We start from the raw sequence: 64670 nt of genomic DNA on the forward strand, positions 1-64670 counted from the left end.
ACTAGGGTTACTTACCATTTCTATTTCCATTACATGTTGTCAATTTTATGAACGGTATCACTGGGGGGCCCATAAGGATCCCCACTACACGCAGATGTATAAATATTTCTTTTATGATTCATCAATCATCCCATACCCCATCCAGTAATGGGCGCCACAATTATCGGCCGTCTCAATATATCGTCCGGTATGAGCGTAATTACTTAACTCCCAACCTCGTCTGATATGGTGCTTTCCAGACCCATACAACTGATGACACATCCATGGTAGAGTTCACCATATATTTTAAGTCTGTACACTCTTTTCCATGATACCTAATAAACTTTTCCTTCTACAAAGATTATTTCTATTTCACATCCAAATTTCAGAAACTCAAACATTCTTGAGATTTTATTCTTTTTTTTCCCAAATATTATATTTATACTTTTGAAGAAAAATTCAGATTCAACAATGTTATTAATTTATATTCTCACTCACACTGTCAACAACCAATCTCATCACTCTCACACACTAATTTACACAACTAAGATGCACACTCATTCCACCCATAACGACTATACATAACAAGGAACTCGTGTGTAAATTAAACACATACACATAATTATTTAAGCAAGTTGTCACATACATACATGTATATCCAATACACAGTTTACATCGTATTAAACATACACCCAACGTACCACGTAAGCAACAAGCAACCACAATCCATATCTACACACATTGCTTACTTAAATTTATCTTGGTACCATTATGTTTAACCATAAACCTATTGTAATAATGTATACATATATATACTTTCTTACGATATACATATTTCATCTAATTATGATTTAACATACACGAACTACTGTAATTATATTAATAATAATTTCACAATACTTATAAATATATCAAATCCAAATACATATCTCACATTCACCTATATAACTCCATACATACAAATTCTCTAAATATTGATGTACCTAAATACCACCATTTATACCCATACAAAATACATACATCATATTCCTACTTTAAATCTGCATATAAGCGGTTTTTATACTAGTGTAAATACATATATTATTTTACACATGCACACATATGGATTCAATGCTTAGGACTATTTACGCCAATACTAACATACATATATATATCTATTTACATTTTTATACAGCTTCATATATATCAATATATATCTATAAATATATATTATATAAAGCCACATATGTACACACACTCTAGAATCCATATACTTTTATACATGTAATCTTATACGCTAAACAAACAGCAGCCTATGTAAAACTTTATCTTTACCTATTCATTCACACACAACATATCTGCATCCATATTATTGTACATATACCTTATACAACACTGAAGCTCAATACACACTCACTCACATACATATGAAACTTTATAAAACACCTTCCAGAATAAAACTTAAATCATCCATTAAACTTTCAAATTAATCATTTTGATATTAATAAATCTTTTTATAAAAACATGAGATCCCCGAATGAAAACTAACTCAATTCTTACCAAAATCACCAACGAAAGAAGAAACCAAAAAGTTTTTGAACAACTTTGGTTCCATACAATCGACTCCCTTTTTAGTTTCTTATTCCCAATTTCCTTAAAAATTTCATACATATGATCAAGGTATTAATCTAAAAGAGGAATAACTGAATGTAAGGTAGAAGAAAATTTACCAAATTCGGTGTCGAATTTGGGCTTCTGACCTGAAGAAGTGCAATTTTGGTCTCTTCCTCTGGTTCTCTAATTTTTGGCCTCACACGGATCTTTGAACAGATCCAGAAGGTTACACTGTTTGCGTCATGCAGATCAGGTCTACCCAATACGCGCTTTGTTTCTTCTTCATCATCACCGTGTGCCACACGCCCAGCACCGCGCATTATGCGTTTAACACCGCTCGCCGCGTGCCAACACTACGTGCAACTCTGCTTTTCTAGCCGCATGCCATACTTCCTTCGTCTCATTCTCCTTTACCTTCTTCTTCTTCTTTTCTTTTTCTTCTTCTTTGGCAGCGCACGCCGTACGCCTAACACCGCATGCTTGACATCCTCTTTTTCGATTGCATGCGTCGCATGTCATGCTTCCATCTTTCTCCTTCTTCTCCTCCTCCTTCTTTTTCTTCACCACCCTTGTCCCCCTTTCTGCTAGGGTTTCTTTTTCTTTTTTTTTTTAATTTTTTCTTGCATGGGCCTGGGCTCCCTCCTCTCCCTTGGGCCTGGTTATTACATGACTTTGTAGGAAAAGACCTCAGTTGGATATGACCACTTTTTGTATAAAGATTACTTAATAAATTAAGCACTTCACATTTTTTAAACTAACTTATCTTAACTAGATTTTGTTTTTGATTGCATTTATTGCTTATTTTAAGAAAATTTAAGAAAGGTAGAAAAAAAAATCTTATCTACCAAATTACCCGAAACTTATGCTTTTTGAATTCAATCTTAGACATTATGTCAATATTATCCATTCTTTTTTTTCTCTTAGCTTTATTTGGCAAGTTGTTGTAAGTTTTCTATTAGATTTTTAATATTGTTTTAGAAATATGCATGATTTATTCAAGAAAAAAAATTATAGTAATTGAGAAGATCAAATAAGTCTTACAATATATACGAACTCTCAATTCAAATATTGAAATTTTTTTTAGTACCACTAAAAATCTGGATCATCTTATTTCCTTATTTTGACTCTTCTTTTTTCACTAACAAAGAAAAAAATATATTAGAGTACACCATAATAATATAATAAAAATAAAAAATCTTTCTTTATCAATCTCTTTGTTCCTCATTCTTCGAGAATCAAAAAGATATTTTTTCAAGTTTGAATTTGTTCATTTGAATTATGAGTTCGTCTACCGAAATTGTTTGAGGGATTAACATTCTTTTTTTTTCTCCTATTTCAGATCTTGGTTCATGCTCGAAAAAGGATTGTTTATTGATATTAAAGGAGAGAAGTGAAGCTCAGTCATATACCCCATCACTTTAAAAGAATGTCATCGCCAATCGAGCTCTCAAAATCCGTTACTTTTGAGAGCAACTAAAGTATCATCTAGAGGCAACTGGCTAGTTAGAACTATGAGAAGAATCAGGCTCAAGCTTGATAATAACTGTAACACCCCAACCCTTTCTTTTTATTTTATTTTTTATCATTGAAATTATTATATGAATACAATTATTATTTATGTAATAATATATTGAATTTAATTTAGTTTAATTTATTTTAATGGAAATAATAATAATAATAATAAAAAGGGCTAAAAAAATTATTTAGGAATTTAATTGAAAACAATTTTGGAAAAATATGTGAAAATTTGGGTTCTGGGTGTATTTTTAAAAGAAAAATTGAAAACCGGAGGTCAAAACGGAGCCAGCTGCCCGGTCAGCAGCCCCGGCAAACCAACACGTGCCACGTGGCAGAGACGCTCATGTGGGAGGCCACGCGGAAGGGAGCCACGTGGGTGATCCGCGTGTGTGCGATCGAACAGCTGAGATCCGTTCTCGCGCGCATGGACGGTCCAGATCAAAACGCGCACGGACGGCCCAGATTGCATCGTAGACGGACGGCCCAGATTGAATCGCGGACGGACGGTCTAGATTGAATCGCGATGAATGGCCCAGATTCATTTTCTATTTAATTGCGATCGGACGTGTAACGACCCCAAAAATTTAAATGAAGATGTATGTATTAAAAATTTTAAATGCGGAAGCGAAATAAAAATTCTGATTAACATCTCTTACACAATAACCATAAACGTATTCAACGTATGAAAGAATAAGTTAATTAAAAGAAATACTCAAAATAAAAACTATAAATAGAACTATAAAATCTTTAGGGGTCTAACTCGCCGTCTTCCTGCAGAACGAGCTCGGGAACCACGTCTTCCTGATCTGAAATGGTTAAGTAATGAATGAGCTATACTAGCCTAGTAAAGACATCACACTATCTCACTGCCACAGAAGTAAAGATTGGTAGAAAACAAAAATGACCAATGGAGCATAATTTATAACAAACTCATTTATTAATGATAAAAACTTTTACTGTCCACTTACCTCAGTGAGATTCATAAAAATAACATATGGAAACAATAACATTATAACCATCATAAAATCATATACACTTTGTAACATAACACTTGTTATACTTTTATACTTCAATAATCAGACAACAAATTTCCTCTTTTACCAGCCTACTAGTATCCATGGGGATCCATAGGGGGTCCCCGCTACACGTGAACCATTAACATTAATAACCTGATTCCAGGGCCGTCCCCATACTCCGTCCGGTATGGGCACCAAAACCACAAACCTCAATACCCCGTCTGGTATGAGGGTGAAACGGGTCGTCCCCATACCCCGTCCGGTATGGGCGTCAAAATACATAAGGTCTCCATACCCCGTCCGATATGAGAGACCACGTTCCCGGTAGGGTTCCCTACGGATCCGGTCCGTCCACCATCTCCCAATATATCTAGTCAGGCTGTCCACATTATCCATTTATCAATTTACATACCTTTTCTATTTTTTTTCCTTAGTTTTCTGTTTCTCACATAATCATGAATATTTAAACTAGTAATGAGCATCCAACAAGGCAAGAATATCATCGGATTCACAAAATCAAGCTATAATGAAGTAAACAGTGATTCATGCATTCAAAATCATAAAATAAATAGATCAGATACCATAATGCCTTTAAAACTGTAAAATAACTAAAACAGCAACTGACCGAAAATATATCAGACTCGGGCTCTATTAGCAACCTTAATTAATTATACATATCTATTAATTCACGAAATACCATTTTATTATTTATTGAGCTTTAATACCGTGATAGAAAATAGGGTGAAAATTCCTTACTTGTTTCGGGATCTGAAATCGGCTCTACAATGCGCCTACGGACTGTCCTTAAATTTTCTCCGGGAAACTGAAATGCACTATCGGTACCTGCACGTGTCCCAAAAATCCCAAATCAAACCCAGGGCCCCTTTTTGGCCAATATCAAAATTTCGGCACGGTGGCTCCGCCGTGCTCTGGCTACGGCACCGCCGCCTACGGCGGCGATCCGCCACGGGTTGGCTATTTTCGACCGAATTCGGACAAACTTGCATTGGTTCCTGCGATAAAACAACCCTAGGGCCCTCGGTGGGCTAAAAAATCATGAAAACTGAGATTTACCGGTGGCGGAGCTCTCGGGTGCAGCGGCTTCTCCGGCACGAGTCACGATTTGATGTTTTACTCCGGTCAACCTGTAGAGAAAACGATGGTGATCACAGTGGTGTAAAAATTACATCAAACGGGAACCAGAAAGGGCCTCATCGGAGGCAAAAACTGAGGAAAGTCGCGGCGACGCCGCTGGACTTCGGCGGTGTTTTCCGGCCAATTGGCCGGTGGTTTGGCTCTGATTTGGCCATAGGCGGATTCAGCATCAAAAAATGAGCCAAGGGGAGAAACTTTACCTCGTTTGGTAGTCGAAAAACCCTCTAATGCAGCGGCGGGTGGCAGCAGCCGGCTCCTCTGGTGATTGGTTCTTCTTCTCCGGCGAGGGTACTGGCGGCTAGGGTTTGGGGTCGGGTGTGGGTGAGGTTATTTATAACCTTCCCCTTTTAATTTCAGCCATCCATCACGATTTAATCTAGGTCGTCCGATCGCGATTAAAATGGGAATAAATCTGGGTCGTCCGTGCGTGATTCAATCTGGGTCGTCCGCATGCGTGAGATCTGGGCCGTTCGCACGCGTGAGATCTGGGCCGTTCGATCGCATGCACGCGGATCACCCACGTGGCTCCGTCCCGCGTGGCCTCCCGCGTCAGCTTCCTTGCCACGCGACATGTTCTGGTTGGCCGGGCCTGCTGACTGGGCTGCTGATGTGGCTGCTGACATGGCACAACTTTTTTAAATTGCATTTTGACCTCCGGTTTCTGATTTTCTTTTCAAAAACTCCCCTAGAATCCAAATTTTCACCAATTTTTCCCAAAATCAATTTCAATTAAATCTCAAAAATAATTTTACCTTAATTTATCATTATTATTATTTTTATTTTTATTAAATTAAATTAAAACCTTATAAATTAAATATTGAAAAATTAAACTAAAATTCTAATAAAATTAAAATAAAAAAATAAAAAAAATAAATTTGGGTGTTACAGGACGGTCCAGATTAAATGCGATGGACGGCTCAGATCAAAAGCAGATGGTTATAAATAATCTCATCTGCACCCAAACCCTAACCCTAGCCGCCAGAGTCCCTCGCTGGAGAAGATAGCCAAGCCACTAGGGGGCTGACCGCCGCCACCCGCCGCTGTACCAAAGCAATTTCCGGCCTCCAAACAAAGTAAAAATTCTACCCTTTGCTCAGAATTCAATTTTAAAACCACCTATGGCCAAATCGGAGTGAAAGCACCGGCCTATTGGCTGAAAAACGCTGCCAAAGCCCAACAGCGCCGCTGTAGGGTGTCTCGATTTTTACCTCAGATGAGGCACTTTCTGATTCTCGTTCGGCGTGATTTTTTTACCTTTGTGATCACCGTTCCCTCCTCTACAGGTTGACCGGAGCAAAACACCAAATTGCGACGTGAGCTGGAGGAGCCACCGCACCGGAGAGCCCCACCGCCGGTAAGTTTCAGTTTTCTGTGTTTTTCGGCCCACCGAGGGTCTTAAGGGTGTTTTCTCACAGGAATCAATACAAATTTGGCTGAATTCGGCCGAAAATAGCCAACCCAAGGTAGATAGCTGCTGCGAGCAGCAGCGCCGTCACCGGAGAACAGCGGAGCTGCCGTGCCAGAATTTTGAAATTGGCTGAGTAGGCCCTGGGTTTGATTTTTGGGTTATTTGGGACATGTGTAGGTACCATAAGCGCGTTTCAGTTCTCAAAAAAAAAAATTCAGGGAACCAAGGGACTGCCCGTAGGCACAGTGAAAATCTAGTTTTCAGCGTCATATTAAGTAAGGATCCCTCACCCTATCTCCTATTATAGAATTGAAGTTTGAATAAATGACAATAATGTATTTTGTACAAATTAAATAGATATGCATAATTAATTACGGTTGCTAATGGAGCCCAAACATGACATATTTCTCTGTCAATTTCTGTTTGATTTATTTTACAGTTTAAATGTATTATGGTATCTGGTTTATTTATTCTATGGTTTTAAATGCATGAACCACTGCTTACTTCACTACTGCTTGATTTTGAGAATCTAATATATGCTTGCTTTGTTGGATGCACGTTACTGTTTATGTATTCATGTTTGAGTTGGTAATGGAGACTAAGAAAAAATAGGAAAGGGGTGTGATTTGATAAATGGATAAGATAACAGTCTCACTAAATATCTTGGGAGATGGTGGACGGACCGGGTTCATAGGGAACCCTACCGTGAACGTTGTCTCATACCGGACGGGGTATGGAGACTTTATTATTTTGGCACTCATACCGGACGGAGTATGGGGACGACCCATTTCATTCTCATACTGAACGGGGTATTGAGGTTTATTGTCTCGGTGCTCATACCGGACGGGGTATAGAGACGACCCGTTTCATCCTCATACTAGACGGGGTATTGAGGTTTATTGTCTCGGCGCTCATACCGGACGGGGTATGGGGACGGCTCTGGAATTAAGTTTGCTAAGGGGAATGGTTCACGTGTAGCAGGGACCCCTATGGATCCTCATGGATACTGGTAGGCTGATAAGAAGGGGCAATTGTTGTTTGATGATTCGAATATAAAAGTATGATACGTGCTATGTTACAGATTATATATGAATTCATGATATTTATAATGTTATTGTTTCCAAGGTTGTTTTTATAAATCTCACTGCGGTAAGTGGACGGTAAATGGTTTGATTATTGATAAATGAATTTGTTTAAATCTACTGCTCCATTGGTTGTTTTAATTTTCTACCAACCTTTGCTTATATGACGGTGAATAGTGTGATGTCCTTACTGGGCTAGTGTACCTCATTCTTTATTTAACTATTTCAGATCAGGAGGACCTGGTTCCCGAGCCCAATCCACAAGAAGACGGCGAGTAGATGCTAGATACCTCATAGTTTCTTTTATTTTTCTTATTTCAAGTATTTCTTTTTAGAGAACTTATTCTGTGATATTGTTTAGTACTTTTGAGTTATTGTGTAAGGGATATTAAGCTTAATCTTTTATTCCGCTTCCGCACTTAGTTCATTATATGTATTTCCTTTTAAATTTTCGGGGTCGTTACAATAACTCATTTCTATTAGGTCTATCCACCGCCTTATTAATCATGACAGAGAATGAAAAAAAGTGGGCGACTAAGGGCAAAGAAATGGAAAAAGGTTTTGGATTAGGGAAAAAAATAAGGAGATTATCGTACACCGGCGTTAGCGATGAAGGGATTGTTTACCAGATAATGTTACAGTATGGTCAACACCTACCACTGAAACAATGTTTGCTGCTAATTATTCATTAGTATGAGTCAACTCATTTTGCTTGGCTAAACCATCAAGATAGATAATAGCCATATTGAAGGTGGAAAAGAGGCTAAAGCCTCCACCACCTTTTATTTACTTAGTTATTTATCGTATATCCTCTTTTTTTTTTTTTTTTTATTCTCTTCTATCATTCCTTCCTTAAACCACATGAGTTTGATTTTGTAAAATCCAATCTCAATTTAAGAAATCATTGAAAAATAGAAATTATTTTGAACGAAGTTATTCATGAACAAAAAAAAAAATTTATACTTCAAGAATAATTCAAAATAAATAAAAGAAAAGAAATGGATTATTTTTTAATTTAATTTTAATTATAAAAAAATAAGAAAACTCTTATCAAATCTGAACCAATGATTTATATCTTATCATATTATTACTCTGTCACAAAGTTAAAAGAAACTATTTAATTTAATCATTGATTGAATAACTAGGATAATAAAATTTATTTATAGGTATATATTATAGAGTAAATTCATTGTGGCTGCATATAATTTAATTTATATTTTATCATTTTACACTAGATTTATGCAAAAATTAGTAAAGATTAAAAAAATAAAGACAAAATAGTAGAAAAAAAATGAGTAAATATTTATCTTATTTGTATAACTTAAAAATAAAAAATAACAGAAAATTATTATTGTAAAATTTTATTTAATTTAGCTTCATAAATAAAAGAAAGTAAAAAATGAATCAAATTGAACGACCGCCTAAATAAAGTAGCTAAAAAGCCTACACCACAATAATTTCCTTTTTTTTTTTTTTGTGTGTGTGTGAAAAAATTAAAAAAAAAAAGAAGTAAATTATATTTTATTTTCTTTATTTGAATATTTAATATATTTTTTATTCTTACAAAATTATAAATATAAATTGTGGACTGTACGTTTTTATTTGAAGACAAAAATAAAATAAAAAGTATTTATATTAGATAAGTACAAAGTTTAAAACAGTTTCCCACTTGAATTTCCAGGTTGTCCCATTTCCGTACACGTGGCTTTCGATCTGCAGTGGAAGCCCAAGCATTCTTTCCGGGAATCCGACAGCGTATTGGTATGGTGGGGACCACATAATTTCTAGAAAATTACTCTTTTAGTTGTTGAGTTATTTATAGAAATATTTTGTGATAATTTAATAATAAATTTATAAATGATTCTGACAAGTTTTTATAGTAATTTAATTATTAAATTTATCTGTTATTCATATTTTATTATTTTTTTCTATAATTAAAAATAATAAAAATATACATAAGGAAAGAAGAATGAACTTTTTTAATCATTCTTTTTTAATTCCTAATTCTAAATATAAGAATCATAATTTTTAAATTATTTTTTTATGTCACAACAGTAAATGTTATTTCTTTAACAAATCATATTTTAAAAATAATTTTGTAAATTCAAAGACTAAATTATATATAAAAAATAACTAAATATGATATAATTTTAGTTTAAGGATTAAATTATTAATTTTTCTAATAATTATAAATATATAACCAACAAATCGTTAATAAAAATAACATTGATTTTATTTTAAATTTTAATTATTAGAATATAAATTAACGAAAACATAGTATAAAATAGAATGAGATTAATAACATTTTAGTTCTAAGCTAATTTCAAACACAATTCAAATTAAATGTTTTTAACTAGTGAAATTAGAAATTTATGATTATAAAATTTAATTTTGAAAAAATCAATAGAACTGATTCGCTTGTACATTAAAAATATAAATCAAAAATAATTTTTATCGCAAGAAGTATGCGCATGAGAGGATGAAAGTTGCTGGGCATTACTTAGTAGGTTCAATCAATGCAATTGACCAACGGCGGTGATGGTTTTAACGAGAAGGAAGTTGGGCCCACGTCGATAACCCTAGTGATGGCGGTGTGAGAAAAAACCAAAAGGCACACGAAGGTTAACTTCTTCTCATCCTCACCAGTTATTTAATAGTTCAGCCCAAACCAAATCGACTTTGCTTCTTTAACAAAAAACATATATATTTTTTTAAATTATTTTTACTGGTTAAAACATCTTGTAAGATCTATCAAAATTAAATTCTATGCACTAATTTGTTTTATAGAAGAAATATGACCCATTTAACATATATTTGAAATTGATAACTTATGTAAACTCAAATTTTTACCGTATAGTAATTAGACATTTGATGAAGTAAAAAATAAAAATAAATTTGTGAGGAGACATAACTAGTATCATATATTGAGGATACGGTTCTTTGCTCTCCCATAATTACCGTAAAATTATGTTTATACTCTAGTATATAGTGGGTAATTACTCATGTACGTTTAAAATTATTATTTCAGTCGTTGCCATAATATGTTAATATATATAAATCATACATACAAATAGCGACTAATGAAATTATTTCGAGAGTTTATTTAATATCTTACAAGATAGAATCTCATATCTCACTATTATATTTTAGTCATTATTTTTTTCACTAATTTAAGTTTTAAAAAATCAATTTTTTGTACTCGAACCCAATATCATTTGTTGATTTTACTATACAACTGAACTAGATCTAGAAATTTACATGCTTACTCTTTGCACATAATATTTTTACCTCATTTTCATCCAAAAAGTTATTTGATTATTAAACTCGATTATGTTAGCCTGACGAACTTAATCAATTTAGTTAATATTTTTTCTTTTATTGTTTATCCAAAATTAACATTATAAATAATAAGAAAATAATTGAAACTCAATACTTTTATCATATATATATATAAAAAAAAAAACACAAGTTCCAATAATATTGCAAAACAATGTTGTATCATTTTAAAGGGTAGAAATCATACTTTGATGGGTCTATATAATATGCCACTAAGAAGTCATTGAATTTTTGTATAAAAAAGTATAAAGAATTTTGTTGATATGAATAACTAACGTTGAAGGGAAGTTTAAATGTGAATAAAAAAATTAGTGGGTTTTATAGAATAATTATGGCTCTAGGAATGTGCAAAGTACATAGAATCCGAATCCTAAAAGCTAATGATGAAGCATGTGAAAGGTTTATGAATACAATGAGCCGTTAAGATGATGGTGAATTTTAAGACAAACTTCCATATTGCCCACATGCCTACCTCCTAGGCTTAATCTATCAACTAAACTTTGCTTTTAAATGAGTTCAGATTTATTTATTTATTTTACTTAAATCTTCTAATTTTTTTTTTTTTAAAAATAAATAATTAAATTGGTTTTTATTTATTATATGCAAAAGAAGCCAAAATTCTAGTCCAATTTTTATATTTGTTTGTTTTCATTTTATTAGAATTCAAAAGATGTAAAAGGGTCCCAACATCAATGTGCTTTTGGTTAGGTTACGACATTTTCATAGGGACCACTTTTTCCCCCTTCCCTCCCCCCCGAAAGGTCACTATGAAGAAATTAGACCACATTTTAATTTTTAAATTAAAAAAAAAAAAAGTGTTTTTAAGTGTAGATCAACACATATTACATTCCTTGAATATTTATATCAATGCAGAACAATTACCTATATTTATATATATATATATATTTTTTACTTCATATAATTCTACTATGGTAATAATAAGTAAAAGCTCAAATAATTGAAAAAACAAAAAAAAAATGTACCAGATATTATTATTATTATTATTCTACATTTACAAACATGTTTACAATGATAATTATTTAAAATTTGTTATTTTTTGGCAAACAAATTACTAATTATTTTTGTTTTGTCTTATAATTACTTAATGTATACAAAATAACTGCAATCACTATAAATTATATTTGGTGTGATAACCCTAACTTGGGCTTGTAACCGATAGCCTCAAGACCACCAACACCCACAACAAACCTTGAAATCTAATGTTATTTACTCTACTCTCTGTCTTATAAATCATATGGATGTATAAAGATAATAACAACACAAGCACTAATAATTTGACATCATTTCCTTCCAATAATACCTTAATACACATACCATTGATATCTATCGTTCATCATACTCAAAGTTCAAGAGAGACAATCTGGATTAAAATAAATTCTCTCTAAAACAAGAGTGCAAAAGATAGAGATACCCATATCTCCTTATATACAAAGCATGTTGTAATCTTTCTAACCTGTGGAAAGGATCAACTTAAGTTAACTGTCTCATTCCAGTAAGGTTAAGAACTTCTACTACACATATTGTGGTTTGTTATGCACGATATATGAAAGAAAAAGGATTTATCAAATTCAACCAATAAAAAAGATTGTGTACATATATACTAACAAATAAATAAAAAATAAAAGGGATCCGATTATTTTCATAATCTTCCATGAAATCTGGTCTTTAATTGCACAATCAAATCCTCCATCATTTCCAAACTTCAAATAATCAAGATGAGGAGGTGTCTCATAAAATTAACCCTTGAGCTAGTTGCTATATTCCCTGGATCGTATTCTTATAACCTCTCCCCACTTATGGAGAGTCCGAAGGAAAATATGCTAGCATAAGCACACAAAGTTCACATACATATGTACAATTTTATAAGCACTCTTTTCTTGTGCCCCATGAGACTATGACCTTAACGCTCTGCTGTTAGCAAATGGACATTTGGTTAAGTTTAAATTTCTTTAGTGTTAGCTAATTACAAAGACCACTTACCACATTGACATGCCTTACCTAGCTAGCATTATGGAAGAAATAAGCTTAAATCACAAACTGATACAACCCGGAAATCACAACGGCATCAGATACCCAACCCCAAGTACAGCAACCGTCTCCCATGACTCAATCAACAGTTGAAAAAAAATCAGTTACCCTGATGCCATGATCTCCATCAATCTGTAGGCAGTTTCCTTTATCCCTAAATTAATGTTTTTGCCCTGAATAGCAGGAGCAGTTTTGTATTTACAGTTATTTTATCTTCTATTTAAACATTCAAGTAGGAAGTCAATGTATGTCTTCGGTTATCAATGAAAATTGAGTTCCTTCTCACTCTAAGAGGAATTTTCTTGTTTTTTTTTTTTTTTTTATGCTGTTTTGATTGGGACCACATCATTGGTATCAGAGCAGGGAATGGCAACAAACAAAGAACGAATTAAAACCTTAAGAGGCCAGTGTTGGAGGGCTGCAAGACCGCTTCAGTCAGATGGAGAACGGAATGGCGAGCAAACTGCTGGCGATTGAGGATACTCTCCGATGCTTGACCGAATCGCTGAATCTAAATAAGGAAGCATCCATCAGCAACTCCACCGGGAGAAGCACTCCGGAATGGCCGAGTCGCGAAAGTGGCCCCGAGCGGAATGATGGGCCGCGACCCGTGTTCGGTGCCCGACTAGCTCACATCGATTTTTCCACGTACGATGGAACTGATCCTACGGAGTGGCTTAATCGAGTTGACCAATTTTTTTATTTTCAGGAAACACCGGAAGAGCATCGGGTGTCGCTGGCAGCTTTTCACATCGGGGGGGAAGCTAATCAATGGCGGCAGCGGCTGAAGAAAACACACAAGGAAGAAGGCAGGGAGCTGGGTTGGACCGAATTCGTGGATGAGCTTTGGGCTCGTTTTGGGCCAACAGAATGTGAAGATTTTGATGAAACCTTTTTCAGAGTGAAGCAGATCGGGCCTCTTTGAGAATATCACAAGGAATTTGAGCGCCTGGGTAACAGGGTTAGGAGTTGGAACCAAAAGGCTTTAGTGGGTACATTCATGGATGGGCTTCGGCCCGACATTGCTGATGGAATCAGGCTGTTTCGGCCCAAAACACTGAAAGAGGCCATCAACCTGGCCCAGATGAAAGAAGACCAACTAGACCGGCAAAAGCGGTCCAACCGAACAGGACAGTTCACTCCCATAGTGCAGCAGAAAACCCTAGCCGTCTCTTCTTCGGTCTCAGACGCTCCACCAGCCGCCACCATGAAACGGCTCTCTTGGAACGAAATGCAGGGGAGATGCGCACAAGATCTCTGCTTCAATTGTGAGGAGAAATTCGTTCCGGGCCACCGATGCCGTTGGCCACAACTATTGCTGCTAGAAAGCGGAGAAGAGGAAGAAGGGTCAGACGCACATGAGGAACCAGAAATCTCTTTACATGCCCTTGAAGGATGGCCACCCTCTCAAAGTATGAAGATCGTCGCCTCCATTCAACAACAGAGAGTAGTGGTGCTTGTGGACAGTGGGTCGACTCACAATTTCATTAGTGAGCGACTTGCGGGCATCACGAGGCTGCCGGGAGTACCGACCGAACCATTTATGGTACGAGTAGCAAACGGACGATCGATGCGATGCAGTGACCGATTCGAACGAGTTCCAGTCGAGATGCAAGGTATCATTTTCCATCTCACTCTCTATGCCCTTCCTTTGATCGTTTTGGACTTATTGTAGGAGTTCAGTGGCTGTCCGAGTTGGGCACCATAACCTGTGACTGGAGGGAGATGACGATGAGGTTCGTTTGGAACGGCCAGGAAGAGCAACTTCGTGGCCTGACTCAGCCGACCATCCAACCGGCTTCCAAAAAAGAAATAAGTAGAGAAGCATAGCAAAAACACACCTTGCTTGCCCTCTATACAGTGGCTGCACCCGAACATCAACCGTCCTCTATCAACTCTGAGATGCAGGGCTTGTTGAAAGACTATTCCGACTTATTCCAAGAGCCTAAGGGGTTACCACCCACTAGAAGCATTGAACACAGAATTACTCTCCGTGAGGGCACAGAACTGATCAACGTCCGTCCTTACCGGTATGCACACTTCAAAAAACTGAAATTGAAAAGCAAGTTAACAAAATGCTTGATTCTGAATTGATCAGACCCATCACCAGTTCATTTTTCTCTCCAGTACTACTAGTACGAGAAAAAGACGGGTCATGACGATTTTGTACATATTATAGAGCACTCAATTCTGCCATTGTGAAGGATCGGTTTCCCATTCCTACAGCAGATGATATGCTCGATGAGCTTCATAGAGCTAAATTCTTTACCAAGCTTGATTTAACTGTCGGGTATCACCAAGTCAGAGTTCATCCTTCAGATATATATGAAACAGCTTTCTGGACGCACAATGGGCATTATGAATATAGTCATGCCGTTGGGGTTGTGCAATGCCTCCTTCCACCTTCCAGGCCATCATGAATTCTATTTTCTGATCTTACTTACGGAAGTTTGTGCTGGTAATTTTTTATGACATTCTAATTTACAGTAGCACTTGGATATTGCATATTGATCATGTCAAGCAGGCTCTAGACGTCTTGAGACAACATCGCTTCTTCATCAAATAGAAGAAATGTGTTTTTAGGCAACAGAAACTTGAGTATTTGGGGCACATTATTACTCCACAAGGAGTCAAAGTTGATCAAGCAAAAATCAAGGCAATGGAATCATGACCCCGACCAGCCAATATCTCTGAAATACGGAGATTTTTGGGACTTACTGGTTATTAGATAAAATTTGTCAGAAATTATGGGATGATAGCTCGACCACTGACCAACCTCCTAAAGAAGGGTCAATTTGGGTAGACAGAAGTGGCGGAATAAGCCTTTGAACAACTCAAACAAGCTCTCTCAACAACTCCTACATTGGCACTACTAGACTTCAACACCCCTTTCACAATAGAAACTGATGCTTCAGGTGATGGTATTGGGATTGTCCTCTCACAAAATGGGCAGCCAATAGCTTATATGAGTCGTGCTCTGGGAGTTTCTAAGCAAGCCTGGTCGACCTATGCCAAAGAGATGTTAGCAATCATTGTAGCCGTCAAATTATGGAGACCATATCTTTTGGGTCATAAGTTTTATATTCAAATAGATAAGAGGAGTCTAAAATATCTACTGGAACAACGATTCTCCACTCTTAAACAACATAAATGGGTTTTAAAATTATTTGGGTATGATTATGAGATTGTGTATAAGCCAGGGAAAGAGAATCGGCCATCGATGCACTTTCTCGGAGGGATGCCAACCCAACCCTCCATGCCTTCTCCATACCACAAGCTCAGTTATGGGATGATCTCCACTAATCCTTACGTGCAAAAGGTGGATAAATTAGTTATCGAGAATCCAGGTCAACCCTATAGCAAAAAGGGATCTTGGCTCTATTTTAAGCAATGAATTGTTATTTCTCCTCAATCTAATATAATGCAGCAACTGCTCCACGAATTTCATAACTCACCGAATGGGGGACACTTAGGCATCCACGGAACATTCAAATGGCTTGCCCAACAGTTTTTAGCCATCTATGCACAAGTCTATCTACGATTATGTCTCATCGTGTGACAAATGTCAAAAAGAAAAATCAGATACACTCACTCTACCTAGGCTTCTTCAACCATTACCAGTGCCCGATCAAATTTGGGAAGATATCACCACGGATTTCATTGAAGGGCTACCCATATCCCATGGCAAGAGCACTATCCTAGAAGTCGTCAATCGCCTTAGCAAAAATCCACATACTTTGCAACAATTAACCATCCCTTCACCGCCAAAATGGTTGCGGAAGTCTTTGTCACCACCATTGTAAAATTGCATGGGATGCCTCGGTCGATAATATGCGATTGTGATCTAGTTTCTATCAGCCACTTTTGTCAGGAGGTTTTCAAACTGTCCGGCACCACTCTCAAGATGAGCTCTTTTTACCATCCTCAAACAGACGACCAATCCGAAGTTACCAACCGAACTTTAGAGCAATACCTGCGGTGTTTATGCCATCAGCAACCACACAGTTGGAGCACCTTACTTCATTGGGTTGAGTACTGGTATAATACTTCCTATCATTCTTCTATCAAAATGACTCGATTTCAAGCTCTGTATGGTTGACCACCGCCAACTATTCCTTTTATTCATACTGGCACTTCTGCTGTGAATGAAGTTGACATTCAATTAACAAAGCGAGGTGAATTACTACAACACTTAAAATCAAATTTACCGGCCTAACCACACTATCAATCGAATGGGAATAGGTAGCTAATTCCAAGCGGTGGGACATAGAATTCCAAGAAAGAGATTGGGTGTTCCTTAAATTATAACCATACCGACAACAGACGGTCTTCAAGCATGACTTCCAAAAGTTGGCTTGCCGCTTCTATGGTCCCTTCCAAGTCACTCAACGCATTGGACCAATTGCTTACAAGCTGAATTTACCACCAGAATCTCGCATTCACTCGATCTTTCATGTGTCCATGCTTCGAAAGAAGATAGGAGATCTCACTTCTTCTCCAGGCCCCTTACCACCAACACTTCTCCAGGGCCCTTACCACCAACCTTGGACGAAGGGACCCTCATTCTCCAACCAGAATCCGTTATTGATACTAGATGAGTAAAAAAAAGGATCCAAATTTATGGAAGAAAGTCTAATCAAATAACACCACCTTCCGGTTGACGATGCCACGTGGGAACCAACATCTACTCTACAAGAACAGTTTCCTACTCTGAATCTTGAGGACAAGGTTCTCGAAAAAGGGGGAGTAATGATACAACCTGGAAATCACAACGGCAGCAGATACCCAACCCCAAGTACAGCAACCGTCTCCCATGACTCAATCAACAGTTGAAAAAAACCCAGTTACCATGATGCCATGATCTCCATCAATCTGTAGGCAGTTTCCTTTATCCCTAAATTAATGTTTTTGCTTTGAATAGCAGGAGCAGTTGTGTATTTACAGTTATTTTATCTTCTATTTAAACATGCAAGCAGGAAGTGAATGTATGTCTTTGGTTATCAATGAAAATTGGGTTCCTTCTCACCCTAAGAGGAATTTTCTTGTTTTTTTTATACTGTTCTGATTGGGACCACATCACAAACCTGTAAATGTACAATATTCACTTCTTACAACCAAATGATACTCATTCATTCACTACAAATGCCAATTGACAAAAGAGAATACTAGACCATGAGAAAACAAAAGAGAACTTTTGATTTCTCATAACTTGATAATCAAGGTTAATCTTCTTGAAAATTCAGGAATGCATCTCTTAAAAATGGGACAATTACCAAATAAAAACTATGCAAAATGGTAAACACAATCTTCATAGGAATCTAATACCATTATAAGTATTATTAAGACACTCTTGAGTAGTGGGAGAAATCCCTTAGAAGTTAAATTTGAACTTATGAATCCATAGCTAACTACTATTTTCAAGATTATCACATGACGTTCATCTATATAATGAATTAGACATCTAATTCCAAGCGGTGGGACATAGAATTCCAAGAAAGAGATTGGGTGTTCCCTTAAATTACAACCATACCGACAACAGACGGTCTTCAAACGTGACTTCCAAAAGTTGGCTTGCCGCTTCTATGGTCCCTTCCAAGTCACTCAACACATTGGACCAATTGCTTACAAGTTGAATTTACCACCAGAATCTCGCATTCACTCGATCTTTCATGTGTCCATGCTTCAAAAGAAGATAGGAGATCTCACTTCTTCTCTAGGGCCCTTACCACCAACACTTCTCCAGGGCCCTTACCACCAACCTTGGACGAAGGGACCCTCATTCTCCAACCAGAATCCGTTATTGATACTAGATGAGTAAAAAAAAAGGATCCAAATTTATGGAAGAAAGTCTAATCAAATAGCACCACCTTCCGGTTGACGATGCCACGTGGGAACCAACATCTACTCTACAAGAACAGTTTCCTACTCTGAATCTTGAGGACAAGGTTCTCGAAAAAGGGGGAGTAATGATACAACCTGGAAATCACAACGGCAGCAGATACCCAACCCCAAGTACAGCAACCGTCTCCCATGACTCAATCAACAGTTGAAAAAAACCCAGTTACCATGATGCCATGATCTCCATCAATCTGTAGGCAGTTTCCTTTATCCCTAAATTAATGTTTTTGCTTTGAATAGCAGGAGCAGTTGTGTATTTACAGTTATTTTATCTTCTATTTAAACATGCAAGCAGGAAGTGAATGTATGTCTTTGGTTATCAATGAAAATTGGGTTCCTTCTCACCCTAAGAGGAATTTTCTTGTTTTTTTTATACTGTTCTGATTGGGACCACATCACAAACCTGTAAATATACAATATTCACTTCTTACAACCAAATGATACTCATTCATTCACTACAGATTCCAATTGACAAAAGAGAATACTAGACCATGAGAAAACAAAAGAGAACTTTTGATTTCTCGTAACTTGATAATCAAGGTTAATCTTCTTGGAAATTCAGGAATGCATCTCTTAAAAATGGGACAATTACCAAATAAAAACTATGCAAAATGGTAAACACAATCTTCATAGGAATCTAATACCATTATAAGTATTATGAAGACACTCTTGAGTAGTGGGAGAAATCCCTCAGAAGTTTAATTTGAACCCATGAATCCATAGTTAACTACTATTTTCAAGATTATCACGCGACGTTCATCTATATAATGAATTAGACATCTCTTATGCAGGGTATAACTTCACTGCAAGACTGAACATGGATCCTGTTTATCTAGCATCAAGCATGGTTTTGTCATTAACTACATATTTATGTTTGTGCATGCATGTATATACATGGTATACAAATATGCATACTTGTGCATGTTCATCAAGTCATTGTTTTCTAACTGTACTATATAGCACCCACTAAGAAAATATCAAATATATGAATACAATCCAACTATGGACCCCTTTTTTGTGGTAGGAAAAGAGTACAAATTAATTCCACGACCACCTACCTCCCAGCTCATACTTGGGGAAGAAGGTTTTAAATGTAGTATATAGATATCTAATGGTGTCCGCTTACCTCATTCAAGTTCATCTCTAACTCCATCTGTCCAATTTTAACCAACCACACAGTCAAATAACGTTAGCATTTATCAAGGACATAGAATAGCTCATTTGTCATTGAAAGAGGTTAAATACACATTTGCAGAGTGATATCGAAATTATATGGGTATTCACCAAGTAAATGGAAAATGAGTTCCACATTTCAGTACTACATTAAATTGAACCATTAAGTAAAGTTTTAAGAGACCTGATGCACTCCCTCAATAACATGCCTACACTCAACTCATAATAAAATAATTAACATAGTTGGTAGACTGACTTCAACTTCGACCACTTTCTTTTAAAGATAAAAAAATAGTATTAAAAAGCACCAACTGTTGCAATCCACATACAGAACTGTACAAATCTAACAACATATAAAATCACTACCAAGGTTCACCAATTACTAGCAATAGAATTTCTTTAATTAGTAAAAGTTCCAAGAACCAAAATCGCCTAATTCCAACCTTTTGCCAACGATCTATAGTGGTAGTAAGAATTTCAAATTAGTCATGACTTCTCGAATTATGCATATGTTAAATAATTAACTTAAAATAATTGACATAATTAGCATACAAATCCAATAACACATCCCATTACCATTTTAAGCATATCTCCATTTGTCCAGCCCAAACAATTCTAATCAATCTTAATTTTGAAATGTATTCTTACAGCTTCAATTGCTTATAAATTGTACTTCCAAATGTAAAATAGAGCCTTAACCATAGAGTACGGAAGGATGCAGAAACAAAACCACAGTTAAATTATCTGGTTCCACTGCCATTGCACGCACCACCACACACGCTGCCGCAGCTGACGGCTCTAGTGTTTCCGGCCATTGGACACCCCGAGAAGCTCGCCCCAGACAGCTATCGACAAGACGAATCCCCCTCTGTCCATTCGGATCTGCCCAAGATCCGCCACTCCAAGCCGTGAGACTATTCGGAAAAGGACCTTAAGGCCGAGGGAAGTTCACTGGTGGTACTAGTTGCCTGAAACGTCGTCGGCATCGGCCGGAAATGGTCGCCCTCCTTCTGTCTCTATTCCGGCGCCAACCCGCTCATTTCTGAGAGGGACAATTTTGTCGGGTGGCTGGCCGGCTTTTTCTCTCTCTAACAATTTCCCTCTCTCCATTTTTTGTCCTCATCTTCGCGGGGAAGCCACCACCTCCTTTTCTGGTTTTTTTTTTTTAATAAAAAAACTTAAACAAATATATATATATATATATATATATGGAAAAAAGAAAATTTATACATACACAACTTAGAATTTATGAATCTACAAAAAAAAAAAACAATGAAGTTTATACATTTCTATGGAGAATTAATAAAAGTTTATTCAAATGCATAACTTTGCTCACAATTTCACTAGTAGAAGAAAAAAGAATAAAACAAAAAAATTAATTAATTAATTTTAATATATACAAATTTCCAAATTTCTATGGGCGTGATTTTTTAAAATTTTTTTTGTAATTTATTTTTATTGTTATTGTAAAAATTTAATAAATTGTGCACATATTAAATCTTTGACAAGTTATGTTATATATATATATATAAAGATTAGTAATTTTATATTATTAAATCACTAGTAGATAAACCATAAAAATTAAAACTATTTTAAAAAGAAACAATATAAACTGAATTTTCAAGACCCAAGATGTTAGAATACTGTAATACATATATAATTGCATATATATGTATAGACGAATATGAAACTTGCAATGTGAATTTATTCAATGTGCCAGTATTTTATTACTATTCAAATTATATTAGATATATAATATTAATTTTGTTTTTCATTTATCCGAATTTTGAATTAAAAAGAAATATAAAGAATAATTTCTTGACAGAGAATTTCTGTTTTCACTTATGTTTACTCGAATGTACATTAAGAAAATTGAATCATTATTTGTAATTGATATTATTTAATATTTTAATAATAAAATATATAAATTTTTTTAAAAAAATAAAATAAAATGAACTGCTCAATACCTCAACATATAAATAAATATATATCAGCTGCTAACCATGATAGAAACAAAAAACTAGGAATGAATGTATCAAGAATAAAGAGCACAAGATCGGCCTGCCATAAGTTGTTTATAATCGTAGAATTTGAAGACTTGAGTGATGTACGTTTTGATCTCAGCTTCCTCATTTTTAAACACATGACAAACAGCTTTCACATACTCATCTGGCAATTTGTTGTTCATCCGAATGTAAAAGTACAAGCTGCGTCCTAAATCTCTGCAAATAATGCTCAACCAGTTAATTTCCTCCGCCGTCTCTGCCTTCTCGCTCGGTGGCCGTGCTGTAACCGGTGCCGGGATGTTCTTAATACACTGCTCGTACGATATTAATGCATGGCAACAACCCAGCATCCATGTCAGTAAAATCAGAGCCAACATGTTTGATGATGCTGATGCCATTGTCAAGTATTGTTCAAGACACAAGTTTAATTGCCATACCTCACATATCACACACACATATATATATATATATATAACGTATATTTATTTCGTGTATAAATTATGTTATGCGTTAATTCAGTCATTTCAGTTTTTAATATAAATATTAATTCACATTTTTAACAACAGTATTATTAATTTAAATTAATTACTTGAAATTAAGATTTTACAATTTAATGAAGGTATTCAGAATATTCATTTTTAATATAGTCGGTGCGTTAAAATAATATTTAATTTGCATGATAATTTTTTTATTTTTATTTTTTACTTAACTGAAAAATTTAATTTTCAATTTATAATATTTGAACTCAAATTTCTCTTATTATTATGAGTCAGGAAGAATGATTTCTAAACTAAATACTAGAATTGATATATATTAAATATGTTTGACATATGTATGTGTGTGTGTATATATATATATATATATATATATATGAAAATCGACTTACTATTTAACTAACAATATCAAAATTATTGCTGTACACATTTTTAATTTATAAATGTTGTATAGTTGTTTGTCAATGGATCAACACGTTTCATTGTTAGTGGGCACTAATCAAAGACCAAACATGACATGATTCCACCATACCACATGTTAGTAAAGAAAGACTGTAGCAAAAGAGACACCTGTTGTTTTAAAAATGATTAGTTAATTAATGTAATTATTTTCTTTAATCAATTTTGATTTAATTTAATTTAATTTTCCTCTTCTATTTAATTCTATGTTTGTCACATGTCACGGATATTATGAATGCTTGACGCAATGAGACTATTAAGATGTGTGTGGTCCAGCCCAATCAACTTAAAACTATACAGATATGATGATTCGTAGGACCCACCATTTTCAACAAACCAGATTAGCCCCTCAATCATAAACCTACCACGTGTCAGTATTCAAATCAAACGCCGTACCTTCATACATTATAATTATATAATAATAATAACACATGATGATGATGGTGATGATATATATCAAATATCACCCCTCCGACTTCCTCTTCGTGAGAACCAGAACATGTCTTCCCATAATCTATCTGCACTTTGTGTTCGCACTCTAAAATGTCGTTACAGTATCAGCTGCCTGGCAGTCCACAATAACTTACTATACGCTGCATCCATCAATGAAATCAACGTCTACGATTTATCCAATTACACCCAGGTAGATGTCTTCAACGGTGACTATTCCACTTCTGGGTTTGTCAAGTCAATAGTCTTCAAAGGTATAAACATCTTTACCGCTCATCAAGACTGCAAGATTAGGATCTGGAAAATAACACCCAACAAGCAACACAAGCTCGTCTCCACATTACCCACCGTTAAAGACCGTTTTCTCCGTTTCATGTTGCCAAACAACTATATTACCATTAGGCGTCACAAGAAGCGGCTTTGGATCGAGCACTGCGACACCGTTTCGAGTTTAGTGGTTAACGGTGGGTTAGTGTATTCAGTTTCATGGGACAAGAGCTTGAAGATATGGAACCGCAAGAATCATCGGTGTTTACAGTCTGTGAAAGCACATGAAGATGCTATAAACACGATGGTGGTGTCGGAGAAAGGAACAGTTTATACAGGTTCTGCTGATGGGCGTATCAGGATTTGGGAGAGAGATGATAAGGAGAAGCGTCACAGCTTGGTGGCCACCCTGGAGATGCACAAATCCACCGTTAATGCACTTGCAATCAATGGTGACGGATCTGTGTTGTTTTCCGGTGGTTGTGAGGGTTCGATCTTGGTTTGGGAGAAGGAAGATAGTGAGCGTCGCATGGGATTGGTGGAGGCGTTGTGGGGTCATACTGGGGCCATATTGTGTATGATCAACGTACGGGAATTGTTGGTGAGTGGATCATCGGATCAGACGGTGAGGGTGTGGCGACGTGGGAAGGAGGGTGGGTACAGCTGTCGGGTAGTATTACCGGGGCATGCAACTGCAGTGAAGTCGGTGGTTGCCGTGTCAAGAAACGGTGTCGCTTCAGTTTGTAGTGGAAGCGTTGACGGAGTTGTTAAAGTGTGGGAGATCTCTACTCCAAATACTAGCTCTTTTTAACACAAAACGGTGTCGTTATTCTGAGGTGATTTTTCTCTTTTTTTTTTTATTTTTACATAAAGAACATCATATTCAAAATGAAAAGCTAATGTAATTATTTAAATTAAATTAAATAGAAAAAGGGTTGAAATGATTATCATCATGTCTGGGTCATTTGCACCACCACCTGAAAAATGTGGTGACCTAATTATTAATTAGTTTATTAGAATAAAAAAGAATATTGCGGTGTTACGATTTTGTTATATTATATTATGTAACCAAAAGAGTGAAAAGTGCACTTAAATCTTAAATTAATTATATATAAATTAATAATCACTTTTCCCCTTCAGGTTTCACATGGGTGCTTTGAGATTATCATTATTATTAATTTAATTTATAAACTGCTTTTCTAATGAGATATAATTACGGACCCAATACAGTAAAAATAAAATTCTTATGCAACGTATTTAACATAAGATTATGCTTAATCTAATATTATATTTGGAAGAGGCATGTGAGAGGGAGATGACAAAGTGAGTGGATAAGGATTTCAAGAAAACCAGCAACCAATGTCATTTCCAGCGTATGATATATAATTAGTATTAACACAATTCTCAATGATTTGGTAATACTGCTGATAATGATGATTATCATTTGTTTTCAACCAAATGTTCCTTCTCAATTAAAAAAAAAAATAATATATATATATATATAAAATAATAATAAATAATTGTTAAATTATACTACAATTTTACTAAAATATTTTTTATTTAAAATTTTCTCTCAACTTATTTTTCTAAAAGTTGAGAAATTTTTTTTAACAAAAGAATACTTTCAATAAAAATTTTGAATAGTTTAAAAATATTATAATATGATAATTTATATAAAATTTACTAAAAGGTATAATTTTTTTTTTTTTGTTTTTTTGGTTCTGAGTTGTGGGTTTGCTCGAATTCACTTTAGTTCTTGAACCGAATCTTTAAAGTTAAGAAACAATGTTTAGAAGAAAATTAGGTCAGGTGGTAGGATTCAGAAAATTTTGAAAAAGTTATATAATAATATAAATACTATTTTCATATAAATAAAAATTATATATTTTTAATAGAAATACAAATGAATTTTGTTTTAAATGTAATAAAATCATATGATGCTTATTGATTGAAGTAGATCAAAAAAATTGATTACCTACTCTATCTTTCATCCTTCAATTAAATTTCATCAGTAAAATTAAATTATAATATCATTATCTAGAATAAGATAATATATTTACTCAAAAAAATAACTGCAAAAGTTTCATACATTACCCGCGCTGTAATCCTCCATGAACGCTGAATCGACCTCTATATAGTCCTCCAGGTGCAGACCTTGATGGAGCCAGTTGTTTACTTCTTCCCTGATAACCAGTTTTGGTTGAGAGCGATAAAAGTCATCGAGGAGTTTTGTGAGCACCTGCAAACTCTAGGTAGTAAAAAAAAATATATATATATATACATGGACCGATACTTATATAGTAGGTTAACTAATAAGTTGGACTGGCTTTTTCTCCCTGAGTTTCCTTCTAGGCATCCGAGTTTTGCTAATGCGGCCCATCTACGAGTCTCTGGGTTGTCTATGGATCAGGGGCACACTTTCGTGGTACATAAGGCCCTCTGTTTCAGTTTTTTTTACTGAGCTATAGAGGCTTTACCAGCAGATCTAAAGACCAGAGTTAGACCATTATCTAAATTTTTGTATCTTGTGCAATAGACTAGTGAACTACTGAATACTGATACTTGCCTATTGTTAATTTGCGATGGACGAAGAAACCACATTTGATCCTGTAAGAACCCTTGATTTACTTTCGTTTTTTCCTTTTCTTAATTGTCAACTAATATGGATGCGTTTTAAGATTCTTCCTCCTGCTATCAGCCTGAATTTTGTTTTGCGGATTTTAGGATCTGATTCATGCCATTTTCAAGCACGTATGGAGCCGAAGAGCTCACGGTCTGCAATTCCTCTATCTTCTCATTCCATTTGCTTGGTAAAATTTATCCCCATTTATTTTTTACTTCATTTTTCTTGTTTCAATTTTCATCATCCATTTCAGAGCGTGAGAGAAACGAAGCAACTGGCATCATAGACTGCGAGGTATTTTCCTGTTTCATTTTTAATCTGTTTATTCTTTTCTATTCAGTTTCTATTAGGTGCTTAATATTCATGTCTAAAAGCACAGATGTTTCGTCTAGGTCGATGAAATATTACGGTTTAAGGGTGTGTTTGGAATACATGAGTTTCACTAAAATTATGGAATTGGCACGATGCAGATATACTGCTGAGAGCATGATTTTTGCAAATTCGTCAATCTATCTCCTTTCAATCCATTAGTTTTTCTTACACTATGTTTTAGTAAAGCAGAGCAGTATAGAAAAATGTAAAATAAAGAAAAAAAAAGTGATTTTTAAAAGAAAAGAGAGAAAAGATTACAAAAGTAAAGGAAAGATTGTACTATTTTTTTATTTGGCTTAGTTTTATGAAGAAGAAATGAAAAACCAAATGAAAGAAAAAGAAAAAGAAATAATGAGCATCATTCGCCTCCTTTTTGTTTCCCCTTATTTTCTCTATCCAAACATATTGTTAAGGTTCTGTTTGAAGGAGCAGGAGTGGATGGGTGGATAGCTTAATGCATATATTTGTTGTTTAGTGGACTTTTTTTGTCATCTTCTTGAATTTGAAACTCTCCATGCATACCGATAAGAGTTGCTGTGCCTGTCAAAGTAACATGGTTCAGACCCTCATGTTGCTTGGATTGATTGTATGCTTTCAGTGCTTCTGAGTTTTCACAAGATCTACATCAGTTACATGTATTGCCAACAGTCTCGTCTTTCTTTTTAACTTTTGAATATTTAGATTGGTGATGGCTTATCCGTTATTTTTCTCTAAATGTCACTTAAGAAGCATATTAGGAAACCAATTCATCATCCTGTGTTGGTTTTCCTAGAATTTTTTCTTTTCTTTTTTTATGGAAGAATTCTGTAGACTCATCTGCTTTGGTTGCTATGGACCATATGATTATCTTCTCTCGTGCTTAATTTGAATTATAAGTTGTTATTTTCATCTTTTACGTGCATATTTCTATCTGATTTGCTTTTTATGGTGCAGGTGGGAGCTGGAACATCCAAGAAAAATCGCCCTACTTCTGGTATATTATTCAAATCTTTCATTTCTATGACGTGGGTTTGTTGTCTCTCATGCCGCTGTCAAGTGAGACCTATCTAATTGCTATTTCTCTACTATCTACCAATGCAGCTAACATAAATGCGCTGAAGCTCAGTTGTGAGCTTCTCAGAGTTTACATCATAGGTTTACCCATTTGAACTCAAACTTTTGTGACAGACATCGGAGATTTGGTTGCTTATGATATACCTCATAACATTCTGATGAAGGCCTTTGTATTGATACAGAGGCTGTGCAGAGGGCTTCTTCAATTGCTGAAGCAGAGGGTCTCACTAAGCTTGAAGCAACTCATTTAGAGAGAATTCTTCCGCAGTTACTTCTGGATTTTTAAAGGACTTGAAGGGAAAAAAATACACAAATTTTCAGCTTTGAGCTGGTCAGGTTTCTTCCTGCTGCTTTTCAATCTCCTCGAACCATGGAAGTTCTTAAAGAAGTGACTGCAAAGAAATGGAGTTTAGTGAGAAAACATAGCTTCTGTAATTTGTTTGTTCTCTTGTACAGAGATGAACCAATTTGGTGCAGAATTTCTCCATCTACATTTTAATAATTCCACATAAGCGATCATGGTTTAACTTGTTTGGACTTTTCCAGTTTTTGAGTCATTGCCACATTGAGTTCGCATAGCATTGATCTGAGTCAAGTTGGATATCTGAGTATTTGAGTTTGATTTTCTTGAACCCTGTGAAGCTCAAATCCTTTTTGAACTAGATTCGAATATATTTTTAGGTTTGAACTAGAATCGGGTTCATTTAAGCAAAGCAATTTTTTTTTAAAGCTAAGATTTAGAGCTATGTATATGGGGGTATTTGATTTTTGATTAGGAATTAGATTCATACTTCTTCAACTTTCTGATTTTGTAAGTCTCTAATTAAATATCCCAGATGTATGCAGGAGGAACTTGTGTTTTGCTATCTGCTAGATGGAAAGGCATGATTTTATATCAAATCAATTCGTACAAGCCACTCTTGTTGTGAATTGCTATCGGTGGATATGAAGTTGAGACCGGATCATAGATCTCTGGTGTTTGAGATAAGCTAGTTTCTCCCTCATGATGGATGGACTCATTATTTCTTCCCTGCTCACTATTGAGAATTGGTGAAGTTCACTTTTTGAGTCAAATCTCAATATCTGAAAAAGGGGCTTGGGTAGTTGGAAAAAAAGAAAAACCAAGTGGGGAGCTGATTAAAAGTAATCGGAAGCTTATTGGTAGATGTCCAGAGAAAGATTCACGTGACTGACCTTGCACTTCAGTCCTTGGCTGTTTTTCTAATACGAGCCAAACAAGTGCCTTGACAAATGGGGTACTCATTATAAGTCACCAGCTTTTCGTTGACCATCATACAGCCCGCAAAGAAGACTTGTCCAAGAGGGTGATACTTTGTTGTATAAACAAGCCTAACCCCTGATTCTTTGTTATCTTTAAAAATAGAAAGTTTCACACTTTGCAAAAGGGGAATTATTATAATGTTTAAGAGTTTATATTGTCGCTGGGCCTGAACAAGGAAGATGTTAGGCAAATAAGTTTCTAGTGTTAAGACTAGATTATAATTGATAGATAACAGACATAACTGGACCATACCATAACATAACATACAATTATTTCTTTTGCATAAATGATATTTTACACATTCAGTTGATATTTGATTTAGACAAATTAAGAGAAAAGGAAAAACAAAGAGAAAGAGAGAGAGAGAGAGAGAGAGAGAGTTAATGCTTGATTTGAGACAACATGCAGCCAACATCTCTACTGTTAGGCCTCTGTTTTGGGTCATCCAAGGTGCAGAAGCAAGCAATCTTGAGAACTAATAGCATCTGCTCCTCAAACCCATTACCCAACAGCTTGGGATCAATAGCTCTGGTTGGATCCTCTGATGTCATGACATTCCTCATCCATTTCACCAAACTCAACTCGTTAGTGTGCTGGAAAAACTCATCAGATGGTTGCTTACCAATCACCAAAACCCCTAGCAAAACCCCAAAGCTGTATATGTCACACTTGTCTGTGAATTTCAGAGTTTGATGATACTCTGGGGCTATGTATCCCACAGTTCCAGCTACATTTGAGGTTGTGATATGTGTATTGGCATCTGGTATTGGTTTTGCTAGTCCAAAATCTGCTATCCGAGCTTCTAAATCATCATCAAGCAGTACATTTGCTGGCTTCAAATCTCTGTGAATGATTCTTGGACTATGGCTCATGTGAAGATATTCTAACCCAGCAGCTATTCCTAATGCAATCTTGTGTCTACAAAGCCAATCCAACTCTCGATTTCCCTCTGAAACCCCGTTCAATACATCCTGTAAACTCCCGTTCTTCATGTGCTCATACACAAGATAATGGCAATCAGACCGAGACAGATGAGCCAACAGAGGAACAAGATTTCTATGCCGAATTTTACCAACTGTGTTAATTTCTGAACGGATTTGTCTCATTTTCTTGTTCAGGAACTTGGTATCTTCCTCACTCAACTCCGCCGCATCTTTTGGCGGCTGAACAATCTTCTTGATGGCAATCATCTTGCCGTTGCTGCCTGGTAGCTCAGCCTTGTAAACTTCTCCACATCCACCTCTTCCAATGATCTCCAGTGATGCCAGTCCGTCTTCTTTATCCAAGAAAGCTAAGTCCTCTTTCTTGATCAATGAACTAAAGATTGCTATTCCAGGCTCCTTGCCCCCACCTCTTACGGCTGCTATGATCAGTTTAAACAGCACTGAGAAAACGAACCCAGATACAGTCCCAGCTATAGCTCCGGCGAAGAATCCTAAAATCCATGCTGCAAGCTTCTTTTTCTTACTTTTTTTGTGTTTGTTAACTGCTGCTGTTGGAGCTTCAGCAGGAGATGCTTCAGCACGAGAAGAAGAAGAAGAATTGGTTTTTCTCCTCGGTGTAGGACTCTCCGCAAAAATGTATCGTCTCGGATAATTAGACGATGAGGACTCAAGTGTGCTCGTCAAAGGAACGGAAGCCTCAAGAAAAGTGTTTCCCGAAAAGTCGAAGAACTGAAGATTACGAAAAGACCGTATTGAAGGTGGGATTTTCCCGGAAAACAGATTGTTGGCCAGGGAGAGCTTTTCGAGGTTGGGAAAATACTTCAAGAAGTTCAGGTTTCCGGAAAACCCATTGGAGGAAAGATCAAGAATTCGAAGACGGGTCAAAGATGACAAGTCCGAGGAGATTTCACCGGAGAAATTGTTATTTTTGAGATCAAGAATTTCGAGCTTCTTGCAGTCAACAATCTGGGGAGGGAGTTGGTCAACAAGCTGGTTGTTTGGAAGAGCGAGCTCCCTGAGCTCCGAGAGGCGGCCGATCGCCGGGGAGATGAATCCAGCAAGGGCGTAACTTGGGAAGACGAGTCTGGTGACCCTGAGGACGTAAGTGTTGTCGGGGGAGAGTCTCCGCTCGCAGAATACGCCAGCTGTACTGCATGGGTTAGTGGAGGGGAGGCGTTGACTGAGAACACCCAATTCCTTTTGGACAATGGAAATGGCCTGGAAATCAGAAGGGTGGAGATGAAGAGTGCCATGGACGAGCAGGAAGAAGGAGATAAAAGCAAAGAGCGAGAGAATGCCCAGGACCAGGGCCGGTGCCATTTTGTTGAATGGCAGATCCCGGTGGTGCGATTAGTTGATTTATGAAATCTGAGGTGGAGTATTTTTGAAAATGAGATTTGTAGAGGCAGCCATGATAACCGCGTTGAAAAACATGCTGGGTGGGATCCTGCCCATTTAATTTTCTGGTTTTGTCAAATTTGATAATAAAAATCTTTTATAGATTTTTGTTTTCGTCCTTTTTGTTGACTAGAAAATAATTTCGGAATGGGAAAATACTTTATATTTAAAGAAAATATAAAAAGTCTATAATAGATTATTGTAATTATTTTCTTCTTCTGTCGTGTTATTGGTGTAAATACAATTTTCTCAATTTCTTTGCTTTTAAGAGTGTTAGAGAAGTATAATATGGAACAATTGTTAGGTTATGGAATAATTCTAAAAATCACTCTGAAGATCTCGAAAATACATAAAATATTTTATGATATATTTTTATAGTAATTAATTCTTAATATATTTGATGTCAACAAATAGATTAAGAAAATATAATCGTCTCTCACTCAAATAAAAAAAAAAAGGGAAGGGCAAATCCAATTGAAAACAAATAAAAAAAAATAGTAATAAACAATTACTAACACCCAAATATTTCTTTTTAATTTTTTTTATTATTTTATTTTATTTTAATATGTTCTATATAAATTAAGTGTTAATAAAAATTAATTTAATTTAATAGAAATAATAATAATAATAATAGATAAAAAAAATTATTTAGGGATTTAATTAAAAATAATTTTGGAGAAAATGGGTGAAAATTTGAGTTTTTGAGGTATTTTTGAAAGAAAAATCAGAAACCGGGGGTCAAAACGTAATTTAAAAAAATTATGCCACGTCAGCAGCCCCGGCCAATCAGGATGCGCCAAGTGGCAGAGATGCTGACGCGGGAGGGAGTCACGTGGGTGATCCGCGTGCTTGCGATCGAATGACTGAGATCCATTCCTGCGCGCGCGGACGACCTAGATCAAAAACGCGCACGGACAGCCCAGATTGCATCGCGTACGGACGGCCCAGATTGAATCACGCACGGACGATCCAGATTGAATCGTGATAAAAGGTCTAGATTCATTTCCTATTTAATCGTGATCGGACGGTCCAGATTAAAAGCAATGGATGACTCAGATCAAAAGCGGATGTGTATAAATAACCTCATCCGCACCCATACCCTAACCCTAGCCGCCAGAACCCCTCGCCGGAGAAGACAGCCCAGCCGTCGGGGAGCCGACCGCCGCCACCCGCCGCCATACCGGAGCAATTTCTGCTTGCCAAACGAGGTAAAAATTCTACCATTTGCTCATAATTTGACTCTAAACCCACATATGGCCAAATCAGAGCGAAAGTACTGGCCAATTGGCCGGAAAATACTATCGAAGCTTAGCGGCGCCGCTGCGGGGTGTCTCGATTTTTGCCTCCGATGAGCCCCTTTCCGATTTTCGTTCAATGTGATTTTTTCACCGTTGTGATCACCGTTTCCTCATCTACAGGTTGACTGGAGCAAAACACCCAACCGCGACATGAGTCGGAGGAGCCGCCGTACCGGAGAGCCCACCGCCGGTAAGTTTCGGTTTTTCACATTTTTTCGGCCCACCGAGGGCCCTAGGTGTGTTTTCTCACAGGAATCGATGCAAGTTTGGTTGAATTTGGTTGAAAACTGCTGAAAACAGCCAACCCGAGGCAGATTGCCGCCGCGGGCGGTGGTGCTGTTGTCGGAGCACGGCGAAGCTACCGTGCCGGAATTTTGAAATTGGCCGAGTAGGCCCTGGGTCTGATTTTTGGGTTATTTGGGACATGTGTAGGTACCGTAAGCGCGTTTCAGTTCCCGAGAAAAAATTCAGGGAATCTAGGGACCACTCGTAGGCGTAGTGAAAATCTAGTTTTCGACGTCAAATCAAATAAGGACCCCTCACCCTATTTCTTATCATGGAATTAAAGTTTGAATAAATGATAATATTGTATTTTGTACAAATTAAATAGATATGCATAATTAATTAGGTTGCTAATAGAGCCCGAACCGAACACATTTCTCTGTTGATTCCTGTTTGATTTATGTCACAGTTTAAATACATTATGGTATCTGGTTTATCTATTCTATGGTTTTAAATGCATGTGTCATTGCTTACTTCATTACTATTTGATTTTGGGAATCTAAGATATGCTTGCTTTGTTAGATGCACGTTACTTGTTTTATGTATTTTTGTTTGTGTTGGTAACGGAGACTAAGGACAAATAAGAATGGGATGTGATTTGATAAATGGATAAGATGACAGCTTCACTAGATATCTTGGGAGATGGTGAACGGACCGAGTTCATAGGAAACTCTACCGTGAATGTTGTCTCATACCGGACGGGGTATGGTGACTTGGTCATTTGGCACTCATACCGGACGGGGTATGGGGAAGGCTCGTTTCACTATCATACCGGACGGGGTATTGAGGTTTATTATTTTGGCACTCATACCGGACAAGATATGGGGACGACCCTGTAATTAAGATTGTTAAGGAGAACGGTTCACGTGTAGCGGGGACCCCTATGGATCCCCATGGATACTAGTAGGCTGGTAAAAACGAGAAACGGTGATAATCAGTTATTGTTAATGAATACGGATTTATGATGTGTTACTGATTATGCATGAAATTGTGATATATATGATGTTATTGTCTTTATAGGTTGTTTTCACAGGTTCTCCACGGGTAAGAAAAAGGGTAAGTGGTTTTATTTTAAATAATTGTATTGGTTTAAAATTTGTGCTCCATTAGTTGTTTTCGATTTTCTACCAACTTTTAATTTTGTGACGGTGATATAGTGTGATGTCCTTACTGGGCTAGTGTAGCTCATTCCTTATTTAACCATTTCGGATCAGGAGGACCTGGTTCCCGATCCTGATCCACAAGAAGATGATGAGTAGATGCTAGATATTTTATAGTTTCTTTTATTTTTCTCATTTCTCGTATTTCTTTTAGAAAACTTATTTCATGATATTGTTTAGTACTTTTAAGTTATTGTGTAAGAGATATTAACCTTAATCTTTTATTTCGTTTCCGCACTCAGATTATTATATGTATTTCCTTTTGAAATTTCGGGGTTGTTACAGTTGGTATCAGAGCCGCATTCCTCGGACTCGTTCATTACACAATGATACTTATAAAAACACCAAACTAATGAATTATTACTTAACCCTTCATTGTGAAATGCAGGTACAAAGAGATGAGAAGAGGGAGACCCCCACTAAACCGAGTAGTCCGGGATGGTTCGCTGCGGAAAGACGTTGACAGGATATTTGAGATGCTGGAGAGACTCATTACTGCGCAACAGGGTCGAGAGGAGAGAAGGGAGCTACCCGATCCTCCCCCGCTGCCACAAGTTGAGCCACCACTGTAGCGAGAGGACCCGGTGCCATTGCCGCAGTATAATCCGGTGCCCCAGCCACAGTACTGCCCGGTACCGTCACAGTATAATTCAGTGCCCCCACCATATCAGCAAGTACCATCACAGGGCCCCCCAGTCTATCCTCAGCCTGGCTCAGTCCATTTTTCGTGGGACCCAACTCCTTCCATGATTGACCCAGACTATGTAGAAAGGTACAGGAGACTGAACCCATATACTTTTACAGGGGGAATCCTCTTTTGAAGATGCCCAGTATTGGTTGGCGGAGACGGAGAAGGCCTTTAAGACCCTAGGAGTGACTCCCGAGTAGAGGGTCACCCTTGTTACCAACATGCTGGTGGGAGAAGTAGACAGCTGGTGGGAACTCAAATAGACCACCTTGTCTGTTCTAGTTACTTGGAAACAGTTCTTAGCAGCCTTTCATGCAGAGTACCTCCTAGAGCACATCCGACATTTGAATGAGATGGAGTTTGTCCAGTTGGTCCAGGGGAACATGACGGTGTCAGAATATGCTCGTAAGTTCCTGGAGTTGGGCCGATATTCCCCTGAGACGCTGATGGATGAGGGCAGAAAGGCTAGGAGGTTCATTGGGGCCTTCACCCAGAGATCAAGCAGTATTTATTTGTACTGGAGCTCAAGACTTACTCGGCCGTTCTGGCAAAGGCACAGTTAGTGGAGAGGAGCCTCCACACCCTCCCTCAGTTAGTAGGGAACCACAGACCCTTAGCTCCACCCCGCAGACCAGCACCTACTGCGCCTGTCCAACAGAACAAGAGGCCCAGATCGATGATCCAGGCTGCCTCTTAGGCTCCAGTGGGAGGACGTGGTAAGATCTGTCAGCATTGCGGCAGGGATCACGGGGACTGACCATGTTACCGCCTCAACAACACCTGTCACATATGTGGTAGTGCCCAACACTATGTAAGAGAGTGCCCAAGGAACCAGAATCAGGGAAGACCTCCTATCTAGGGCAGAGCTTACAATCTCACCCAACAGGATGCCGAAGTCGACCCGGATGTGGTACAGGGTATGCACACTATCTGTAATCATCTTGCTCATGTTTTGTTTGACACTGGTGCATCACATTCATTTGTTTCACCTATTTTTGCATCCAAATTTAATGTATTACCTGATAAACTTGATTCAATGTTATTTGTGTCTACTGTTGGGAGTGTAACACTATTGGAAAAAGTTGTTTACAGGGCTTGTGCCATGGAGATAGCAAATAAGAAACTGAGTGTAGACCTAATAGAATTAGACACGGGGGATTTTGATGTAATTTTAGGGATGAATTGGCTAGCAGCGTATCACGCCACCGTAGATTGCTTTAGCAAAAAGGTTGTATTTAATCCTCTAAATGAGGAGCCATTTATAAATTAATAAAATCATTTAGTACTTATTCCTTGATGGCAAGTTTTCTTATTTTTCGAGTATCTTAACCTTGCTATTTTCTCTAACTAGGCAAACCCAAGAAAGAGAATTGTATTCAAGAGATTCTGGCAGTTTGAGACTTTCCAGATGTATTTCTGGATGAACTACCCGGACTGCCAGTGGACAGGAAAGTCGAGTTCACTATAGATCTACAGCCAGACACCCAGCCTATTTCAGTTGCTCCTTACCGCATGAGCCGTGTTGAGATGGAGGAGCTGAGGAAACAGATCACTGAATTGTAAGACAGTGGTTTTATCAGACATCGTGTGTCCCCTTGGGGTGCTGGAGTCACTTTTGCAAGGAAGAGAGATGGAACGTTGAGACTATGTATTGATTATAGAGGATTGAACATGGTCACAATCAAGAATAAGTATCCCCTTCCTAGGATTAATGACCTCTTCGATCAGTTGCAGAGTGCGCAGGTCTTCTCCAAAATAGACCTGCGATCAGGTTACCATCATACGAAAATAAGGACAGAAGACATCCCCAAGACAGCTTTTCGAACCAGGTACGGACACTATGAGTTCCTGGTCATGCCATTTGAGCTAACCAATGCCCCAACCATCTTCATGGATTTGATGAACAGGGTCTTCAGACAATTTTTAGATCAATTTGTTATCGTGTTCATCGATGACATCTTGGTCTACTTAAAAAGCAGAGAGGAACATGCTCATCATCTAGCTCAGGTTTTGCAGGTTCTCAGAAGAAAGAAGCTGTATGCAAAGTTGAGTAAGTGTGGATTCTGGCTTGAGCAGACCGCCTTCCTAGGACACATCATATCAAAGGATGGAGTATCAGTAAATCCTGAAAAAGTTGAAGCGGTGCTCGGCTGGGAGAAATTGACAATAGTTAAAGAAATTCGTAGCTTTCTGGGAATGACGGGCTATTACCGCAGGTTCGTTGAAGGATTTTCTAGTCTAGCGGCTCCCTTAACCCTACTCACAAAGAAGAATGCCAAGTTTGAGTGGAATGAGGACTGTAAGAAAAGTTTTTCAGAACTAAAAAAACGGCTTGCTACTGCATCTGTGCTGGCCTTATCGAGTGGATTGGGGGGATATACAGTTTACAGTAATGCCTCCTATCTAGGCCTGGGTTGTGTTCTAATGCAGCATGGAAAGGTCATAGCCTATGGATCCAGACAGTTAAAGAGTCATGAAAAAAATTATCCCACCCATGACTTAGAGCTTGCCGCAATCATACACGCCTTGAAGATTTAACGCCATTATTTATATGGAGAGACCTTTCAGATCTATACCGATCACAAGAGTTTGAAACACATTCACTCAGAAGGATCTCAACATTCATTAGAGAAGGTGGATAGAACTTCTTAAGGACTATGATTGTGATATCTTGTACCATCCGGGTAAGGGCAACGTGGTAGCCAATGCACTCAGTAGAAAAAATGCAGGTATCTTATCCCATTTGATGGTCTCAGAATGCAGGCAAATTGGGGCTACACAATAGGTTCGACTTCAGGACTTAAGGAGAGTCACATGTTTGGGCCATTTGACCGTCCAGCCTGAGTTAATCCAGAGAATAAGGGAAACTCAGTCAGCTGATCCCGCCCTAGTAGCCCTCAAGAACAATGCAAAATGGGGAGTTAGCTCAGAATTCCGAGTCTTCGCCGATGGGTTACTCCGATTTCAGAACAGGGTGTATGTTCCAGGTGACAGTGAGTTAAAGAGAGGCATCATGACAGAGGCCCATAGCTCAAAGTTTGCCATGCATCCCGGAAGCACCAAAATGTACCAAAGCATGCGACTCCAGTTTTGGTGGAATGAGATGAAAAGGGACATAGCTGACTTTGTGTCTAAATGCTTGGTATGTCAGCAGGTCAAGGCAGAGCATCATCGCCCAGACGGGTTATTTCATCCTTTATCGGTCCTAGAGTGAAAGTGGGAACATATCACCATGGACTTCGTGACAGGGTTACCTAAGGCACGCTCAGGACATGATGCCATCTGGGTAATTGTTGACCGGCTTATCAAGTCTTCCCACTTTTTAGCCATCAGGATGACTGATCCCTTGGATAAGTTGGCAAGAATGTATATCTGGAAAATAATCAGATTGCATGGAGTTCCAGTGACAATGGTGTTCGACAGGGACCCCAGGTTCACTTCTCGATTTTAAAGTAGCTTTCAGCAAGCCATGGGAATGAAACTATCCCTCAGTACTGCCTTCCACCCTCAGACTGATGGACAATCAGAAAGGACAATCCGTATACTTGAAGATATGCTTCGAGCTTGTGTCCTTGACTCTGGGGGTCATTGGGACGACCATCTGCCCCTAATAGAGTTTGCCTACAACAACAGCTACCAAGTGAGCATCGACATGGATCCGTATGAGGCGTTATATGGACACTCATGCAGATCACCGATTTGTTGGGAAGAAGTGGGCGATAGAAAATTGTTCAGCCCGGAACTGATAGAGGAGATTACATCTAAGATAGTTAAGATCAAGAGGAACATTCAGACGGCTCAGAGCAGACAGAAAAGTTATGCGGACACCTAAAGGAGAGATTTAGCGTTTGAGAAATGCGACTGTGTGTTCCTTAAGGTCACTCCTTTCAAGGAAATTAGTAGATTCGACAAGAGGGAAAAACTAAACTCCCTATTTATTGGACCATTTGAAGTCTTAGACAGGATTGGTACCGCCGCCTACAAACTAGCACTGTCTCAAGAGCTTTCTAAGGTCCACAATGTATTTCATGTATCCATGCTACGCAAGTACAACCCAGACCCCTTCATATCTTGGCCCACGAACCTCTCCCACTTCAAGAGGACTTATCCTACGAGGAAGTACCAGTCGGTATTACAGATCGAAAGAGCAGATTACTCCGCAATCGAAAAATATCTTTTATGAAGGTCGTATGGCAGAACCACACATCAAGGGAAGCTACATGGGAGCTAGAATCAGACTTTAGAGCCCAGTACCCCCAGTTGTTCGATCGAGAGTAAGAGACAAATTTGAGGGATCAAATTTCTTTTAAGGGGGGGAGAGTTATAACACACAAATATTTCTTTTTAATTTTTTTATTATTTTATTTTATTTTAATTTAATGTGTTCTATATAAATATAATTAAGTGTTAATAGAAATTAATTTAATTTGATGGAAATAATAATAATAATAATAATAAAAAGGGGTAAAAAATTATTTAAGGATTTAATTGAAAATAATTTTGGGAAAAAGGGATGAACATTTGGGTTTTGGAGGTATTTTTGAAAGAAAAATCGGAAACCGGGAGTCAAAACGTAATTTAGAAAAGTTGTGCCACGTCAGCTGCCTGGTCAGCAGCCTCGACCAACCAGGACGCATCAGGTGGTAGAGACGCTGACGCGAGAGGCCACGCGGGAGGGAGCCATGTGGGCGATCCGCATGCGCGCGATCGAACAGCTGAGATTCGTTCCCTTACGCACAGACGACCCAGACCAAAAATGCACACGGACGGTTCAGATTGCATCGTGCACGGACTGTCCAGATTGAATCGCGCACGGACGATCCAGATTGAATCGCGATGAACGGCCCAGATTCATTCCCTATTTAATCGCGATCGGATAGTTCAGATTAAAAGCGATGGACGGCTCAGATTAAAAGTGGATGGGTATAAATAACCTCATCCGCACCCAATCCCTAACCCTAGCAGCCAGAGCCCCTTGCCGGAGAAGACAGCCCAACCGCCAGGAAGCCGACCGCCGCCACCCGTCGCTGTACCAGAGCAATTTCTGGCCGCCAAATAAGGTAAAAATTCTACTATTTGCTCAGAATTTAATTCTAAACCCACATATGGCCAAATCGGAGAGAAAGCACCGGCCAATCGGCCGAAAAAATGCCGCCTAAGCTCAGCGGTGCTGCCGCGGGGTTTCTCAATTTTTGCCTTCGATGAGGCCCTTTTCGATTTCCGTTCGGTGTGATTTTTCCACCGTTGTGATTACCGTTTCCTCATCTACAGGTTGATCGGAGTAAAACACCCAATCGCGACGTGAGGCGGAGGAGCTGCCGTACTAGAAAGCCCCACCGCCAGTAAGTTTTAGTTTTTCACACTTTTTCGGCCCACCGAGGGCCGTAGGTGTGTTTTCTCACAGAAATCGATGCAAGTTTGGCTGAATTCGGTCGAAAATAGCCAACTCGAGGCGAGCGGCGGTGCCGTCGCCGGAGCACGGTGGAGCCGCCGTGCTGGAATTTTAAAATTGGCCGAGTAGGCCCTGTGTATGATTTTTGGGTTATTTGGGACATGTGTAGGTACTATAAGCACGTTTTAGTTCCCGATAAAAAATTCAGAGAACTTAGGGACCGCCCGTAGGCGCAGTGAAAATTTAGTTTTCGACGTCAAATCAAGTAAGGACCCCTCACCCTATTTCTTATCATGGTATTGAAGTTTGAATAAATGATAATATTGTATTTTGTACAAATTAAATAGATATACATAATTAATTACGGTTGCTAATGGAGCTCGAACCGGACATATTTCTCTGTCGATTCCTGTTTGATTTAGGTTACAGTTTAAATGCATTATGGTATCTGGTTTATCTATTCTATAGTTTTAAATGCATGTATCACTGCTTACTTCACTACTGTTTGATTTTGGGTATCTAAGATGTAAGATTTTTATATTTTTGTCAATTATGTTTTATAATTTGTAATTTATTTCTATTATTTCAGTATGATGTATGTTATAAGATATTTTTATTTATATTTGAAAATACCCTTATATATCTTTAAAATTTAATTTAATTGAGTTTAAATCATATTATAATGTCTAAGGAAAACAAATTAATTACAATTTTATTATTGATTAACAAAAAGTTATATAATGTTCTATAGTCTTAATATATTATTATTTGCTTTCTGTATTTTTTAAAGTACAAATTCATTATTAATTTAATTTTATATGAAAAGGGATTTTTTTTGTATCATTATTAACTTATGTGTTATATATACTAAATTAGTTTATAATTAATCAATCAATATAAAAATTAAGAATGTTATTAAAAAGTAAATAAAAATATAACCGTGATATTGAGGAATCAACAATAATTATTTATAAATAGAGAAACTTAGTTGTTCACAAAATTTAATTGAGGAATTAAAGTAATAAATTTTTTTATTTCATAAAGACTCTTCTTTCACTATGTGATTGGACTCATTAGAGTGCGAGATAAGTCATACACTTAAGGTTTATAGATCTATGAAATCCTCATAGATTTTAAGAGGTAGGTTAACGATCGGTTCTTCACTATCTTTCTTATATGGGGGGAAGATTTTAAAAGTAAATAATTATGTCATTGATACTTACCATCAGGTCACGTTAGAGCCCTATCTTATTTTTGTGAAAATAATTTTATTTGTTAAAGAAACCATCATGTCATAGTCACAACAATCAAATCAAAATCATATTCATCAATAGAGAAAATCAAATAAATCATGAAATACTCAGATTTTCGCGTCATGTTTCGTTAAGTTATTTCGACTTCCATATTTGAGGGCGGATACAGATTTTTGACTACCTGTGTAGAATGACCAGATAAGATATATATAATGATAAATTGTTCAAGCACATTCCGGCTTGTCAAATTATGGTACAATCTATGACCACGGCCATGACAACTACAGTAGTCCTATAAGATATTCTATAGTCACGATAATACTTAGACAAATGTGACTAATAGATACTCATGTTAGCGCTCTCGTCAAAGGGTACGCCGTCATCCACAGGGAGTGGTTCTCTCACGTCTTTCCAGACTAGATGGGAAAGGAGAAAACATATACCCTTTAGGCCTTGTTTGGATGATGGTTCAATACTGATGGTATGGTGTTTTTACAGTTGTTTCTATTTGTTTGCATTTCCAAATACATAGTATAGTTTTTTGGTGGTTAAGTCATGGTTATTAAAACTATAGATTTTTTCCTTTTTTTAAACCACCGATTTGGTGGTCTTATGATGGTTTGATAATTTGTTTCCTTTATACCCTTAATATTTTTTATTATTTACAACATTACCCTTCTCTTTAATTTCTTATACCCGATACTTCTTCTTATATTCTTCTTATTATTTTCAAAATATTGTATGTATTTATATATTTAATTATATATATTTTTTATATATAAACATGTATTTATATATTCAATTAAATTTATATATTTATATTTTTAATTATATATACATGTATATAATATATTTAATTATATTGATTTTATATGTACATATATTTATATATTTAATTATCTATATATTTATATATTTAATTATATATATATATATTTTATTACATATATACATAAATTTATATATGTATGTATGTATTTATATATTTAATTATATATAAATACATGTATATAAAATATTTAGATATATATATATATTTTATTATATATATATGTATTTATATTTTTACTTATATATACATGTATATAATATTTTAATTATATATATATGTATATAATATATTTAATTGTATATATATCTTTAATTATATATATGTATATATTTAATTATATATATTAATATATCTCTATATTTAACATTATATATATTTTTTAATTTTTCTTTTTTTATTTTTCATTTATTACTATATACAATAAAACATGGGCAAAATAGAAAATTTGCTCAAATATACAACGATACCATCTTGTTAATCCAAACAAAAATAGCCGTCACTATTAGACATTAATAGACTATCATTCAAATATGGTTAAATTTAAACATTAATGAACCTTGCACATACCAGACTGTACCTAACATTAATGAACCCTCATGTAAGTCATCCAATCAGGGCGTTAGATACAAAAAACCTAACGAGACATTTAATGCATTATACATGTCAATACAGATACACATATTTTTCAGACTATTCAAGCTCATTCCCCTTCTTTTTTCTCTTTTTTTTTTATTATAAATATTTCAAAAAATTATCATCGGATTCATGTTATTTAATTTACATGCAAATCATCAAATATCTATAATATCACATAGCATGCTTGAAATTAAGAACAAATCACTTATTAAATATAAAATATGCAAAACACAAAACACAAAACATAAACTTCATAATTTGATTTTTTTAGAAATGGTCCTTAAGATGTTTAAGGAAATACTAAATTCCTTATCGAAACATCAAAGTTTTTCTACACCTTTCTTCTTCTTCTTTTGTCCTTCTCTCTCTAAATCACACACACTCTCTCTCTAAGCTCTTGGAAGACGGAAGAATGAAATGGAAGTGACGAAAAAAAAAGAAAGAAAATGGTCCTTATTTATAGAAAATGGGGGCCATTGGATTTACACCAAGTGGCGAAATCTAGTGAGGAGATAGAGAGTTGATGGAAGCGGAGTGGTTTGGCGCGATTGATGGCAATATGAAAAATGGAGGAAGAATTCCTTCACCGGTGGCGGCTCTCCACCCAAGGCGGCAACACACCGCCTAAAGCAACACACAGTGCCCAAGGGGGCGGTGGCACACTGCTCGAGGTAGCAATATGCCTCACTTAGGCCGACTGTGCATTGCAGGCCTAGCTTGCAGGCACCGACCTACCCTACCGCGTGCAGGAGCTAGCCTGCATAAGTGTAGGCCTATAGTGCGCAGGGCGCTGTGCGCAGGCCTAGGCGCGCAGGCCTATCTGCACAAGTCTACTGCGCAGATGACATGCGCACAGGGTATGACGCTTGGCCTTGTCCGTGCGCGATGTGACGTGCACGGACTGGCTTGTCTACGCATGACATGACGTGCGCACAGACTGACCTTGTGCCCTGCGCAGATGGGATGTATGCGCAGTGCGCACGTTCTGCGCCTGGTCGCGCGTACATGCATGCGCACAACGTGCTGCACCTGCACAGGCAAGCCTCTCTTACGGGCGTTTTCTGGCCGGATTTAGCCCCATTTTTCGTTTTCCCCTAAGATTATTTTTTTTAATAAAAATAAAATAAATAAAATAAAATAATATTAAAATAAATAAAACAACATAATTTGAATAATTTAAAATTACAAATTTAAATTATGAAATACAATATAAAGCTATGAGATAAATTTAAATGAATTCAGGTGGTCTTAAGGCCCAAATAAATAGGAGTTTCCAGATACAAATTTAGTGCGATGGTGAGCGAAGTGTTACATCCCCCCCACCTTAAAAACTTTGGTCCCCCAAATTTGTTTTGAATAGGCCTGGAAACTTCTCTTTCATCTCGTTTTTTAACTTCCACATCGCCTCTTCCGGAGTGTGGTGCTGCCATTGCACCTTCACCATGTGGATCGCTTGTTGCTTAAAACTTTGTTGGTCCAATCAAGAATTTTCACGGGGAGTTCCTCGTAAGTCTATCGGCTTGTACTTGCATCTCATCACGAGAAATGATATGAGAAGAGTCAATGTGGTATCTTTTAAGCATGGAGATGTGGAAAATATTATGTAGACTTGCAAACTCTTAAGGCAGAGTAAAGCAGTATGCCACGAGTCCAATATGCTCCACGATTCGCAAGGGTCCCACATAATAGGAGCTCAACTTCCCTCTTTTCTCGGACTGCATTTTTTCCTTGTAGAAAAAAATCTTAAGGAAGACTTGGTCTCCAATGGCAAATTTCAAGGGTCTTCTATGATTATCATCATAACTCTTCTGATGACTTTAGGTGGTGCCAAGTTCCTACGGATGATCACAACATTCTCAATAGTCTTATGGATGAAGTCTGGTCTTAAATGACGCTGGTTTCCTATTTCGCTCTAGTAAGTGGGAGAACGGTAGAGTCTACCGTACAGGGCTTCATACGGAGTCATGCCGATGCTGGAATGATAACTGTTATTACAAATAAATTCACACAAAGGAAGATACTCTTACCAGTTATTGCCAAAGTTGAGGACACAAGCGTGCAATATGTCTTCAAATGTTTGGATAGTGCGTTCAACAAAACCATCAGTTTTGAGATGATAAGCAGTGCTGAAGTACAATCCAGACTCAAGCACTTACTAAAAGCTGTCCCAAAAGTGGGAGGTGAATCGAGGGTCTCGATCGAACACAATCAGGAGGCCTCGTAACAAACTATTGGATCTTTGGTGTTCTGTCTTAACTCACTGACAAGTAAGGCATCGGGAGATGTAGTCAATAATATCCTTCTTCATTCCTGGCCATCAGTATTGACGCTTCAGGTCCCGATACATCTTGGTACTCCCGGGGTAGATGGACAGTTTGGAGGCATGGGTAGCTTTGAGAACATTTGTCTTGACACCGACAGGGACCCAAATTCGATCCTAAAATTTACACAACCCATCATCTAACAGTATAAAATCAGGAAACTCATCAGAAAAGAACTGACTCAAATTTTTGGTGATTTCTTGGTAGGTGGACTGAGCTTCCCAAATCTTCATGAAAGGATTAGGCAAAGCTCAAATATGAGTGAGATAGGTACCATTGCCATAGTGGTTGAGGTGGAGTTTTTATATAACATTTACTAATTTCCAATTGGAGGCCATGGTTTGTGTAGCACCCGGAAAGGAGGAGGAAAAAAAAAAAAAAAAAAAAAAAAAAAGGGGGGGGGGCCACGTCAGCAGCCGCGTCAGCAGCCACGTCAGTAGTCCCGGCCAACCAGGGCCTGCCACGTGGCAAGATCGCGTCACTCCGAAAGGAGCCACGTTGGCGATCCGCGTGGGTGCGATCCGACGGCCCAGATCAATCACGCGATCGGACGGCCCAGATTCAATCGCACGGACGGCCCAGATTCAATAAAAAACGAACGGCCCAGATTAAAACAAAATGAACGGCTGTGATCAAAAGGCAAGGGATTATAAATAGAACCCCCACACCAGACCACAAACCCTAGCCGCCAGCCGCTCGCTGGAGAAGATGAACCAGAGGCCGACCGCCGCCACCCGCCGCCACTCGCCGCCGCACCGGGGAAATTTCCGACCGCCGATCGAGGTAAATTTCATACCCCCGACTCGTTTTTCCCCACTGATTCCTCCTATGGCCAAATCGAAGCCGAAATCCCGGCCAAACGGCCGGAATACGCGGCCGAAGCCCAGCGGCGCCGCCGCGCCCCCTCTCGGTTTTTGCCTCCGACGAGGCCCTTCCCGGCCTCCGTTCGATGCAATTTTTATATCACCGTGATCGCCATTCTTTTCTCTACAGGTTGACCGGAGCCGAATCACCAAAACACGAACCTCGCCGGAGAGCCGCTGCACCCGAGAGCGCCGCCGCCGGTAAGCTCCGTTTTTCCGTGATTTTTTGGCCCCCCGAGGGCCCTAGGGTTGTTTTCTGACAAGGACCAATGCGAGTGTGGCCGAATTCGGCCGAAAACGGCCGAAAACAGTCAACCCGAGGCGACTCGCCGCCGCCAGCGGCGGCGCCGTCGCCGGAGCACGGCGGAGCCGCCGTGCCGGAGTTGCGATTTGGGCCGAAAGAGGCCCTGGGCCTAATTTGGATTTTTTTTGGAACACGTGCAGGTACTGTTAGTGTGTTTCAGTTCCCCGGGAAAAATTCAGGGAAAATTAGGGACAGCCTGCAGGCGCACTGTGAATCGTATTCGGATCTCGAAAACAAGTAAGGACCCCTCACCCTATTTCCTATCACGGTATTAAAGTTCAAAATGATAAAACGGTATTTCTTGAATTAACGCATGTGTGAAATTGCTTAAGGTTGCTAATGGAGCCCGAGTCTAGTGTGATTGATGATTTACTGTTATTTGGCCTGTTTACAGCTTTAAATGCAAAATGAGGTTTGATGTGTTCATTTTACAGATTTGTGTGCATGTACTACGTTTTTATTAATTATGGGTTGAATGACTGAAAAACTGATATTGTATGTTGTCTGTTGGTATGAATTACGATTTGCTTGTTTAAATGTGAATTGATGATGTTGATTGAGGAAAAGGAAAATGAAAGATTGTATAGACTGATAATTGTATTATGGGGGTCAGCCTGACTAGATATCCTGGGAGATGGTGGACGGACCGGGTCCGTAGGGAACCCTACCGGGATTGTGGTCTCACATGCCGGACGGGGTATGGAGATCTTATGGTTTTGGCGCCCATACCGGACGGGGTATGGGGACGGCCCGTTTCACCCTCATACCGGACGGGGTATTGAGGTTTATGGTTTTGGCGCCCATACCGGACGGGGTATGGGGACGGCCCGTTTCACCCTCATACCGGACGGGGTATTGAGGTTCATGGTTTTGGCGCCCATACCGGACGGGGTATGGGGACGGCCCTGGAAACTGATTATGAATGTTAAAGGTTAACGGGTAGCGGAACCCCTATGGACCCCCACGGATACTAGTAGGCTGGTAAATGAGAAAAAAGGATATGTTGTACAATGATTGAATTACAAGAGGCGTGATAAGTGTTATGTTTTACAGCTTAGATTATTCAATGATTATGATGATGTTATTTTTTTTCTCATATTGTTTTCATAAATTCCACCAAGGTAAGTGGATGGTAAAGGTTTTCATGTTAATAAACGAGTTTATTGTAAATTATGCTCCATTGGTCTTTTTGTGTTTTTCTACCCACCTTTACCTCTGTGACGGTGAGATATCGTGATGTTCTTACTGGGCTAGTGTAGCTCACTCCTTATTTAACCATTTCAGATCAGGAAGACATGGTTCCCGAGCCCGTTCCGCAGGAGGACGACGAAGGGGATACCTAGAGACTCTGTAGTCATACTCATAGTTTTATTTTCGAGTTTCTCTCTTAGTTAGTTTAATCTTTTATATTTTAAGTACGTTTCTGGTTTTTCGTGTAAGGGATGTTAACTGAAATTTTGATCTCGCTTCCGCATTTGATATATTTAAATACTCATTTCATTTTAATATTTACGGGGCCGTTACAGTTGGTATTAGAGCCGCATTTCCTCGGACCCATCCCTTACACAATAATGCCTTAGAGTAATACTCACCGATATATCGTTACTCAATTATTCCTTGTGAAAACGAGTACACGGGAATGAGGAGAGGAAGGCCCCCACTAAACCAAGCGGCCAAGATAATTCGCTTCGGGAGGATTTAGACAGACTATTTGGGATGGTGGAGGCTCTCGTAGCTGCCCAGCAAAGGCAAGAGGAGAGAAGGGAGTTACCCAGACCTCCTCCGCTAGCGCAGGTTGAGCCCCCGCTACAGCAGGCTGATCCCGAGCCACCCCGGCAGGAGCCTGTTCCTCCACAGTACCACCCGACACCACAGCCGCGGTACGACCCGGTACCACAGCCACAGTACCAACAGGTACCGCCACAGCACATTCCAGTGCCCCCACCCCATCAGCAGGCGCCACCACAGGGTCCCCCAGTTCACCCTCAGCCGGCCCCAGTCCCTCTACCTCGGGACCCCGCTCCCTCCTTGATCGACCCCGGCTTCATAGAAAGGTACAGGAGACTGAACCCTTCTACTTTTTCAGGGGGATCCTCTTTCGAAGAGGCCCAATACTGGCTGGTGGAGACTGAGAGAGCCTTTGAGACCTTGGGAGTAATTACTGAGCAGAGGGCTGCCATTGCCTCCTACATGCTGGTAGGGGAAGCAGTACGTTGGTGGGAGCTCAAGCGGGCCACCCTGCCTGTACCAGTTACTTGGGAGCAGTTCCTAGCAGCTTTCCATGCGGAGTATCTCCCTAAACACATCCAACATTTAAAGGAAATGGAATTTGCTCAGTTGGTCCAGGGTAATATGACAGTGTCGGAGTATGCCCGCAAGTTCCTGGAGCTGGGTCGACATGCCCCGGAGACATTGTTGGATGAGGGCCGAAAGGCCAGGAAATTCCAGTGGGGTCTCCGCCCGGCGATCAGACAGCACTTATTGGTGATGGAGCTCGAGACATATTCGGCAGTCCTGGCAAAGGCGCAGATCATAGAAAGGAGCTTCGACACCCGCCCTCAGTTAACGGGAAGTTCCTGACCTTCAGCCCCGCTCCGCAGGCCAGCGCCTACCATGCCTGTCCAACCCAGTAAGAGATCCAGGCCTGCCGTTCAGGGCCCTCCTCAGGCTATGGGGGTAGCTCGTGGGAAGACCTGCCAGTACTGCGGCAGGGATCATGGGGACCGACCCTGGTACCGCCTCAACAACACCTGTCGCATATGCGGCAGTGCCCAGCACTATGCGAGGGAGTGCCCTAGGAACCAGAATCAAGGGAGGCCTCCAATCCAGGGCAGAGTTTACAACCTTACCCAGAAGGATGCCGATGCAGACCCGGACGTGGTACATGGTAAACCCAAGAAGGAAGTTTGTATCCAAGAGATTCCAGTAGTCCGAGACTTTCCAGACGTATTTCCGGATGAACTGCCCGGTCTACCAGGGGACAGAGAGGTCGAGTTCACCATAGACTTACAGTCAGGAACCCAACCCATCTCGGTAGCTCCTTACCGAATGAGCCGCATCGAAATGGAAGAGCTAAGGAAACAAATTACTGAGCTACAAAACAGTGGCTTCATTAGACACAGCATTTCCCCATGGGGTGCCGGGGTTACTTTTGCAAGGAAAGGAGATGGAACGTTGAGGCTGTGTATTGATTATAGAAGGATAAACAAGGTAACAATTAAAAACAAGTACCCTCTCCCCCGGATTGATGACCTTTTCGATCAGTTGCAGGGTGCACAGGTCTTTTCTAAAATAGATCTACGGTCAGGTTACCATCAGGTAAAAGTGAGAGCAGAAGACATCCCCAAGACGGCATTCCGAACTAGGTACGGACACTATGAGTTCCTGGTTATGCCGTTTGGGCTAACCAACGCCCCGACCATCTTTATGGATCTAATGAACAGAATCTTCAGAGAGTTTCTGGATAAATTTGTCATCGTGTTCATCGATGATATCTTAGTCTACTCAAAAAGTAGAGAAGAACATGCTCATCATCTTGCCCAAGTCCTCCAGGTACTCAGGGAAAAAAAGTTGTATGCAAAGTTGAGCAAGTGTGGATTTTGGCTCGAGCAAACCGCCTTCCTAGGACATGTTATATCAAAGGAAGGGGTGTCGGTGAACCCCGAAAAGGTTGAAGCGGTACTTGGTTGGAAAAGGCTGACAACAGTTAAGAAAATTCGCAGTTTCCTAGGGATGGCGGGTTATTACCGCCGGTTTGTCGAAGGGTTCTCCAGTCTAGCGGCCCCCCTAACCCGACTCACAAAGAAGAATGCAAAGTTTGATTGGAATGAGAACTGCGAAAGGAGTTTTTCAGAATTGAAGAAGCGACTGACTACTGCACCCGTGCTGGCTCTACCGAGCGGATCAGGAGGGTATACTGTTTATAGTGATGCCTCCTATCTGGGCCTGGGTTGTGTCCTGATGCAGCATGGAAATGTTATAGCATATGGGTCTAGACAGCTAAAGAATCATGAGAAGAACTATCCTACCCATGACTTGGAGCTTGCCGCAATCATACACGCCTTGAAAATCTGGCGCCATTATTTGTATGGAGAGACCTTTCAGATCTACACCGATCATAAGAGTTTGAAGCACATCTTCACTCAGAAGGATCTCAACATGCGTCAGAGAAGGTGGATGGAACTCCTCAAGGACTATGATTGTGACATCCTATACCATCCAGGTAAGGGCAACGTAGTAGCCGATGCCCTCAGTAGGAAGAGTGCAGGCACCCTAGCCCATCTGATGGTTTCGGAATGCAGGTCCATTGGGGCTACGCAGCAGGTTCGACTGCAAGATCTGAAGAGGGCCACATGTTTGAGCCACCTAGCAGTCCAACCCGAGTTAATCCAAAGAATAAAGGAAGCCCAGTCAGTCGACCCCGCCCTAGTAAACCGCAAGAAGGATGCAGAACAAGGAGTGAACTCAGACTTTCAGATCTCCGCCGACGGATTGATTCGTTTCAAGGACAGAATGTGTGTCCCAGACGACAATGAATTAAAAAGAGACATCATGACAGAGTCCCATAGTTCAAGGTTCGCCATGCATCCAGGAAGTACAAAAATGTACCAAACTATGCGACCCCGATTCTGGTGGAATGGGATGAAGAGAGATATAGCCGACTTTGTATCTAAGTGCTTGGTATGTCAGCAGGTCAAAGCAGAACATCAACGCCCAGGGGGGTTGCTTCAGCCTTTACCGATTCCAGAATGGAAGTGGGAACACATCACCATGGACTTCGTATCGGGACTACCCAAGGCACGATCGGGACACGATGCCATATGGGTAATTGTTGATCGACTCACTAAGTCTTCCCACTTCCTGGCCATCAGAATGACTGATTCGTTGGACAAGTTGGCAAGAATGTATGTCCGGGAAATAGTCAGACTGCGTGGGGTCCCGGTAACAGTGGTGTCCGACAGGGATCCCAGATTCACTTCTCGGTTCTGGAATAGTTTCCAGCAAGCTATGGGAACAAAGCTGTCCCTTAGTACTGCCTTCCACCCCCAAACCGATGGACAATCAGAGAGGACAATCCGTACGCTGGAGGATATGCTCCGAGCTTGTGTCCTTGACTCCGGAGGCCATTGGGACGACCATCTACCCCTGATAGAGTTTGCCTACAACAACAGTTACCAAGCAAGCATCGGCATGGCCCCATACGAGGCGCTATACGGTCGTCCGTGCAGGTCACCGATTTGTTGGGAGGAAGTGGGCGATAGAAGATTGTTTGGCCCGGATTTGGTGGAAGAAACCACGTCCAAGATAGTTAAGATCAAGAAGAACATCCAGACGGCTCAGAGTAGGCAAAAGAGTTATGCTGATACCCAGAGGAGAGACCTGGCCTTTGAGAAAGGTGACCGGGTGTTTCTTAAAGTCACCCCCTTCAAGGGAATTAGTAGGTTCGGCAGAAGGGGAAAATTAAACCCCAGATACATTGGACCCTTTGAAATCTTAGACAAGATTGGTACCACTGCCTACAGACTTGCACTGCCCCCTGAGCTCTCCCGGGTTCACAATGTGTTTCATGTATCTATGCTGCGCAAGTACAATCCGGACCCTTCTCATGTCGTGGCTCATGAACCGCTTTCACTCCGAGAGGACTTGTCTTATGAAGAAGTACCGGTCAGTATCACAGACCGAGAAAGCAGAATACTCCGTAACCGGGAAATATCATTTGTAAAAGTCTTGTGGCAAAACCACACGCCTAGGGAGGCGACTTGGGAGCTGGAATCAGAATTTAGGGCCCAATATCCTCATCTGTTTGATCAAGAGTAATGAGGCAAATTTGGGGACCAAATTTCTTTATGGGGGGGAGAGTTGTAGCACCCGGAAAGGAGGAGGAAAAAAAAAAAAAAAAAAAAAAAAAAAAAAGGGGGGGGCCACGTCAGCAGCCGCGTCAGCAGCCACGTCAGCAGTCCGGCCAACCAGGGCCTGCCACGTGGCAAGATCACGTCACTCCGAAAGGAGCCACGTTGGCGATCCGCGTGGGTGCGATCCGACGGCCCAGATCAATCACGCGATCGGACGGCCCAGATTCAATCGCACGGACGGCCCAGATTCAATCAAAAACGAACGGCCCAGATTAAAACAAAATGAACGGCTGTGATCAAAAGGCAAGGGGTTATAAATAGAACCCCCACACCAGACCACAAACCCTAGCCGCCAGCCGCTCGCCGGAGAAGACGAACCAGAGGCCGACCGCCGCCACCCGCCGCCACTCGCCGCCGCACCGGGGAAATTTCCGACCGCCGATCGAGGTAAATTTCATACCCCCGACTCGTTTTTCCCCATTGATTCCTCCTATGGCCAAATCGAAGCCGAAATCCCGGCCAAACGGCCGGAATACGCGGCCGAAGCCCAGCGGCGCCGCCGCGCCCCCTCTCGGTTTTTGCCTCCGACGAGGCCCTTCCCGGCCTCCGTTCGATGCAATTTTTATATCACCGTGATCACCATTCTTTTCTCTACAGGTTGACCGGAGCCGAATCACCAAAACACGAACCTCGCCGGAGAGCCGCTGCACCCGAGAGCGCCGCCGCCGGTAAGCTCCGTTTTTTCGTGATTTTTTGGCCCCCCGAGGGCCCTAGGGTTTTTTTCTGACAAGGACCAATGCGAGTGTGGCCGAATTCGGCCGAAAACGGCCGAAAACAGTCAACCCGAGGCGACTCGCCGCCGCCAGCGGCGGCGCCGTCGCCGGAGCACGGCGGAGCCGCCGTGCCGGAGTTGCGATTTGGGCCGAAAGAGGCCCTGGGCCTAATTTGGATTTTTTTTGGAACACGTGCAGGTACTGTTAGTGTGTTTCAGTTCCCCGGAAAAAATTCAGGGAAAATTAGGGACAGCCTGCAGGCGCACTGTGAATCGTATTCGGATCTCGAAAACAAGTAAGGACTTCTCACCCTATTTCCTATCACGGTATTAAAGTTCAAAATGATAAAACGGTATTTCTTGAATTAACGCATGTGTGAAATTGCTTAAGGTTGCTAATGGAGCCCGAGTCTAGTGTGATTGATGATTTACTGTTATTTGGCCTGTTTACAGCTTTAAATGCAAAATGAGGTTTGATGTGTTCATTTTACAGATTTGTGTGCATGTACTACGTTTTTATTAATTATGGGTTGAATGACTGAAAAACTGATATTGTATGTTGTCTGTTGGTATGAATTACGATTTGCTTGTTTAAATGTGAATTGATGATGTTGATTGAGGAAAAGGAAAATGAAAGATTGTATAGACTGATAATTGTATTATGGGGGTCAGCCTGACTAGATATCCTGGGAGATGGTGGACGGACCGGGTCCGTAGGGAACCCTATCGGGATTGTGGTCTCACATGCCGGACGGGGTATGGAGATCTTATGGTTTTGGCGCCCATACCGGACGGGGTATGGGGACGGCCCGTTTCACCCTCATACCGGACGGGGTATTGAGGTTTATGGTTTTGGCGCCCATACCGGACGGGGTATGGGGACGGCTCGTTTCACCCTCATACCGGACGGGGTATTGAGGTTCATGGTTTTGGCGCCCATACCGGACGGGGTATGGGGACGGCCCTGGAAACTGATTATGAATGTTAAAGGTTAACGGGTAGCGGAACCCCTATGGACCCCCACGGATACTAGTAGGCTGGTAAATGAGAAAAAAGGATATGTTGTACAATGATTGAATTACAAGAGGCGTGATAAGTGTTATGTTTTACAGCTTAGATTATTCAATGATTATGATGATGTTATTGTTTTTCTCATATTGTTTTCATAAATTCCACCAAGGTAAGTGGATGGTAAAGGTTTTCATGTTAATAAACGAGTTTATTGTAAATTATGCTCCATTGGTCTTTTTGTGTTTTTCTACCCACCTTTACCTCCGTGACGGTGAGATATCGTGATGTTCTTACTGGGCTAGTGTAGCTCACTCCTTATTTAACCATTTCAGATCAGGAAGACATGGTTCCCGAGCCCGTTCCGCAGGAGGACGACGAAGGGGATACCTAGAGACTCTGTAGTCATACTCATAGTTTTATTTTCGAGTTTCTCTCTTAGTTAGTTTAATCTTTTATATTTTAAGTACGTTTCTGGTTTTTCGTGTAAGGGATGTTAACTGAAATTTTGATCTCGCTTCCGCATTTGATATATTTAAATACTCATTTCATTTTAATATTTACGGGGCCGTTACAGTTTGGGCCAACACTGCGGATTCCTTTTGACTCAACTCATCAGCGACTACATTTTTTTATTGGGATGGTAGAGGATCTTGTAGTCATAATTATTCAGGAGATCCATCCAACATCTATGTCTAATGTTCAACTTCCTCTGCAAAAAGATATACTTTAAAATTTTGTGATCAGTGCAAATTTCAAAGGTATGACCAAATAGGTAATGACACCATATCTTCAAGACAAAGATAATGGCTGCCAACTCTAGGTCATGAGTAGGGTAGTTCTGCTCATGGGGTTTCAATTGTTTGGATCTGTAAGCGACCACTCTACAATACTGCATCAAAACACATTTGAAGCCAATATGAGACGCATCGTAGTAGACCTAAAATCCTTCAGTGTTATCAGGGAGGATCAACACTAGAGCAGAGGTAAGACGATGCTTTAATGCCATAAAGCTTTCACCATATTTGAAATCTTAGATAAAAGGTATGCCCTTTCGAGTGAGTCGAGTTGACAGAGCAGCAATCTTAGAAAATCCATTGATGACTCATCAGTAGTAACCTGCCAAGCCAAGAAAACTACGTATCTCAGCTATATTGGTGGGCAAGTTCCATTTGATCACCGTTTTAACCTTAGCCAGATCCACAGAAACTCCTTCACTTGAAATCACATGATTAAGAAAGAAAAATCGATCAAACCAGAAGAAGTATTTACTAAGTTTAGCAAACAGTTGGTTTCGATGAAGTGTCCCCAACACTTCAGACAGGTGGACTGCATATTTTTTCGAGCTCTTGGAGTACACTAGGATGTCGTCAATGAATGCGATGACATACTAATCTAGTGCATGCTGAAAAACCCTATTTATGAGATCCATAAAGGTAGCATGGGGATTAGTTAACCTGAACGGTATCACCTTAAACTCATACAGGCTGTATTTACACCAAAAAGTGGTCTTTGGAATATCTTCTTCTTTGACTCTCAGCTGGTAGTATCCCGATTTTAGGTCAATTTTGGAGAAGACTGTGACTCCTTACAATTAGTTAAAAAAATCATCGATTTGAGGTAGGGGATACTTGCTCTTTATTGTTACTCGATTGAGTTCTTGGTAGTCTACGCATAGTTTGAAGGAGCCATTTTTCTTTTTCACAAATAACACCAGAGCACCCCAAGAGGAGCGACTAGGGCGAATAAACTTCTGACCAAGAAGATAAGAAAATTGATTTTCCAGTTCTACAAGCTCAGCACGATTTATGCGATAGGTAGGTTTTGAGATTGAATATGTTCCAAGAATCAGTTCGACAGAAAACTCTATCTCTTGCGGGGGAGGTAAACTAGGTAATTCGAGTGAAAAAACTTTCAAAAAGTTGCAAATAATGGGAATCGAATACAAAGTAGGATTAACATCCATATTCCTGTTTATTTAATTGTTAGGGAGAAAAATAGAATTTATTTCTTTTTCAAAGTTCGTAAAGTTATAACTTTACTTTCACAATCAATAATTACCCTATATTTTTATAACCAATCCATTCCTAGAATAACGTCAAACCTTGAGAAATATAAGTGTATTAAGTCTACAAATATTTCTATTTCTGAAGCTTTTATCTTACAATTTTTATACACGCGGTGAGCTTTTAATAATTCCCTAGAGAGAGTCTGTACATTAATATTTCTTTTAAAGGTTCAGACCTAACATCTAACTTACAAGCAAATGCATAAGAGATAGAAGAGTGAGTAATACTTGTATCAATCAAAATGGGTTCATCTAGGTGGTACACACGACCCTGGACTACATGTTTGATTAATACGCTAATAGGGTAATTCATCATGCGAGCGACCATAATGCTGACATGTTTGGGAAGGTCGGGTAGGCTATCAAGCAGGTGGGGGAAAAGCAGGGGGAAGGACAACTTAGGTTCATTTATTGAGGTGGTTACTTAATGGGTCGGGCAATCTTCTTCTGGGTTGTTGGGGTTGCTGCTGTTGGGTACGGACTCGGATAATGTGTTGGTGCCTGACCGAGATGAAATCCTTGGTCAAGTAGCATGTTCTAGCACCTCAACTTACGAGCTGGGTCTCAGCATTGCAACCCGATCATAAATATCGACACGAAGATATTTCAGAACCTTTCTACCTTTATGATTTATAGGAATGACCATTACAGAAGCAAACTTAGAGAGTTGGACAAATTAGGCTGTATATTGGGCAACCGTTAGATTTCCTTAGTAGAGGTCCTAAAATTCCTCATCATTCTTCTCTCGGATATAGGCTGGGAAAAAGTTATCAAAGAATGCATCCATGAAAACTTTCTAGGTGTTAGGGATAAACATAAATTTCTTCTTAAGTTGCCACCAGTGTTCTACTTCACTGATCAGCATAAAGGTTGCTAGGGGAACCTTTTGTTCCTCGGTTAGGTTTAGGACAAAAAAAAGCTTCTCTATTTGCTAGATCCAGGCTTCGGCTACTAAGGGGTCAATGGCACCTTCAAAGTGTGGTGGGTTAAACTTTCTAAACTCTGCTATATTGTGAGAGATAGATCTTTCCACTGTTCAGTATTCTGGGGTAGGGTGTTGGCAAGGGTTGGCTTAGTTTTGTCCTATGGTTGCGGTTAATCCCTGGATAGCTCGGAAGAGTTAGGTAAACTTGGTCTTGGTTGGATGGCCCTAGGTCTCGGGTCTCTCAGTACGTTATATGGAAGGTCTCCCTCGCGTCATTCCTATAAAAGAAAGGAAGACACAAGTTAGTGGTCTAGTTTTGGAAAAGATGACTCTATTTCCCTAGATAGCTTAAGGGTCTTCCTACCTACAGCCCCAGCTATAAGATATTTTGTTCGCGTAACTGCTCTGATACAATTTGTATTATCCCCAATGCAAATTAAGGCATAAGGGTATACAGAAACAGATTACGAGTATATGATAAAATTGTATGCAGCAGAGTAAATTATTACAAATCCCCTACCAAATATATGAGTTCCGATTACACATATATATATATATGAGGCCAGAAGTGGCAATAAAATATAAAATATCAAAATATAAAAGGGCCACTTCTTTCACTATGCGGTTGGACTCATTAGAGTGCAGGACAAGTCATGCACTCAAGGTTTATGGATTCACGAGAGCTTCATAAACTTCAAGGGGTAGGTCAATGGTTAGTTCCTCATTATCTTCCTCATCTGGAGGGGCATAGAAAGGGTAAAGTTTCATATATTCAGTAAGAAAAATAATATTTAAATAACATTATAAGATTTTGAAAGTGAATAATTGTGTCATTGATACTTACCATCAGGTCCTATCTTACTTTTATGAAAATAATTTTATTTATTAAAAAAATATCATGTCATAGTCACAACAATCAAATCAAAATCATATTCATAAATAGAGAAAATCAAATAAATAATAAAATGCTCAGATTTTCATGTCATACTTCCGAAGTCATTCTAGCTTCCATCTCTAAGGGCAGATACAGATTATGACTACCCGTGTGGAATAACCAGATTAGATATATATAACAATAATTTGCTCAGACACATTTTCGGCTTGCCAAACTATGGTATGATCTATGACCACGACCATATCAACCATAGTGGTCCTATAAGATATTCTATAACTACGACAATACTTAGCCAAAGGTGGCTCCTAATAGATATTCACATCATTGCTCTCGTTAGAGGGTACACCGTCATCTACAGGGAATAGTCCTCTCACGTCTTTTCAGACCAGTTGGGGAAGAAAAAAATAGATATCCCTCAGAGATAAAAAGGCTAACGAGACACTTGATACATTATGCATATTAATATAGATATATATATTTTTCGGACCATTCAGGCTCATCCCCCTTCTTTTTTCTTTTTTTTTAATAAATATTTTAGAAAATTATCATCGGATTCATGTTATTTAATTTACATGCAAATCTTGAAGTGCCTATTAAATCACATAGAATGCTTCAAATCAAGAACAAATCACTTATTAAACATAAAACATGCAAAACACAAGACACAAAACACAAACTTAATAATTTGATTTTTCTAGAAATGCTCCTTAAGATGTTTAAGGAAATACTAAATTTCTTACTGAAACCTCAAAGTTTTCCTACGCCTTTATTCTTATTCTTTTCTCTTTCTCTCTCTAGATCACTCTCTCTCTCTCTCTAAGCTCTTGGAAGATAGAAGAATGAAATGGAAGTGATGAGGAAAAAAGGGGTCCCTATTTATAAAAAATGGAGGCTGTTGAACTTGTGCCAAATGGCAAATCCGGTGAGGAGAGAGAGAGTTGAGTGGAAAAAGAGTGATTTGATGCAATGCGACAGTGGTGCAAAAAATAGAGGAAGAATTCCTCCACCGGTAGCGGCTCTCCACGTAAGGTGGTGACACATTGTCTAAGACGGCGTACGACGCCCAAGGGGCCGACAACACACTACCCGAAGCGATAGTGCACCTCACCTAGGTTAACTGCGCATTGTAGGCCTAGACTATGGGCAATAACCTAGCTTGCTGCACGCAGGCCTACTGTGCGCAGGCCTAGTCGCGTAGGCCTATCCGTGCAAGCCTACTGTATGGACGGCATGCACACAAAGTGCGACACTTGGCCTTGTGTACGCACAATTTGATGAGCACAGACTGGCCTATCTACACGCGTTGTGACATGTGCACAGACCGACCCTATGCCCCATGAAAATGGGACATGCGCAAAATACGCACGTCCTATGCCTGGTCACGTGCGCACGTGCGCGCACAGCATGCTGCGCCCGTGCGGGCGAGCCTCTGTTGCTGGCATTTTCCCGTGGGATTTTGCCCCATTTTCTGTTTTCTCCTGAAATTATTTTTTAATAAAAATTCAACAAATAAAATAAAATAATAATAGAGATTTTCAGATACAAATTTAACGCGGTGGTGAAGAGGGTGTTGTATCTATTCTCTATTTAAAGAGGTTTTATCCAATGTCTTTGGCATGAGCTCCTCTTATGAAGTTTGGAATGCATTAACTAGTAGTATTGGATCTATCTCACAGAAAAGATAATTGTAACTCATCATTGAATTGTGAGAAGTCAAGAAGCATCATCTCACAATCTTCTAGTATCTTCAAAAAGTAAAATCTCTTGCAGATGAACTAGCTTCTGCTAGTCGAACAATCACATCATCTGAGTTCAATGCCATCATTTATAGAAATAGAGGAAGTGAGTATCATAATATAATCACTGCACTCAACTTGAGGCTAGATCCCATCTCTTTCAATGAACTGCATAATCATTTATTGGTCCATAAAATCCTACTCAACAACCAACACAATATTTCAATAGCCAACAACAATCAAAAGATTCAACCTCAATCTACCCCTCCTAACTCTCAGTCATTATTCTCTTCACGAGCCCAACGCAGAAATAGAGGACCATGCTAGATATGTAATATGTGTAATCACACTACAAATAGGTGCAAGAGATGCTATGAACCATGAACAAACTATGGTTGTTGGGTCAACTTTGTACACTTACTAGCTGTAGACTCTAACCAAACACAACCAGCTCCTTGGCTTGTTGATTCGGTAACAAACTATCATGTTACGCTTGATTTAGCATCCTTGCATCTTGCAGATCCTTACTCAGGACATGATCAAATAAAGGTTAATAATGGACAAGGTTTGGATATCACTCATGTTGGCCATACTCAATTCGTTCATCCAAACAAAGCTTTTTCATTAAATCATGTTTTTGGAGTTCTATCTATCACTCAAAATCTATTATCTGTTGCTTATTAAAAGGGAGACAGCCAACAAGTGAAAAAAAAGGAAGAATGGAGATCTGTAAAGAGAGAAAGCAGCAACCAGATATGCAAACGTAGCAAGTGCAAGCAGAGGCAAAAGGAAGCAGACGTCATGGAGAGAGAGAGAAAAGTTGAGAAAAATTATCTAGTAATTTATTTATTTTATTTTCAATTAACTTATTTTTGGATAATTTTTTTTTTGAATATTCTGATGAAATCTGATGTTAGCGTTTGAAATTTTTCATATATTTATTTTTAATTAACTGCATGAGTTATTTTTTCTAAAATATACTTTGTGTTGCCCAAACCACTATGTTTAGGTAAATTTCTTTCGCTAGAGTAATTGATGTAGATTGAATCAAAGGTAAATTTGTGATTTAAATTTTTAGTTTTCTTTTGATTACAATTTAGTAGTATTGAACTTAATTAGGTTGTGAAAATTGACCAGCTCATAACTTTATTTGTGATTGATATTTTAGAGTAATGGGAGTAAAATTCCATCAATTACACATATACTATTAAGCATTAATAGAGATTTGAACGGGAGTAATCTAATCAAATTAATGTGGATCAATCGAATTATCACAGATTTAATTGAAATAAATTAATAATTATTATAAAAGGTTAGTAATTATTAATTGATAGACTTAGGGAATACTGGAAAGGAAATCAAAAGTACATTAGTATAGTTCGATAATTGCAGACTAGATTAAAGCGATTGCGAAATCAAAACGTGAATATATCAAAGATTATGGTGAAATTAATTATTCTAGTACGTTTTTGTTGATAAGTTTTCCTCAATTTAAGTTTTTTTCTTTAATTTTAATTTTTAGTTAATAATAAAATTTCTACAATTTTGGTACTTGGTACGCAATCTCTAGGGGATGATACTCTATTCATCAATTTATTACTTAAACGAGTTCGTGCACTTGCGAATTTGTCTATTAAGTTTTTGGCGCTGTTGTTGAGGATTATTAATATCAATATCAATACTAAGAGTTTCATTATTAATCTAGAGTTTATTTGTTTATTTTTAATTTAAACTTAAAATTTATTTATTTATATATATTTTTATTTTTTTGTTTTTAATTTACTTGCATTTTTAGTTTTTATCTTTTATTTTATTTCATTTTAATTTAATTTATTTTTATTTTTATTTTTAATTTAACTATAATTTAATTTAATTTATTATTTTTTTTGTGAGCAGATTACACCATTTCTTTTTTATTTCAATTGGTATATGAATTGATCAAACAACGCAGAACTGTTTCTTATAAATCCAGAGATCGAAAAAGATTTGTAGACAATTGAATCGAGAGAGAAGGGAATGTTTAGAAGTAAAAAGACACTTACTGAGAATATGGAACTCACTCTTTCCAAACCCCTCCCCCCCCCCCCCCTCTCCCGATGAGGAAGAGAATGAGGAACTGCCAGCTGACTTACCCATTGCGAAGTGTTACGACTTCTATCTCTGAAGGTAGATACAGATTTCTGATTAGTCACGTGGAATGACTGATACAGATAACGATAATTTAGTCAGGCACATTAATGGCTTGTCAAATCATGGTACGATCTATAACCATGGCTATACCAACCATAGTGGTCCTATAAGATATTCTATAGTCATGACAATACTTAGCCAAATGTGACCCCTAACAGATATTCACATCACCACTTTCGTCAGTGGGTATGCTGTCATCCACAGGGAGCCTCTTATGTTTTTTCAGACCAGATGGGGGAGGGAAAACAAATACCGTTAGGGGAACATATACCCATCATAGATAAAATGCTTAACGAGACACTTGATGCATTATGCATGTCAATACAAATACATACTTCGGACCATTCATGCTTCATTCCACTTTTTTTTTTGTTCTTTTTTTTTTATTTTTCCAGATAACCTTACCGGTTTCATATTATTATAATTACATGTAAATCATCAAGTGTTTATCACTCACATAGCATGCTTGAAATCAAGAACAATTTAATTTATTAAACCTATAAACACAAAGTATGCAGAATATACAAAATCACAAATTATCAATTTAATCTTTTCTTTTTGTCTAAAAATACCCCTTAAGACATTTAAAGAAATACTAATTTTCTTATCAAAACCTCGGTAATTTCTTATACATCGTCCATTTTTTTCCTCTCCTTCTCTCACTAGATTATTATCTCTCTTTCTAATTCTTGAAAGGTGGAAGATGGAAGTGTGGAGAAAATGGGAAGGAAGGACCTCTATTTATAGAAAATAGGGACTATTGAATTTGCACAAAGTGGTGAAATCTAGTGAAGAGAGAGAGAAAAAGATGTTTGGCATGAAAGAAAAAGGAGGAAGACCTCTTTCATCGGCGGCAGCGCTAGGAGCAGTGGCATGTTGCTCGAAGCAGCAGTGGCCTAACCCGCCCGGCGCGTTGCAAGGCTAGCCTATAAGCCCAGGGCTACCCTACCGTGCGCGCAAGAGGTAGCCTGTGCACGGGCCCTAAGCGTGTAGGGGTCTCTCCGCGCAGGCCTACTGCGCGGACAGTGCGCGTACAGTGTGCGGCGCCTGCCCACATATGAGGTGATCCGCAAACGGCTCGCCTGCGCGCGATAAGACGCCTGCAGGATTGACCTTGCATCGTGTGTGTAGATGGGACGTGCGCACTGTGCACACGTCCTGTACTTGCTGTGTGCGTGTGTGCGTGCACGGGCGCTCGCGCGGGCAGTCCTTCATCGCGGGATTTTCCCGTGTGATTTTCTCATGTTTTTCGTTTTTTAAAATTTGTTTAAAAATAAATAATTAGATTAAAATAAAATTAACTAAAATTAAATAAAATTAAATAAAATCAAAATAAATGTCGACATAATTTACGAATTACGATAATAAGCTGCTGAATAGAATAAATGAGTTCAGTATGGCCTTACTCCCTGAATAATTAGGGCTTTCTAAATACAAATTGAGTACAATGAGGGGCGGGTTGTTATAGGCCACTATACAATTCACACTCCAATACATATAATCCTAGGATAAAAAATCATCCAAATCTTTCATGGAGGAATCAACAAAATGTGGCTGCGCCTTCCTTGAGAGTTTAACCTCAAGAAAAGAAGCCTTAGGTCACAAGAACACAACGAAGTTTGCAACAAAGACTGAAGTAGCCATTTAGAATCAACAAATATTGTTGTAAAACCAGTAAGCATAGATCAAGAACTTGAAGATCCAAATGGGTCAATTAGCTATCATGATTAATGGAAGAGCTCAAGGTACCCTGCTAAGTGATACAGGAACAAATCTAAAAGAACAAGTTATGGCGATCACCTTCAGAAGCGGGAAACAGTTGGCAGATATAAGAAAGGATAAAGCAGCCATAGAAAAAATAGTTGAAAAAAAAAGTTGAGTAAGAAGAGGCAAAGAAGAAAGTTGTGCTCAGGACCTATGTGCCACCTGTTCCATTTCCACAACACCTCAAGAAGTATAATGAAGATAAGAATTTCCTTAAATTTATTGATATATTTAAGAAACTTCACATTAATATTTCTTTTATAGATGCTCTTACTCAAATACAAAATTGTTTAAAGAGATTCTAGTAAAGAAGAGGAGTTTAGAAGATCATGAGACTATTAAGCTCATCGAAGAGTGCACTGCTATCATTTAGAAGAAGTTACTGCTTAAAATAAAAGATCTAGAGAGTTTTACTATACTATGCAATATTGAAAATTCTTATTTTAAAAAATGCTCTTTATGATTTTGGTGTTAGTATTAACTTAATGCTTTATTCTGTGTTTAAAAAGCTTTGTATTGGCAAGGTGAAGCCACAGTAATGTCATTGAAATTGGTGGATAAATCGGTGAGATACCACTTGGGAATAGTAGAGGATGTGTTGGTAAATGTGGAGAACTTCATATTCTCTGCCATCTTCGTAGTTTTGAACATGGAAGTTGATAGAGAAGTTTCACTCATACTTGGGAGACTCTTTCTCGCAACAGGTAGAGCATTATTCGATGTGCAAGATAGTAAGTTAACATTGTGAGTTGGGGATGAACATGTAACTTTTAACATTTTTCATGCCTCAAAATTTTCTTTGGACACTGATGAATGATTTAATACTTATATTATTAATGAGGATATATCCAAAAGGCTCATTGTGACATCTCAAAT

At 38.7% G+C, this 64670-nt stretch overlaps 2 protein-coding genes, 1 long non-coding RNA gene and 1 pseudogene across 4 annotated transcripts; 3 read left to right on the forward strand and 1 right to left on the reverse strand.

The window, feature by feature from the left end:
- The first annotated feature begins 14259 nt into the window (after positions 1 to 14259).
- Positions 14260 to 19384, forward strand: LOC148239805 (uncharacterized). The gene is made up of 2 exons (XR_015816247.1): positions 14260 to 15166; positions 15264 to 19384. It is a non-coding gene; the product is annotated as an uncharacterized LOC148239805 (long non-coding RNA).
- A 4020-nt stretch (positions 19385 to 23404) lies between these two features.
- On the forward strand, positions 23405 to 24836 carry LOC110822928 (protein JINGUBANG pseudogene; annotated as a pseudogene).
- A 1496-nt stretch (positions 24837 to 26332) lies between these two features.
- On the forward strand, positions 26333 to 28458 carry LOC110822978 (centromere protein X). 2 transcript variants are annotated; one of them, XM_022053217.2, is made up of 6 exons: positions 26335 to 26492; positions 26608 to 26656; positions 26760 to 26800; positions 27812 to 27851; positions 27959 to 28012; positions 28114 to 28458. In XM_022053217.2, the coding sequence occupies exons 1-6, from the start codon at positions 26466 to 26468 to the stop codon at positions 28215 to 28217; spliced, it is 315 nt and encodes a 104-aa protein (XP_021908909.1). In that variant the 5' UTR covers positions 26335 to 26465; the 3' UTR covers positions 28218 to 28458. The 2 variants fall into 2 exon arrangements, with proteins under 2 accessions (XP_088067332.1, XP_021908909.1); XM_088211206.1 differs by lacking the exon at positions 27959 to 28012 and having other exon boundaries at positions 26333 to 26492; positions 28046 to 28458.
- A 1009-nt stretch (positions 28459 to 29467) lies between these two features.
- SOBIR1 (Leucine-rich repeat protein kinase family protein) lies at positions 29468 to 31620 on the reverse strand. The gene has a single exon (XM_022053216.2). The coding sequence runs from the start codon at positions 31475 to 31477 to the stop codon at positions 29594 to 29596; it is 1884 nt and encodes a 627-aa protein (XP_021908908.2). The 5' UTR covers positions 31478 to 31620; the 3' UTR covers positions 29468 to 29593.
- Between the last annotated feature and the right edge of the window lie 33050 nt (positions 31621 to 64670).

The sequence above is a fragment of the Carica papaya genome, chromosome 9 (assembly GCF_054855325.1).
Source record: "Carica papaya isolate Zhongbai chromosome 9, ASM5485532v1, whole genome shotgun sequence".
Lineage (NCBI taxonomy): Eukaryota > Viridiplantae > Streptophyta > Magnoliopsida > Brassicales > Caricaceae > Carica > Carica papaya.

Excerpts from the sequence above, each read along its gene's own strand:
- LOC110822978 (XM_022053217.2), top strand. The coding sequence starts at position 26,466 with ATGGACGAAGAAACCACATTTGATCCT. Across the intron at positions 26,493-26,607 it reads AAGAAACCACATTTGATCCT|GATCTGATTCATGCCATTTT; the intron begins GTAAGAACCCTT and ends TGCGGATTTTAG. Across the intron at positions 27,852-27,958 it reads GAAAAATCGCCCTACTTCTG|CTAACATAAATGCGCTGAAG; the intron begins GTATATTATTCA and ends CTACCAATGCAG.
- SOBIR1 (XM_022053216.2), bottom strand. The coding sequence starts at position 31,477 with ATGGCACCGGCCCTGGTCCTGGGCATTCTCTCGCTCTTTGCTTTTATC.